The sequence below is a fragment of the Hyperolius riggenbachi genome, chromosome 6 (assembly GCF_040937935.1).
Source record: "Hyperolius riggenbachi isolate aHypRig1 chromosome 6, aHypRig1.pri, whole genome shotgun sequence".
In the NCBI taxonomy this organism is placed as follows: domain Eukaryota; kingdom Metazoa; phylum Chordata; class Amphibia; order Anura; family Hyperoliidae; genus Hyperolius; species Hyperolius riggenbachi.
In genome coordinates this window covers 302315321-302374634 of record NC_090651.1, presented here as the reverse complement: position 1 = coordinate 302374634, position 59314 = coordinate 302315321, and the positions used below count along the sequence as shown (strand labels likewise).

The window sequence follows — 59314 nt, the reverse complement described above, 5'->3', positions numbered from 1 at the left end:
TGGAAGGGGGGGGGGGAGCGGGCACAGAGCGGCTGTGAGGAGGGGGGGAGCCCCCCCCCACTCTCCCCCCAGTTAGGTAGTCAGGTCTCACTGTCTCATTGCCCCCATGCTGGAAGGGGGGGGGGGGGGGGGAGCAGCAAGCACAGAGTGTCAGGGAGGTGGAAGCCCCCCCACCTTCAAAATTGCAGCTAGCAGCGGGAATCACTTACGGGGATCAGATAGCTCTGCGCATCGCTGCTGGTCTGGTCTCCTGCACTGCACAGTCCAATCATGCTCTCACAGGAAGTACTGCAAGAGCGTGATTGGACAGTGTCAGTGCAGAAGACCAGACCAGAGGCACACAGAGCTATCTGATCCCGGTAAGTGATTCCCGCTCGCTGCCGGATGCAATTTTGGAGGGGGGACCCCTAGTTGAGGGAGGGGGAGGCCCCCTCCCCAGCGCTCTGTGCCCACTTTCCCCCTCCTTTTCAGCACTGCGGCCCCCAGAGGCGGGGCAGCCAGGGCACCCGGATGGAAACATCAGCACTTTGGCAGCTCAGTACGAGCCTGGTAATGACTGTAAAGTATACTCTACAATAAATATATGCCCATTATTACAAGCTCAAGTGGACATTTTTTTTCCTATTATAACTGCTATGGGAATACATAAAATGGCCACTGGAATATAAGAGCAGATGAGGAGGCAGAGCTTCAGACATGATGCTTTAAAGTAGACCTCTCATCAGCATTAGACACTGTTGATCACTTCCTGCTACTCCAGTCCCTGCAATCTGTGGGTATCCAAGACCGTGCCCTAGCATGGTTTTTCTCCTACCTCTCAAATCGCTCATTCAAGACCTCCTTCAATGGTTCCTCCTCAACCTCTTTCCCACTTTCAGTTGGGGTCCCCCAAGGCTCTGCTCTTGGTTCCCTGCTGTTCTCCATTTACACCGCCTCCATCGGAAAACTCATCTCCTCTCTGGGTTTCAACTATCACCTATATGCAGATGACACCCAGATTTATCTCCATACCACTGACCTCTCCACCACCACCATGGAGAAGGTATCCTCTGGTCTCTCAGCTATTTCATCGTGGATGTCTGCCAGGTTCCTAAAATTAAACCTGGATAAGACTGAACTCCTAATCTTCCCGCCCCGTGCTGCTTCACCCCCCACTGACCTCTATGTCAATGACACAATCATTCATCCAACCACACAAGCCCGCTGCCTGGGAGTCACCCTGGACTCGGCCCTCTCCTTTACCTCCCACATCCAAACCGTAGCTAGAGCCTGCTATTTCCACTTACGCAACATCTCCAAGATCCGGCCTTTCCTGACCCCAGACACTACCAAACTCCTTGTCCATGCCCTCATCTCCCGCCTGGACTACTGCAACTCCCTCTTGTCAGGCCTTCCTCAAAACCGCATCGCCCCCCTAAAATCCATCATGAACGCAGCAGCCAGACTCATCTACTCCTCCCACCGCTCTGTCTCCACAACTCCCCTACGCAAATCCCTTCATTGGCTTCCAATTCACTTCAGAATCAGCTTCAAGATCCTATGTTTGGCATACAAATCCATACACAAGTCCTGCCCAACCTACATCTCTGACCTGGTCAGCAGATATACACCTGGCCGCCCACTTCGCTCCTCCAACGACCTCCTCTTAACCACCCCACGCATCTCGCACTCCCATGCCAGACTGCAGGACTTCACTAGAGCTGCCCCTATCCTGTGGAACTCTCTCCAACTGCCCATCAGGCGCGCTCCCACCTTCAAAAAAGCACTCAAAACTAACTTCTTCAAGGAGGCCTACATCAACTCAACACTACCCTAATCCTTTCTGCCAATAACTTCTTGATGCACCCCCTCCTTTTGTGTCACCAGCCCCTCCCTCTAGATTGTAAGCCTTTGGCAGGGCCCTCTCCCCTTGTGTATCATACTTGACTGTGTGCACTTTACCCAGAATTTGGAACTGGTAATTTTTACCACTACCATTCCAGTTTATGATCTGTCATTGTACTATTATCTGCATTGTGTTGTGTATCTTATTGCCATTACCTGTATTGTTGTTTCTATGGTCTGTTACCTGTATTTTTCTGTCAACCCTGTTATCATTGTCTGTAATCCTATTTATTGTACAGCGCTGCGTAATATGTGGGCGCTATATAAATCTAATTATTATATAACCCTGACCGAATATTCAATAAAAACATGTTTTCCTACTTTTTATATGCCATACGGTTATCATATTTGCATTTGTGCGTAAGTAGTATTATCCATTTAGAAATTACAAGTTCCCAAAAGTACAGTTTTTTGCTTTGAGAGCTGACTTTGCATTTTATTCAAAACTGGTTTTATTCATTATGTATTGAAGGCAGAAATGCTTTGAGTGTGTCCAGGAGCTTCTGCACAGTAAGAGAATGTGTCACATTCCTCACTTGATACAATTAAGTAAACACAAGATAACATTACAGCATCCGAAGTGTAGATAATGTTATCTTGTGTTTACTTAATTGAATCAAGCGAGGAATGTGACATTTCTCTGCACTGAACTGTCAAGTCCTGTGTGCAACCCTTTGAATGTTGTTCTAGTAAAAAAAAAATGCTGGTAGTATATAATAAGTTGTAAATTATCTATTAGAGCAAAGAAGAGTTGCTGGGTTTCATTCCACTTTAACAAGGCATTATATCAGCTGCCGTCATTGTGTCAACAGCAGGCACTGGCTTAAGCAGCTGCCACTGTGCCACCAACAGTAACAACCACTGATTATTAGCCTTCACTATGCCAACAATAGAATAGCTGTTTTAGGTGACATGCACATATACATACACAAGCTGGAATAGTTTGCCATTCAGCCTTCCAGAGAGAAGCTAAAAAGGCACAGCTACATTCAAAGGGGGAGGAGCCCTAAAACAAAGTGACAGATGTTACATACTCCAGTGAGATGTTTGTTCTAGTGTCCTACCAAGTTTTTTTTTTTTTTTTAACTCTGTAGGAGTTCTGACTTAATCCAGCCGCTGGCCACGGCAGGTTGCTTGGACATCTTCTCCAGTAACTCATTCTGCACCACCACTTCTATGTAGACTTGATTATACGTGTTGTAGTGTGAGAAGCACTTATTAAACTTATAACGCTATAGAAGTGCATTTTTTTTGTTTATATTTTTCAGTATGCCTTCACCTTTCAATTGCAGCCTACATCTATAGACGTAAACTATAGATTGTTAGACATTTAAATTTAGTTCTATACAACAGATATCAAAGCGCTCCAGCAATAATGATTTACTACTGTCCCATAGGAGAGTACTGTCCAACCTGGTTTAGGCAATAGCAATTTCTCGTACAAACATCTAAAAAAATTTTAGAGCACATCCATTAGAGGTTAATAAAATACACAAGTCCATTCAAATTCTCATCAATCTATCTCCCGTTGCCACAATATCGTTCTGTTCAGAAGATACACATCAGATCCACCACTAAAAAAACACCCTGCTGGAATCAAACTCACCAGATGTCTCTGATCACTGCTAGACTGGTCAGTGAAAGCTTAAAAGCTAGAAAACCTCAGGACTTCAGGATCCTGGTGCGTCAAGTCGCTTTCAGGTGGTAGACAGGTGCCTTATTGTACCATCTCTTGTTTAGCATAACCTCAAAAAATAAGCCTGTCATAGCGTAATTCCATTAAAATCTTTATTTAAAAATTCACTCACATGGTTATCCATTGCATGTCTGCAGAGTTCGTTTTACAGGCTCTACCCCGCTGCCAATGCTGGGCTGTATATCTTAACCGAGCCGCACTCCCGCTCCTTCCACTCCAAAGCCACCGCGTGTCCAGATATGTTGTATTATCCATATGCTGCCGTCACTTCCTGATACGGCTTTGCAGTGGAAGGAGCGGGAGTCCGGCTCCGTTAAGATCTACAGACCAACATTGGCAATGGGGGAGAGCCGTAAAACAAACTCAGTGCAATCAATAACCATGTGAGTGAATTTAAAAATAAAGATTTTAATGGTTTTAATGGAGTTACGCTGAGAAGCTTATTTTTTGAGGTGTATGTTAAACAAGAGATGGTACAATAAGGCATCTGTCTACCACCTGAAAGCGACTTGACACACCGGCACCAGGATCCTGAAGTCCCGAGGTTTCCTGGCTATAAGCATTCTCTGACCAGTCTAGCAGTGGTCAGAGACAGCTGGTGAGTTTGATTCCAGCAGGGTGTTTTTGGTAGTGGATCTGGTGTGTATCTTCTAAACAGAACAATATCGTGGCAACAGGAGATAGATTAATGAGAATTTGAATTGACTTATTTGATTAACCTCTAATGGATGTGCGCCGATATGTTTTAGATATTTAGTTCGCTTATTTTTATGTTCTTTATGCTGCTTGTGCACCGGCAGACCATTGCTGGCTGGGTATATCCTTTTAGCACCAAGATTGTGAGTGTTTATATGTATCCGCTACATTCATATCATGTGATGATCACCACCACTTTGGTCACAGCCCCATCCATTAATTCTGCTGGAAAATAAGTCACTTGCAACTCATGAGATTTATTAAGGGAGAAAGGAAAATTAAAACATCTGTAAAGAAAGGAGCACTTGACCAACAACTGCTCATTATAGCACAATACAACACTGTTACATTTTCAAAATGGGGGAAAAATACTACTCTCTGTTAAGGTGAACGAAGTAGGGAGGGGAGGAAGAAAAGGATAAAGGAAAGGAACAAAAAAGGAAAAAAATAAAATAGAGAACAAAACAAACAAAAAAATTGCGGGAAGGGATGGCCAGGACAACAGATTTACCAAATATTTACCTGCTGAAAATGAGACTGGGATTACTAAGCCTTCTAACAGGAGGGCGGTGTGCGAAATCAAAAACTAAAAAACAAAAACAGCATTGCGGGTAGGGCAAATTAACACACGACTGTAAAAGGAATCTTTTCACAGGCTGTGAGGTTCCAGCAGCGTCAGGAGAATCCAGAGACTGACGGGAGACTTTTCTTGGTTGTTCAGCTTACAGTAATATACTTCCTTTGCAGACTTTTGTCGGATGTTAACAGTTCTTTATGTATGAATTTTAGAGAGTCTATTCTTCCGCAAAGGCAGAGCAGCTTGTGGTGCGTTTTTCGCTTCTCCCAGTCTGAGTTGACTATGTTTTCTGTGTTGCAGACCTTCTCCCCAGAGCCACAGCAGTTGTAATTGTGCAGCATGTGGACAGAGGCTTTGTGCAAGTGAGGTAAAGAGAGAAAAAGACTGAGACAGAGTTAGTGTCTATTTACAACATCAAAGATATAAACACATTCTAAGTACAAAACGTAAAAAAAGAAAAAAGGCCCTTTTGTTTAATTAAAAAGGAACCCTTATTCACAAATTAACATATAGCTTTCTGAAAAGCTAAATATTTGATCTCTTATGTACAACGCTAACTTGATATTAATTGTGCAAAGCTTTTGTCCCATTTCAATCTCCGTTGGGTCGAGACAAGCCGTTTTCCTACCAAGGTGAAGCCATTTTGGGCCCCTTGCTGGCTGCCAAGGCCAAGAATATAGACAATAATAAACTGCCTTGCTATATCAATAACTGATGTGAAGTCTTTCATCCAACACCCTTGATGTTTAGAATGCGTGATATATTCCAAAATGTGGCATCTAACACTGTTGTCTTCTTTAAGATCTGACTTACATGCTTGAAGCCAGTCATTCAATGGTAATGTCATGTTGTAAGCGCCAAGTATAAATATATATACAGAGAAGAGAAATAGCACTTTGAGCAACATGAAACATTACCAATGCCTGATATGGCTCTGCTAATTTAGAGAAGCCCGCTTCCTCCTCTTGGCATACCCAGTCGTAGTCATGAACCCTCTGAACCAGAGGGGGTGTGGTCTTACATCAGAAGCACATCCAAACCAAGCAGAGCATTTCACATACACACACAGTGTGAGCGGTAACCATGTGCTGAAACACACATTCAAGTGGATTTGCATAAAATAAAAAGTGTCGGGCTTAGAAGTTGGACAAGACCGTTAAGCTTTGCTTGCAATCAATCTTGCTGTCGTCGTTTCCTGCATACACAAGGGACAGAGAAGCCAGGAAACTCTGGCACTCCTCCTCACTCTCGAAGGCCAACTCTGACTGAATGTAGGAAACTGGCAACACCGGCCGAAAACTAAAGAGTTGGAAAAAGTAGCAAGGGAAAAGGGAGCAAAAAGAAAAACACGTTAGAACAATTATTGCATTAACTGCATCATCCACCTGCAACTAAAAGGTTAGGACTTATTTACATACAGGAACGCATACCCACCTTTATAAATCCATTATGTACAGTGCAACATGCTTTATTTTACAGCAGGGCTTACCATGTTACTCATACCATTCACCTGTACAGTAACTTTACAGCGGTGTTCACGTTATACTTTATAAACTGCTTATTGTGTGAACTACCATGCTACAAATGTACAAGTTATCATACATTTTTAGATGTGGCTTCAGATCTGTAAAACGACCAAATTCTGATACTCATGATTTACTTTGATACAGTCATACACCACTCAATATTTCATCAAACTTCAAAAAGACGTGATGGAACATTGGTCTCGCCACTGCCACTATGAGAACATGGCTGAGCACACACTCCTGTCTACAGAAAAAGAAGGGAAGCAGAGGCAGTTTGGGAAACCTACTTCGGAAGACAACCTCAAGGAACTGACGCATGGTGTCTCTCCACCCCCCCACCCCCCCGAGGCATTCCTGAAAAACTCCCCCCCCCCATGCATTAGGAACACCCCTTTCCTGCCTCTGCCTCTCCACCCCCCCCCCCCCCCCCAAAAAAAATGAAACTTTGGGATCACAGGACAAAGTAGCAGTGGTAATTGATGCTTCCTGGTCCGGCTAGTTCCCCGGACCAGGTATTATGTTGGTTTTTACAAAAAAACGTTACCAGCTCAGGTTCTCTTTAAGGTTTGCTTACATAAGAGTCATTTTTTAAAACTCAAAATGAACTTTAATGGATTGACTATGACAAGTACTCCCATAACCCAAGGTATCATGTGCTGAAAACCTAGGGTGTAAGGTAATGGTTAATTAATACATCCATTCTCCCCCTACTGGCAGACACTGCTGCCATCACTTACATTTAAAGAGTCTGAAGCGAGAATAAATCTCGCTTCAGACCTCATAGATAGCAGGGGCATGTGTGCCCCTGCTAAAACGCCGCTATCCCGTGGCTTAACGGGGGTCCCTTCACCCCCAAATCCCCTCGGTGCAGCGGGGGAGCGCTTCCTGGTTGGGGCAGGGCTAACCGCCGCAGCCCTGCCCCACGCGCGTCTGCCAGCACGCATCTCCGCCTCTCCCCCGCCCCTCTCAGTCTTCCTTCACTGAGAGGGGCGGGGGAGAGGCGGCGATGCGCCGCTGATAGACGCGACTGGAGGCAGGGCTGCAGCAGTTAGCCCTGCCTCCAGGAAGAGTAAATTCACGACTAAATTTACGACAGATTGCGGGGGTGGGTTTGGGGGTGAAGGGACCCCCGTTTAGCAGCACGATAGCGGCGGTTTAGCAGGGGCACACGTGCCACTGCTATCAGCTCTGAAGCGAGATTTATTCTCGCTTCAGAGTCTAAGTCTTATGGTACCCTTCAGACAGCAACCACTAGAAGTCACGTCTTTCATCCAAGTCAGACAATCACTTTTTTTTTTAAAGCTGCCTGCATATGCATACAGGATATATGCTGGACTGGGGTTGCTCCATTATAAAGGGCTTAAGGCAGCCACCCATTTCCACAGCATGCTGCAAAGGTCTCCCATCTGTAGTGCTACAAATAGTGCCCTGGGTTTGGAGTACTCAGAACAGCTACAAGAGAATGTGCCCTACATGCCATTCTATAGCACATCCCCTCTACTCATTCACTACATTTGTACACAGACAATTATAGAATACAGAACATGTGTCAAGGGAAAGGGACAGCAATTTTTTAAAATTTAGAGACTTAGTTCTGCAGAATTGTCCTGCCTACTTACAGATGAATGTCACAGCAGTCAAGTTAAATACAAACAGGCACAGCAAATACCATTACACCACATAGGAAGCAGACTGTTTTATTCATAAACCGATCTGAGTGGATGGTTGTAAATCTAACTGTTGGCTAACCTTAAAATATACCAGAGATGAAGAATAGTGAAAGTTTTATACATACCTGAGGCTTCCTCCAGCCCCATCTGCACGGATCGCTCTTATGCCGCCGTCCTCGGCCTTCTTCAGCTCTGGTACAGGGTCCCATAACTTCATCCAGTCGAGTCCAGTCTGAGCATGCGCAGTGTGCTCTCCCAGTCTCTCTCCTGGCTGAAGTTACGGGACCCGGTACCGGAGCTGGAGTAGGCTGAGGGCGGTGGTTTGGGAGCGATCCGTGCAGATGGGGCTGGAGGAAGCCCCAGGTACTATTCTTCATCTCTGGTTTCCTTTAAGAAATCAGCCTTACCATCTCAGCAGCGCTCCTCAGTGCCACCCGGTCAGAAAACTTGAATCTTTATTATTAAGTTGTCATGGTTTTAAAGGATAAACGAGTTGACATGTGACATGATGAGAGACGTGTATATACACAAGTGCCAAGCACACAAACAACTATACTGTGTTCCTCCCCCCCCTTCTCTGCTTGAAATTGTTAATCAGGTATAAAAGAGACAGTTTGTCTGGGCCAGGACTGGGTCAGACTATAACATAACCATCACGGATAAGCAATTACAGCCATAAAACACTTTTCTGTCAGTAAATGGCTTCTGAGAGCAGAAAAGTGATAAAAAGGGTCAATGTTTCATAGATTTGAGCTCTGGTGTCATTGAGCAGAGACAATGAAACAGTAAAAACTTAAAAACTAGATTTAAATATAAAAATTAAAAAAAAACTGTGACATCAGTCATTTTTTAGGAGAAGTAAGATAGATACAATTATTTTTCTCATCAGTTTATTTTCACCTCGAATGTCCTTTAAGGAGATATTAAGTATTATGATTGGAACCTAGGATTTTGGTCTAAGACTCCAGTTATTTCATTGAGGAGATCTGCGATAATACAAAAACATGTTGGTATAAAAGTTGCTAAAGCCCCATCTACACGATACGATTACGATTCTATTTACGATCCGATTAAATCTGACATGTCTGATCAGGATTCGATTCGCCATTGTTTTGCAATGGCAAATCGAATCCCGATCAGACATGTCGGATTTAATGGGATCGTAAATAAAATCGTAATCAAATCGCACAAAGAATCGTATCGTGTAGATGGGGCTTAAGAGACCATGTGACTGACCCTAGGAGAAGTTAATTGGTAAAACTAATCTCCACAGTTGGTTCACCTACTTCATATAGGCACTAAAAAGCAGTGGGACTCCCCCAAAAAATCTGAGACTTATCGGTCGCCCACCCCACGTGACTGATTCCTGACCTCCGCATTGGTGCAGAGGCCAGTCTATAACGCAGTGGAGAAGACCTGACTGGATTCCCACAACAGGCAGTCCAGCTGAATTCAGGGACCCGCTGGGGTTCAGAAGAGACCTGTGCATAGCAGCAGTGGAGGCTGCTGAGGAAAGGCATATTATGCAGTCCTACCACAAGTTTGATTTACAGCAGGTAACAGTAGAGTCATACACCAAATATAGAATAATATTCTAAACAGCATTTTTAAAGCTGAAGATAAACGAGCTTCAGTGACATATGAATGATGAGCTAGAGCTAAGGTTGCACCTCACCGAACGGAAAAATTAACAAGTGCGATTCCTGACAGTTAATTTAGCCCGAGGGTGTGTCAAACTCAAAGTGGACTGAACTTGAACACTGGGACCAAGTCACATGCCAACCTCCCTTATCAAGTTCCCTGGTGTCTAATGCATCATCCCTCCCATATACAATTTGTATGTCTAGTGGGTTCCCCGTCCATACAGTTCCCTGGTGTCAAGTTGCCTTACCCCCTTCCATATACTGGTGTCTAGTGGTCCTCTCTTGCTCCTCTACAGTTCCCTAGTGCTTTCCCCCTCCCCCATGTGACCTCCCTGGTGGTCTACAGTCTGCCAAATATAATGCAAAGTGGGGAAACATTTTGGAGCCAAATTAGATGGCTCTGTGGCCAGATTGAGTTGGACACGTATGACCTAGCCCCATTTCACATGCAGTACTAAATAGCCGTAGTAAGGGGGGGACAAAAACATCGATATATATTTTCTAAAAACAAAAAACACAGAAATAAAAGACTGGATAGCCTACAATATACTTACCTCCAGTAGGTCACATTTTGATTTAAAGATCTACCCATTACTTGCAAGGGGAAAACTAAATAACCTAGTTCTCTCCAATAGCCCGTATCAAAGTATATATTCTATGCAAAATATGTAACGAACGTCCTGTGGGGAATAGTAAGCGTTTTGTAGTAGTAAACATTTGCTTTGCAAATTAATAAGCAAATGGACTTAAATATTTGCTTCCTTTTCAACACTAACCACATTCAGCCTAAATTGCACATTTAAATCCTTAAAGAGAACCCGAGGTGGTTTCTAAGAATGATATCGGCACACAGAGGCTAGGTCTGCCTATACAGCCCAGCCTCTGTTGCCATGTAGTGTCCCCCCAGGCGCCCCCTGCGATCTGCTATGCCCCCATAAATCACAGCCGCGCTGTCGACACTTAGCGCGTCGCAGCGGGCTGTTTACCCATGTAGTGTCACTCTCGCCGCTCCCCCCACATCCTACATAGCTCCGGTCCCCACCCACGTCCCTTCCCTCCCTGCTGATTGGAGGGAAGGGACGTGGGTGGGGACCGCAGCTATGGGGGCATAGAGCGCAGGGGGGGGGGGGGGGGGGACCCTACATAGCAACAGAGGCTGGGCTGTATAGGCAGACCCAGCCTCTGTGTGCAGATATTCTTAGAAACCACCTCGGGTTCTCTAAGTCTTCTACTATAAAAAGTTATAACAGCCTGCTGGGTCTTTTCCTTCCAAATCTCTATCTGAGCCCTGTGTCTGCTGTCTTCTGGTGCATAGCTCCGCCCCTTGCAAAAAAAGGGCCATCTTAAGTGGACAAAGCACCATGGCGTTTTCCTGCAAGGGGCAGGGCTGAGCATCAAAAAACGGCAGATAAGGGGCTCAGGGAGTTACGCCCCTAACTTCACTAAAGCCAACAGTAATATGGGGGGAAAATGAGCTGTAAAGAGAAGGCTTGATTAAGCATGGCAATATATTGGCCATCACATACGTTTTAATCATGGCCTTAATAGCTGCCTTCCTCTCCCTTTCTGTAAACTTGTCGATCAGATACCCAGACATGCGTGGTGCTACTCTATACAGCTTGAAGAAGCGGTGATAGTTTGACAGTGCCCATGCGCTCCTGAGAGCCAGAGCGTGAGAAACGCAAGGGTCCACCTTCATCGCTTTGGTCAGATGAGCCATCTCTGTGGTCAGATCTGCAGAGAGAGGGAAAGTAGAGGTGAGGTTGGGAGACTGCACGTGTTGGAGCCTTCTTCTACACCAGGACAGCGTCCTACCTCCAGAGTTTTTGGTGAAAATGTAATACAGGATGCGGTAGGCTGTAAACTCTCCAACGTTGCCACCAATATTTTCGGCATACAATGATTTTAGCTGTGCTTGACATTGGTTAAACTCCTCATGGTCTCCCTAAACGGCAAAAAAAGAAACAAGTGCACATTAAAAGAAGCCTGATGCATGTTTGTAAGAAGACACCACTACTGTACTTGTGTAATGGATGAAGTTTTCCTGACTGCTGCATCTGGGCTCCCTTTCCCAATTAAGCAGAAAGAATGGATAATGGAGTAGATTCTATAATAAACTTATTGAAGTACCATTACATGAAATACTGACATTTTGATATCCTAATGTCATTAATGTAGCAGAATATGCAATAAGTGTGTGTCAATAGTCAAGAATGCCACTTCAGCACCTCGTTTGTCAGCAGGGCTGCTTATGGACACAGATCACCCGCTTCATGATATCTCTATTTGCACACCGCTGCTACCCCATTAACACTTTAGCAGCTTGCAGTGCTCCAGGTCAATTTACTTGAGCACTTTTTATAGTTACATTTCCCTGCTTCAAGACATTTTGTATCAGGATGATACCATTTATTGTCTAACTTAGTGGTGTGTTAATTAGAGTTGGGCCGAACGGTTCGCCTGCGAACGGTTCCATGCGAACTTCCGTGGTTCGCATTCCGCAGGCGAACGTTTGCGGAAGTTCGGTTCGCCCCATAATGCACCATGGAGGGTCAACTTTGACCCTCTACATCACAGTCAGCAGGCCCAGTGTAGCCAATTAGGCTACACTAGCCCCTGGAGCCCCACCCCCCTTATATAAGGCAGGCAGCGGCGACCATTACGGTCACTCGTGTGCCTGCCTGCATTAGTGAGAGTAGGGCGAGCTGCTGCACTGTCTCTCATAGGGAAAGATTAGTTAGGCTTGGCTTGTTCCTGGCTGCATACCTGTTCTGTGAACCCACCACTGCATACCTGTACTGTGTCTGTGAACCCACCACTGCATACCTGTGCAGTGAACCCACCACTGCATACCTGTGCAGTGAACCCACCACTGCATACCTGTGCAGTGAACCCACCACTGCATACCTGTGCAGTGAACCCACCACTGCATACCTGTTCAGTGAACCCACCACTGCATACCTGTTCAGTGAACCCACCACTGCATACCTGTTCAGTGAACCCGCCACTGCATACCTGTTCAGTGAACCCGCCACTGCATACCTGTTCAGTGAACCCGCCACTGCATACCTGTTCAGTGAACCCGCCACTGCATACCTGTTCAGTGAACCCGCCACTGCATACCTGTTCTGTGAACCCGCCACTGCATACCTGTTCTGTGAACCCGCCACTGCATACCTGTTCTGTGAACCCGCCACTGCATACCTGTTCTGTGAACCCGCCACTGCATACCTGTTCTGTTAACCCGCCACTGCATACCTGTTCTGTGAACCCGCCACTGCATACCTGTTCTGTTCAGTGAACCCGCCACTGCATACCTGTTCTGTTCAGTGAACCCGCCACTGCATACCTGTTCTGTTCAGGGAACCCGCCACTGCATACCTGTTCTGTTCAGTGAACCCGCCACTGCATACCTGTTCTGTTCAGTGAGCCCGCCACTGCATACCTGTTCTGTTCAGTGAGCCCGCCACTGCATACCTGTTCTGTTCAGTGAGCCCGCCACTGCATACCTGTTCTGTTCAGTGAGCCCGCCACTGCATACCTGTTCTGTTCAGTGAACCCGCCACTGCATACCTGTTCTGTTCAGTGAACCCGCCACTGCATACCTGTTCTGTTCAGTGAACCCGCCACTGCATACCTGTTCTGTTCAGTGAACCCGCCACTGCATACCTGTTCTGTTCAGTGAACCCGCCACTGCATACCTGTTCTGTTCAGTGAACCCGCCACTGCATACCTGTTCTGTTCAGTGAACCCGCCACTGCATACCTGTTCTGTTCAGTGAACCCGCCACTGCATACCTGTTCTGTTCAGTGAACCCGCCACTGCATACCTGTTCTGTTCAGTGAACCCGCCACTGCATACCTGTTCTGTTCAGTGAACCCGCCACTGCATACCTGTTCTGTTCAGTGAACCCGCCACTGCATACCTGTTCTGTTCAGTGAACCCGCCACTGCATACCTGTTCTGTTCAGTGAACAGTTTGGTGTGTCAGTGTGAAGCAGTACCTTAATTACACTACCTGATTGATGTATACACATGCAAGATGTTTTAAAGCACTTTAGGCCTGTCATTTAGCCTTCAATGTGATTTCTGCCCTTAAAACGCTGCTTTGCGTCAAATCCAGATTTTTCCCGGGGACTTTTGCCATGCCCCCCTCCAGGTGTTAGACCCCTTGAAACATCTTTTCCATCACTTTTGTGGCCAGCATAATTTTTTTTCCCCCAAAGTTCGCCTCCCCATTGAAGTCTATTGCGGTTCGCGAACTTTAACGCGAACCGAACCTTCCGCGAAAGTTCGCGAACCCGGTTTGAACCTAAAATCGGAGGTTCGGCCCAACTCTAGTGTTAATCAGAGATTCATTGACCAAATATGCATAGCCTATTATGTACTCCTAGGACTACATATTATAAATGACTGCATACAATTTGCTACCCCCTTGTGCTGGGAATACACGGTTAGATTCTAAGCCATTTAGATGGCTCAATAGATAATTTCTGACACGTCCGATCTCCCGCCTGATCGTTTTGCCGCTCGATTCTGCATGGAGGACATTGGAAAAAGACAAGGAAAACCAGAGAGGAAGATAAGAGAATCACCCGCGGAAATCGAGCAGCGAAACAATCGAGAGGGAGAATCAAGCGGAAAATCAAGCATAAAGGACACATTCCTGCCCTCCAAAATGTTAGACTGCAGATGTTACAATAAAAGCACAGCTTACCTTTTCCAGTGCTATCCGTGCATGCGTCTCGTACACTTCTACTGTGAACTCTGTGCGAATGCCTTGCACCTGCACAGGAAGAGAGATCAACAATCAAGAGGTTAACTGAACAGCCTGGAGATAATTGGGCAGAAAAACAAAAACACCTATGAGCAATGCAGGAGGAGAGCAATTGCCTTATAAGCTGAAGCCAGGTCTTGCTGTCTGACGACTATTGTAAATGCTCTGGCTGTTTCTTGTAGGAGTGGCATGGATTCAGGCTTACTGGAAAGAGGGGAGTGAGCAGGCAATTGGAGGTTGATTAGGAATCTAACTATGAATTGGTAAAGCATTTATTTTTAACAAAATCTTTAAAAACTGCACTTGGGGGTTTAAACCTAAGTGGCAACTAATGCCTGTTGCAACATGTTTTCTAAAGAATGTAAAGAGTAATCTCATTTATCCACAAAACTCCTTCTGTACGGCACCCACTTAATTTCCAGACCTCCTCAGCAATACATACTGTTAAGTCTTGGCGAATTGACTTCAACTGCTCACAGGCAAACGTGTAATCTTGCTTCTCTTTGAAGTGAGCCTTCACCATTGTTAAAGATTTTCGTAAAACCTGCATGAGAAAAAAAAAAAATAAGTATGACATCATCCAAAACTGTTCTATATTGGAGTCTACAGATTGATGCAACAGTGCAATGGATACAATCTAGGCTTTCTTCGGGTAATATTTTTCTCCCAAAACCATTTTATTGGGAAAAAAAAAAAAAAAAATTAGATAAATGCAGAAAAACAATTTTCATTCTTCACCCTTCCCAATTTTCACAGGACACACCCCATAGGTATAAAAGCACAAAAATGAATTATTTGGCCCTTACCGGTTAAAACGATACCCCATATGCCATATTTTATTTCTAGCTGAGCATGTGGCGGACAGTTATGCCCAGCCTGCGAGTTTGTGGCAATCAGAGGCGTTCCCTAGGGCGACAGTTCAGGGGCCATAGTGCTGTACAGATGGATTTCTAGGCAATGGCAGAGCACTACATCTGTAGAGCATTGGGGCCCAAAACTTTCACCCTAGTGATCGCATCCAATCGCTAAACGAGGCAGTTTACAAACAAGTGCAGGTATTGCAAGGGTTAGGCTAGGCTGGGGTTAAAAATTAACTAGGGATTAGAAAAAAAAAAATTGGGACTGTCCCTTTTTTTTACTTTTCAAACTTTTTTTCTCCTAACTTTAATGAATGATTGCCATTAGGTGGCAACAGTCATTCACAGGATCGTGCATGTGCACCCGTGGAGGCTTTTAATGCAGGATGTAGATTCTACGTCCTGAAACATACAGCAGCACTAATTACCTTAAGTGGTTAAAGTACCCTGAGCAGGGTTTTGAACATTATACTTTTTATATATTTGATTTTTTGTGCTGTGACATACCACAGCATGATCCTCCTCCCCCCGCTGTACTGAGTTTGATGATGGGCAGGGAGGACGTGTCAGTACTTCCTTCTCTCTGCCCGTTCTTAGCTCCGCCCCTGCACTGGTAGCTTATTGTTCATTATCTGAGTGCCGCACACAGCGGAGCTGTGCGCAGGCTTGCGATAATTGAGGTCAGAACTATAGTGTATATTAGTACGCTATCATGCTGACCTCAATTATCACAAGCCTGCGCACAGAGCAGCTCCCTGTGTGTGGTACTCAGCTCGGAACTCTAAGCTGCAAGTGGAGGGGCAGAGCTAAGGACGGGCAGAGAGGAGGAAGTACTGACACTTCCTCCCCGCCCATCAACGTTCTCTCGAATATTTCAGCTGAGCTGAAAGGGGGACACGGTTCGTCAAAGCAACAAAAATTAAACAGTATTTCATTTTGGTTCATGGGTACATTAACACTCGCAGCTTGGCCCTTGACACCAATCAATAGTGCATGTTTGCATACTGTGCAACTCTTCACGCTTGAAGGTCTGGCTGTTTGACCCCTTCCTTTGTTCTGGATGTACTGCACATGATGTTTGCGTCACTTTATTGATCTGTATTGTTTCAATACAATATCTGTTTTTCCTTTATTTCTATAAAACTATTTTTTTAATGAAGTTAAACATGGCTGCCCCTAGTATGATTATGCCTAACTGATCATGTGTAGTGTAAAGTCAGTAATTAAGAGGCTGAACAAAAACACTTACTGGCACTGGTCTCACAGTGGAAGGGTCTGGGGCACAAGTCAACCGCAAGTAGTGTTTAGTAATATCTTGTGAAGTTCCCACTATTTTTAGCTCAATCCAGTCCAGGTTGTCGGAGTCATTTGGATCCAGGTTGATCTGGAGTACAAGGGGCTCAAGTCGGAATTTCTTAGGACTGTGGCTATGCTGGAATCGTGCCGCTCGCCTTTCTTTCTTGAAGTCTTTGTCAGGATCCTCAAAGTCCATCTGCATGTTCTTCTTACGGTTTCGTTTGTTGAAATTTTGTTCATTTCTAAAAAATAAATAGTAGTAAAATGAGATGTAAAACTTCAACAGAACCTCAATTTCACATCCTGGAAGGACTTATAAATACATAAGAATGATTTGACCCTACTACTTGGAGGAAGATGGAACATCACAAGACGACTCAATCTACAGGAAATGTGCCTTTAAAGCTGCACAGTCTGGAGACCTTACTACTGGGTAGCTAGGCAGTAATCCATTAGATGTCACTTAGTGCGGTAATGATAATACACACCTTTTACCCCTCTGATTCCTTCCACGACCAACATGTCCTCCCCGACCACGTCCTTTTTGTACGTTTTTACGACCTGTTCGGCCCTCATTTCCCGATAAGGAACTGCTGTCAGAGTCTGAATGAGATCCACTATGAAAGGTAAAAAAAAAACCAAAACAGTATGTCTGAGCAAATGTCCTATGGCTAAACGAGCACAGTGCAACCTCTGTAACACTAACACTAATACCTTCTCCGGGGTCGTCTGTGAGGAGATCGTGAAGACGATCTTGATCTAGACCTAGAGCCTGTGCTTGATGAAGAGCTGGATTCTTTCATGAATACATTGCGGTTGCCAAACCGCGCAGCAGCAACAAAGCTGTTTCCACGCCCCCTTAGTGCCCCAGTGTTGCCATTCCCTCCACCGCGCTGAGACTGGGTGACTGTAATTGTACTGCCACGAGAAGATTGCAGAGTAGGTGCCTCCCAGTGTTTCTTCTTAGGACTTTCCTTAATACCATCTTTCCTGTAAAAACAGCAAAAGCATTTAAGGTATAAACTAATGGGGTATAAAAGTAATTTCAAGTTCAACCAGAAGAAAAAAAATAAAAATAAAAAAAATGAACGGTTAAAACCTATTGTTTTTTTTTAAAAGAAAAAAATATATCTGTAGCGTGGGGAAGAGCTGGGGAAATCCATGTTGGAAACTCTTCCTGTCCCCAAGGGCCACCGATATACATACAGAAGTCATGGAGATAACAGTGACAGAAAGAGGAAAACCCTGCAAGTTTGGGTTCACAGTTGAATGGGTTTGTACTGTAGACAGTGACAGCGGTTGTGTGGTCACGGTCCACCCCATATTTACAGAACACCCATGGTATCGGATGTGTCAGATAGCATTCCATCACTTGTCTGACTTCCCTCCGTTATTGTGAGCAATCCTCCAGTCACTGCAACAGACATGTTGGCAAGTCTGTATGACCCCTTGCTTAATGTAGGATCTACAACATGGCCCATTCCGTGAAACTGACTGGTACAGCTCCACGTGTTTCAAGAGGGTCTGAGCTCTTGCACAAGACACAGGGAAAACTGAGTGAAATGCACCATGTGTTTTTAGAGGGAAGAATCTGTCTAATTCCCCCTCATCTGTAAGTAATAAGTGTAATTTGATCTCTCAGCTGCATTCGTACAGAAATCTGACAGACACAGCTAAAATGTAAACAGGATGTTAATTTCTCCGCTTCCATGAAACCAGAAAGTAGACACTGAAGATTGATTGCAGGAGTGTTGTAAGCTGTATCAAAGACTTTCTATAAAGGTTATTATGCTGTTGCTTATCTTTTAGAGCAGAGAGGAAGTTCTGAGTTCAGGTCCGATTTAACCTATCGGGTAATAAATGAAAAGTCTGCAAGAGAAGGATATTTCAATCACCGCCAAATGGGCCGGAGTGTACTGCGCCTGCGCAGTACGCTCCGGTCCACGTGGTGGTGATTGACATCGCCGCTCGCGCAGGGCAGGCCGACCACCAGGTCGGCCTGACGTCATCACCGCGGACCGGGATGCAGAGGCGGCGAATGGCTGCGGGGAGAGCTGCGGCGAGGGACATGCTAAGAGCTTGGGGCTGGAGGAAGCCCCGAGAAAGTAGCCCTTATTTTACTAGTAAATGCCTGATAACTCCTTTAAGTTTATTTTCACTTTAGATTCCCTTTAAAAGGCGCGTACACATGCCAGACTATTCCAAACTACGGGTCGTCAGACCTGCCTGCGGGGCGGTTGTTCTGACGACAGTTGCACGTGAGTGCAAACTGTCGTCAGACTGGTAAGACTGGTTTTGACTGACTGGCAGAGTGGATCAGTCAAAATCCATCTCATCAGTCTGACGACAGCTTGTTCTCACGTGCAACTTGTCAGAAGACCGCCCCGCAGGCAGGTCTGACGACCAGTAGTTTGGACAAGTCCAGTGCGTGTATGCGCCTTAAGAAGCTAAAATTTCAAACAGTGAACAACTGTAGCTAGTTTACTGTCAGAACGGACATGCATGGATAATGAACTGAAATGATGCAAATAAACTACATTCTTGATATGGGTCCCATTTAAAAAAGTACACCCAACACTCTAAAATGTTTTTGAAAGACAACAGGGAGGACCAGACTAACAAGTATAGGTGAATGACAAAAACCAACCCTGGTAGAGGCTCTCTACTCCAATCTATAGTAAATGCTGAGCCATCGTGTAATCTGGCTTGGAGAACTTCTTTCAGCAGCTTTTCAGTGCGATCCTTGTCTTCCTCTGTTTCACATGCAGTAAAGCACCGTTGGACGTATTCCTTCATAGATGGCGGCCAATCCTCTGGCTTTGCAGTAGCATTATCGCTGTAAGTGAGAAAGCAGGTAAATTACTAATTTACACAGGAAGCATCCCAGACTACCAATAATAAATATATTGTGTCAGTCTACCTGTGGTCTTGGCCCTTCTCAGATTGCTGCTGCTGCTGCTGTTGTAACATGTGGTGATGCATCCGTGCAGACTGTTGCATACTATTGCTGTTGTGTTCGTTATTGGTAAAATTCTGATTTGTCATCACTAGAGGTCGTTTCTGAATATTAAATTTAAGCCCACCAGCTCCAGGCGCTTCTGCAAAATAAAACAAACATTTTTTGTAGTAACCCAATAAAACTGAGACAGGAGTATCACTTGTGAAATTAATTTGAAGATGGGCTTTAACATACTCAATGATCCTCCAGTCCCCCGCCGCAACTCAGTTTAGCGTTCGACGACTGAGCCTGTTGCCGACCACTGTGCATCAGATTTTCTAGTCCTGCGTCAGTGCAGGACGCTTCCGGTGATGGAAATGAGGGCTTGTGCGGCCAGGGAAGTGCAGTGGCTGGCAACAGGCTGAGTCGCCGGTAGAAGTCCCAGGTAAGTAAGACTGCCTTTTTTATATGGACTTAAGTATTCCTTTAACCCCCCCCCCCCGACCACCTAACTCCAATTGGCGTTGGGAGGGTGGCAACTACAGGACCGCCTAATGCCGTTTGGCGGCAGGTCCTGTAGCTGGAGATTAGCGGGGATCGCTGGCACATCTTCACTTGAGTGACGGAGCTCCTCTCCGTAATCAGCCTGCCAGCCGCGATAGTTGCCGGCAGGCTATTAGGAGAAACGGCTGTTTTTTCTACTTTGTACAGCGCTACGATCTAGCGCAGTGCTGTACTGGGGACAGCCCTGCCGCTTGGCTGTCCCCTGGAACAGCGTACAAAGCGATCCCTGTCATAGACTGATGCCTATGAGAGGTGATTGCAATGGTTGCAACTCGGGGGGACGAGGAATAAGCTAAAAAGAAAACCATTTTTATTTAAAGAATAAATAAATACATACATAAAAACTGCAGCAGCAATCAGATCCCACCAACAGAAAGCTCTGAGGGAAGATTCATTTGGCTGCTAGGTTGTATGGCCGTGCAGCAAACTGTTAAAGCTGCAGTGTGCTCAATTGTAAAAAAATAGCCTGGTCACTAGGGGGGGTAAGCCTGTGGTCCTCAAGTGGTTAACAGAAACCAGTGTGGGGAGAGCTGGAGCATGCCAAGTGCTGAAATGCAGCAGTAGTTGAAAGCAACCAATCAGAATCCTGGATATCTACTACAATTTTGTACCAGTTTTCCTTGCACTTGTTTTGATTAATCTGCCCCAATGGTTACTGTGCTGACAGGAAGACTGATCTATGCATTTGCCATCTCTGCAGATGTTTTAAGAAAACATGTTATTCAAATAAGAGAACAGAAAATGTTCAGCTAAATGTGTAGTGGGAAAAAGAGGTCAGATACATTCCTATGGAGAGGGAAGGCTCCCTTGTGCCCTCAGTGTTCTCATTCCAGCGAGCTCCCCTTTTTAAATTGCCACCTTTGGGATCCCTTGGAAGGCTTTGTGAGGACTCGTGTCCTTAAAGAGAAACTCCAGCCTAAACAAACATACTGTCATTAAGTTACATTAATTATGTTAATTAAAATAGATAGGTAATATAATCTCTTACCCACACTGTTTTAAAACAGGCAAAAGTTTGATTTGAAATGAGGTGACAGGGAGCGTGAGACAGTTCCAACTGTCCTGTGTCCTGAGCACCTCTCCCAGTTGCTAGGCAATGTGAACAACAACATAGGAAATCCCATCATGCTCTGCAGAGCATCAGGGAAAAAAAGCCTGGGCTTTTTTTCTTTGATGGGTGGAGCTTAGCTAAAAATGATGCTTTGGTAAGAAAAACAAAGTTCTGATGCTGTGAAACTGTTAAACACCAAGCCTTTTCAGTGCTGCTGAGTAGATTTTTAGTCCGGAGGTTCACTTTAAGTGCTGCCAGAGACTGGCAGCTCTGTACTGCACACGTGTGTTCTCGCGCATGCGCAGTACGGAGCCGCCCACATTCAGGAGCACTCAGGGCTCACAGAAGGCATATTCATCAAGTTGGTAAATACCTGCAACGGGGATGATTCTAGGATCTATTCTAGGATTTCCACAAGTGAGATTTCAAGAGATTACAAAAACCAGGACTTTGATCCATGGATATGAATTGGAGGACAAGAACTCACGTTTCATGCGGTTCCACAGCTGCTGTCCTTTCTTTGGCTTTGGACTCTCATTGTAGTTGTGTTGCTGTGCATAACTGTTGGAGTTCGCTGAGGAATGTTGCTGTGAGTTTTGGCTGCCTGCTGAACCTCCTTGTGAGTTGTTCTGTGACATGCTATGATTGACATGCTGCTGATGTGAAGCTGACTGGTTACTTGAGGAGTTGACTTGCGACTGGACATTAGAATAAGGCATGCCGTCTTCAAGGCCTGGAACCCCGGGCTAAAATTCAATAAGTGGAAAACAATTATACATCGGCCTCGCTTGCAACAAAATACACAGGTACTCCTTGCCTTCATAGATTCAACCACTGGCCAGAATGACTGTCTCCATTCCCTGATCAATCTACTTGAGGTTGGTTAGATTATCTCCAACAGAAAGATTACACATAGTGGATATAAGAAAGTATGTCACCGATCATACAAAAAGCGTCTGACGACAGCATTTATGTAATTTTCCCTTTGGATTGTAAGCTCACAAGGGCAGGGCTCTCTCCCCTTGTGTCTTGGAAATCATTATACATTTTACTCATGTTACTTTTATCACTGTCATTACCAATTCTATATTTTGTATCTTTTTTGTATTTTGTCACTAATTATGTATCTTGTATATTGGTGTACACCATTGTCTATTATGTACAGCGCCACAGAATATGTTGGCGCTTTATAAATCAATAATAATAATATTACCAAGTGGACATTCACACTAAAATGTTGGAGCTTGCTAACATTTTCACTGGCAGATATTTCCTGTTGACTGGTATGGAGGTGAAATCACTAGCGCCACCTGCAGGTTTTTTAGCAAATCCAGCCACTAATTAACTTTTAGTAGCACATAGCCCTTACTTAGAACTAGGAGGTTTACTTTGTCCGCGCATTCTGCTAAATGTGTAGAGCACCACAAGCATTTTACTCAGTACGTCCAGTAAATGTGCTATAAATGCCAGAAATCACTTGCAAGTCTAGCCCAAAAAGTTAGCTTGGACTTTACACCTTTGTCCATTTCAAATATTAAAGGATTTGCACAGGGTCTATCTTATCTGAAAATTCTGAACAGGACACTGCACTCTGCATTTATTTAGAGAATGGAGCCCGTTTTATTTCCCCTAATCTGGGACTAATCACAACTGTAATTTGAACTTTCAACTGGCTGCCTCGACACAGCAGTTAATTTGTAAACACAGGATGTTAACCTTATGTTTGCTATCATGAAAGCAGGAAGTAGACACTGCAGATTTCAGGATTTGTATCAGCTATAACAAAGTTTTGAATCAGGATGATACCATCATTTATTGGCCAACTTAGAGATGAGTAAACAGTGAGCTTTCGGCTTATAAAAATCCTTCCTGGGACTGGTTCCTGACAAAAACTGAAAAACAGCTTATATACACTGACATACAGAGGAGAAACATTCTTTAGCAGACAAAAGCAATTAGATGCCTTAAGGGCTCATTTCCACTATCGCGAATTCGCATGCGTTTTTCGCATGCAAATTCGCATAGCAATACAAGTGAATGGGACTGTTTCCACTTGTCAGGATTCCTTTGCGTTTTTCTGTGCAGAAAAAATTCGCATGGCAGAGCCATCAGAATTCGCATACCGCATACCGCTATGCGAATCGCATACAATGCATTTAATAGGAAATTTGCATGAGGTTTGGGTATGCGAATTTTCATGCGAATTTTCATGCGAATTCGCACAGAAACAATGGAAAAGCACACCAGCACTGCCATGGTTAAATTCGCATACATCGTCATCCATGCGAATTCGCGTGCGAATACGCATGAAAATTCGCATGGACCCGCATGCGAATTTCGCATCCGCATGCGAATTTTTACCGCGGCGATTCGCACCGCACAAGTGGAAATGCAGCCTTACTGTTACTCGGGAGGCTTTCCCAGCCATCCTAGCTAAATTGATAAGATCAACAGTTCCCTCAACTATAACAAAGATATAGGTTTTTCTTTAAAAGGTTTATGCTTTTAGAGCAGAGAGGAAGTTCCGAGTTCGGGTCCGCTTTAAGCCTCTTGCTTTAAAGTCATTGGGAGTCTGTAATAAAAAACAAAACCAGATACTTGCCTAAGGAGAGGGAAGGCTCTGGGCCCTTGTGAGCCTTCCCTCTCCTCTCCCAGCACCACCGGTGCAGCAGCTCCTCCATTTAAATCCCCCACTGCGGGGGACTTCAGAAATCTTCAGGAGCCGAGTCCTCCCGAAGACAGGAGGCTCCATACTGCGCACACGTCAGCAATTGCTCGTGCAGTATTGTGCGGCTCATCTTCGGGAGCACTAGGGCTCCAAAAACTTCCAAAGCCCCCCTCCCCCCCCATCGGCGATAGCAACATTTGCCCGAATTGGTCGAATGCTGCTACGGGGGACCCTGCGCTGTGCAGGCACCGGGAGAGGGAAGGTTCATTAGGATCAAGAGCCTTCCCGCTCCTTAAGTATATATTTTTTTTTTTTTAAACAGACGATTCCCAATGACTAAGACTGTCAGATAAAATAAAAACTACACCACACAAAGCAGAACACACACAAAACCATGAATGCTTAGTACACAGTGTAATTTTGCTTCAGTTCGTTGAATCAATTATTTCCGACAAATCCAATCTGAATCCTGGTCGTATTTCTGTTCAATTTTGTATAGAACTGATCAGAAAACACGATCAGGAATCCGATCGGCCCTGTCTGAAATAATCGATTCAACTGTCGACCTGATGGAAACTTGCATCCTGTGCACTAAGCATAACTCATTGCTGCATTCCAACCTCTAATATAAGAACACTTTATACGGGAGTACTCTGTACTTAGAGTTATTAGGCGAGATTGAACAAAATAAGCACTACTTACCCGGGGCTTCCTCCAGCCCCAAGCTTGTCCCTCGCCGCAGCTATGCATGCAGCCGGTTGCCGTATCTCCCTCCCGGTCCCCGGCGATGACGTCAGGCCGACCTCCAGAACTCGTGGCGGTGATTGACAGCGACGCTCGCACAGGCGCAGTACAGGCCGACCTGGAGGTTGGCCTGACGTCATCGCCGGGGACCAGAGAGCTGCGGCGAAAGGCTGCGTGCAGAGCTGCGGCAAGGGACATGCTGGGAGCTTGGGGCTGGAGGAAGCCCCGGGTAAGTAGTGCTTATTTTGTTCAATTTCGTCTGATAACTCCTTTAAGGACTTTAGTACAATTTTTTTAGCTGGAAAAATGACATAATCTTACCTGATTAAGGCTTCCCTGATGCTGCCCAGCTGATTGGGCCTGTTGAGCTACTGATGCTTGATAAGCGTTAGACATCCCATATTGACCAGGAGCACCATACCCGCCATATACACTTTGCTAAAAGAGAAGGACATGGATTGAATTAAAGAGACTGACATTTGTATATCTAACCATGAGATTAAAACTATTCTTTATATCAATTCTATCAAATCTAGCGTTAAATATATTTATATCAAATCTAGCGTTAAAATATTTTGCAAAAAATAAAAAAAAGGTTTCTTTAAAGTGTAATATAACCCAGAATTTCTTCTTTGCTCTCAAAGATTATTTACAGCATATAATATACTAACACTTTTTTTTTTTTTTTTTTTTTTTTTTAGTAAAACAGCATTCAAAGGGTTACATCACAGGGCTGACTTTCTTCTGCAGGGAGAACCTGCATCCAAACTGCTGTTAAGCTTATCTTGTGTACACATTTTTTACTTGATACATTTATGTAAACATTCTCTGGCTGTGCTGGACTTCAGCTGATGAGTCCTGGGGTGAAACACAGGTCAGAAATCACTGGCGGCTGCATTCACAACAGAATTACAACAGTTATGAATAAAATGCACCAGCAGCTTTAAAAATAAATTAACTGAACTTTGGGAAGTTATAATGTCTAAATGAATAATACTTGTGCACAAAAAGAAAATATGATAATTGTATGGGTTATAAAAAGTAGGAAAACACATTTTTGTTGAAAATGTTGTCAAGAGTTTTAAACGGCTTTAAGGCCTATCAAATGTTGCAATTTCTAAACTGCCTGCTTGGTACAAAATTCACCACCAGTTCATCCACTTGTGAGTTCTGTATTTTGCCTAAAGAAAATCTGTAATGAAAAAAAAAAACAAAAACAAAAAAAACTCCCCTGGGGGTTACTCACCTCGGGTAGGGGAAGCCTCCGGATCCTAGAGGCTTCCCCCTTCCTCCTCGGTCCCATGGCGGTGGAGAAAATCCTTCTGGAGCGGCGGTGATGTCAATATTTACCTCCGTGGCTCCAGCGCAGGCGCAATATCCGCTCTTCCCACGGAGATAGGCAAAAATAGTCCATCTCCGTCGGGCCGCTCTACTGCGCATGCGCAAGTCGCCTGCGCAGTAGAGCGGACCCGACGGAGATTGGCTATTTTCGCCTATCTCCGTCAGAAGAGCCGCAACAGCGCCCCCACTGGAGCCCAAAAAGGTAAATATTGCACAGGCTATCGGATTTGTCACCTGTGCGCTCCGGGGGCTGCAGCGAGACCATCGTGGGACACAGGAGGACGGGGGAAGCCTCGATAGGGTCCAGAGGCTTCTCCCTACTGAGGCGAGTACCCCCCAGGGGAACATTTTTTTCAGTACATGTTTTGTTTAAGTACCATATATTAACCACCCATCGTACTAAGCAGATTATAATTACTAATGCCGTCCATGCTTCACAAACATAAATCAGAACTTTAGTTAAAACTATATCTGTATTATGCTTTCCCCTGTATGCTTGTAGCCGGGAGGAGTATCACTACTACTAGACCAACCCTCGCTTCATCATTTAAAAAGGAAAATATGTGCACTGAAAATCAAAAAAAGTCTGAAGCCCCTTGCTTTTATTTTCAGCATCTTTCATGTCATTATTTGGTTTATTATTTTGGAAAGCTTTACACTAACTTAAAGGGACAATTAAGTCAAACAAAAAAAAATGAGTTTTACTCACCTGGGGCTTCCAATAGCCCCCTGCAGCTGTCCGGTGCCCTCGCCGTCTCCCTCCGATCCTCCTGGCCCCACCGGCAGCTACTTCCTGTTTCGGTGACAGGAGCTGACAGGATGGGGACGCGAGTGATTCTTCGCATTCCTGGCCACAATAGCGCCATCTATGCTGCTATAGCATATATCATATACCATATAGCAGCATAGAGGGTGCTAATGTGTCTGGGAACGTGAAGAATCACTCGCGTCCCCAGCCTGTCAACGAAACAGGAAGTGGCTGCCGGCGGGGCCAGGAGGATTGGAGGGAGACGGCGAGGGCACCGGACAGCTGCAGGGGGCTATTGGAAGCCCCAGGTGAGTAAAACTCATTTTTTTGTTTGACTTAAGTGTCCCTTTAATTTGTGTTTAAAAGACAAGTAAAATATGCAGTTTCTGCTGCATATTTAAGAAAAACAAAAAGAATTGCTTACTCAACATAACATACGAGAGACAACATAAGAATACGTACCATTGGATAATAGTAGTTGTAAGCAGCATACTGGTAGTTATACTGCGAGTACCACTGATAATACTGTTGCTGTAATGCTGCATCCCCTTGTGCAGCGGAATACTGCCAAAAGTAAAAAAAAAAAAAAAATTAAAAATAGATAAATTAACACATGTACACTGTGTCAAAACCCACATAAAAAAAAACGCATTTAAAACTGGGAAAATACACAGACTATGCAGAATCCTGCTTTGGTGGTGCCACATACATGAACAGTTTCAGAATAGACGGTTATCCTGAACGTGGAAGTAGAGGGTTACTGTGATAATTAAAAAGAGCCAGAGGTGGGCTCAAAAAATGACAAAGTAGGCTACCTGATCCAGGGAGCCGCAAAACCAGCCACTCCCGTTGGCCACTCTGGCCCACTTTCGTTACCTATAGGTCACAATGCTGAAATTAGAGATTAATTCTCTCATCCAGTGTGTAGGGAGGCGAGGGAGCAGCAGGGGGCGAAGCCAGGGAGAGAGAGCTGCCCAATGGCAGCTCTGGAAACCCTGCAGGAACGCTCCTGGAAGGAGCTTTGTACAGGGAATCCCTCTGTGTTTACCTCCGTTATTGGCAACAAATGTTGGCGGGGAGGGAAGGGACGCAGGCGGGGAGCTGTGCTATACAGGAGGCGGATGAGCGGTGGTGAGTGGCAGCCTGAATGTAAACAACCACCGACTGTCGCGCTAGCCTGGCGGTTTTTATAAGGGGGAGGGGGGGGGGGGCACACTAGAAGGACACAGAGGCTGGTGATAGTATGCAGAATGTGCCTCTATGTCCTAATATTGGATTGCAGAAACCCACCTCGGGTTCTCTTTAAGCCAAGTAAATATTTTAGACAGGATTGCTGTACAGATGCTGCTCAACTCCCAGCCAGGCAGCAATGGAGAATTTTGTTTAAGATTGGCTTATTGACATTCAAATTCTTGCACAGTGTGGGTCCTGGATACCTGAAGGACTTGTTGCAACTGCATCACACACACCTCACAATCTTAGATCAAAAAGGATCCAATAACTTGATCATCCCCAGAGTCCACCTCAAAACCTTAGGAGGCATATCCTGTCATGCTGCCGCTACACTTTGGAACTCCCTGCCACACCCAATCAGGACATCTTCATCCCTGGAAGCATTTAAGTCCAAACTGAGAAGCCACCAGTTTAGCATGGCATTTATGAACACCTGACTATTTCCTGTTATACAGTCCAGCCGGCATCCTCCGCTGCTCGCCAGGACCCTCCTACTGATGGGGCAGTGCTCCTATGCTGGCACAAGCACAGCTGCACAGTAGCACGGAGCCACTCTGGCAGTTTGCGACAATCCCTAATCAGTCATCTCTGAAGAGTCCGCTCTCCGACGGCGGATGCTGGGGAAAGCCTCGTTAGGATCTAGAGGATTGCCTCCACTTATATGATTTTGTACCCAGGCTTCGGCTCGGGAACACTTTGGTCCTACACTAGAAGAAGCATGGGAGGAGGGTTGCACAGGTTGACAGAACAGCCACTGCTGTTAGAAAATTATTAATAAAGCAACATACCCACTTTTCAAGTCAAGTGTAAAACGCTAAGGGCCTGTTTCCACTACATGCAGATTGGATGCAGAAAAACTGACTACAATGAATGCCTATGGGAAAATCTGCATCAGAAAAATCGCATTTAGTGGAAACAGGCCCATAGACATTCAATGGAGTCAGTTTTTCTGCATTTATTCTGCATCCAATCTGTGTAGTGGAAACAGGCCCTTAGTGAAGAACGTTTTATCAGAGCCAGTATTGTGAATACCGTAACTGCATGCAGAATTTCAATAGGTAATCAATGCAGCACATCTTCAGTAGAGATGGTCAATGAGACACTGATAATTCCTTTTTGCATGCAAATGAAAAGGGAATTGTATTCATCCTGGAGCTGGCCCCATCAAATGTACCCCTTGCTAATCTGGATTAGCCTAATTCCAAGATGCATATAACTTGTTTGCATCTCAGGCCATCTCTTGTCTCCAGTATAACTAACTTGTTATACGTTCCCTTTTAAATGGTTCACAATTGTCTATTGACATGTCAGATGGTTACCTGAGCATTGGCTTGGCCCTCATTCGAACCTTTATTAGCTGCAGCAGCATTACTGGCTTTGCTGATGCTAGCTAAAGCTTGTCGCGCCTTCTCCCACTCTGGATTCTCGTGCATTGGCGATTCCAGAGGGCTGTCTCTGCTGGGACCATACTGTTGTGCCCTGTTTTGAAAATTAAATAGTATTAAAATGGGTGACAGCAAACACATGACTATAACCCCACCTTAGATCGCTCTCAGCTGAGGTGGCTGTTTGAGGCCACAGAGAACCTAGCTTGTGGACGTTAGCCCCCGACCCTCCCCGATTTGTTGGTGAGAGATCTGGCCCCGACCCTCCCCGATTTGTTGGTGAGAGATCTGGCCCCGACCCTCCCCGATTTGTTGGTGAGAGATCTGGCCCCGACCCTCCCCGATTTGTTGGTGAGAGATCTGGCCCCGACCCCTCCCCGATTTGTTGGTGAGAGATCTGGCCCCGACCCTCCCCGATTTGTTGGTGAGAGATCTGGCCCCGACCCTCCCCGATTTGTTGGTGAGAGATCTGGCCCCGACCCTCCCCGATTTGTTGGTGAGAGATCTGGCCCCGACCCTCCCCGATTTGTTGGTGAGAGATCTGGCCCCGACCCTCCCCGATTTGTTGGTGAGAGATCTGGCCCCGACCCTCCCCGATTTGTTGGTGAGAGATCTGGCCCCGACCCTCCCCGATTTGTTGGTGAGATCTGGCCTGCCAGATAGCCTTGGCCAAGTGCAGCACAACACTGTTGGTCTCCCTCTTTATGCCCCTACAACGTTTACCAGTGTAAACTATTGGTCTGTAGTAAAAACCTATTGAAAGAACTAAACTACCAGAGGTGTCCGTGACAAACAGACTGCAACAGACATGATAATCCATAGATCCATGAATAGCTGCATAACATAAAAGGAGGGACTTCAAACATCTATAGGGTGAGACTTCTGTATGCACGAGCTAGCCCTACTGATAACAGGATAGTCCAACATGGGCAGAACACTTCCCAAATGAAAATTAATAGGGAAGTAGAAACCTATGCACGACCTTGCCCAAATCAATTTGAATCACATTACAACTTAATCCAATCATGAATCAAACCACTGCCATTGCTGGTTTTGTACCATATCAGACAACTACCGTTCGGATATGACCCAGGTGAGAGTTGCAGAATACATTCCGGCAATGTCTGTTGGAACGCCCCTGCATCCAGTTTGGTACTTCAGGAGTATCCTAGTAAATAAACTACAATGAGAGAACTAAATTAAATACATACCAGTCAGTATCCATCTGGTCACTGAGATTAGTAGCCATTTCTAGAGTTATAGGAGCAATGCTTGAAGGTGTCCTGGAAAGATATAAAAGTGAAAATAATCTGAAAACATGCCACCTTATATTAAATTTAAAGGTAACGTCAGTTTTTTTTTTAAACCACATCTACTTGCCTGGGGCTTCCTCCGCAGCTTATGTGTCCCAGGCCACCTGGCTGGGAGCGGGGCTGAGGACACAAGCTGCCAAGGGCTAGAGGAAGCCCTTGTCGGGAAAAAAAAAAAAAAAAAAAAAAAAAAAAAAAAATAGAGGGAACAAAAATCCTGATGTTTCATTTAACCACTTTACCCCCGCCCGTACGGATTTCTCCGTCCCTTTTTCCATCCTTTAACCCCCAGGGACGGAGAAATCCGTACTTTGCGCACTGCCGCCGCTGCCCGCTCGTAAACACGCCGCCCGCCGCTAGTAAACACGCCGCCGCCCGCTCGCCCAGAGATCAACGAACGGGAAAATCCATTCCCGTTCGTTGATCTAAGCCCCGCAATGATCCGCTGCCGCTCGGCTGAGCAGTGCAATCATTGTGAGCAATAACAAACTCCCAGCCTCTTTCTACTTCCTGCAAGCGTATGAAACAAAAGGTTACTGTTGCCATCTTGTGGCCAAATAGTAAAACTACACCCTAAGCATTTTTTACACACAAATAAACTAGTTTTACACAAAAAATTAACTCCTTACCTCCCACACTCCCCAATTTTTTTTTTTTGTAAAAAAGAAAAAAAAAAAATTACAATTTAAAAAAAATACATAAATAGTTACCTTAGGGACTGAACTTTTTAAATATTTATGTCAAGAGGGTATAACACTGTTACTTTATAAACTATGGGCTTGTAATTAGGGATGGACGCAAAACTGAAAAAAATGCACCTTTATTTCCAATTAAAATATTGGCGGCAAACATTGTGATAGGGACATAATTTAAACGGTTTTATAACCGGGATAAATAGGCATATACATTTAATGGTTTTAATTACAGTAGCATGCATTATTTAAAAACTAAAGGCCGAAAACTGAAAAATAATAAATTTTTTCCCACATTTTTTCCTATTTTCCCATTAAAACACATTTAGAATAAAATTATTCTTGGCATAATGTCCCACCTAAAGAAAGCTTAATTGGTGGCGAAAAAAACAAGATATAGTTCATTTCATTGCGATAAGTAATAATAAAATTAGACGAATGAATGGAAGGAGCGCTGAAAGGTGAAAATTGCTCTGGTGGTAAGGGGGTAAAACCCCTCAGTTGGGAAGTGGTTAAAGGAAAGGTTCAAGCAAAATAAAAAAATTAGTTTCACTTACCTGGGGCTTCTACCAGCCCCATGCAGCCATCCTGTGCCCTCGTAGTCACTCACTAAATATTTACGCATTGAACCGGTAATGCATAAAAATGTATGTGTTAATGTTCCTGCACTAGCGGGAATGCGTAAAAATGTACGCAATGCGGCCCGCAAGCTGCCAGCGGGGGACTGGAGCAGCAGTGAGTGACTACGAGGGCACAGGATGGCTGCATGAGGCTGGTAGAAGCCCCAGGTAAGTGAAACATTTTTTTATTTTGCTTGGACATTCCCTTTAAGGAAACGGCTAAGTGCATCATCAAGATAAAAAGTCTCACATAGAATCCATACATACATGTGGATGTTCTCACTGGGGCAAACTAAGGGGGAAGGGGATTTATGCTTCAATTGGGTCTTTATGTAGTGCAGGACATACAGTTTCCCCACATCCCCTGAATGACTGAAAATGACAAAGTGTACTTACTCAATGGCTTCTATACTGTACATAGATCTAAAGACAAATCCACTGGCAAGACAGTATCCTTTCTCTACCATGTGCTAGTGGGTTCTACAGAAAGCATTTATGCCAAAGTCAGGTAGCAGCTTCATTCAGAGGCCAAACTAATGCTGCTTTAGAAGGGGTAGAACTTATGCTGGGAATACACGTTTCGTTTTTGCCTTCGTTTTAGCCTTCGATTCGTTCGGTAAACGAATCGAGTGCTGAAAACGTATGTGAAAATAGTCATAATCTCATTATAGTTTCGATTAATAGACCCCAAAAACGAACGACTAGTGATCGAACATGTTTGATATTATCTCTTTAGCCATCTAATCGAGTCATTCGTAGGCTTGATGGCTGTTCAGATCGATTATATATTCGTTTATGCCGTCGATTCGTTAGTCCGTCCCTGTACTATTTTGCATAAATGTGGGCGTTTGTAGGCCGGCAATCCGATCCTGTGAAAGCCCAGCTCGAGGACGAAGGCGGAGAGGCGGCAAAATGGCGTCTGAGGAGGGGGACATGGAGCATCCGTTGCCATCCGTGCAGCACACACCAGATATGGTCTCTGTTGCACCCGCTGGAGACCCTGCCAGCGCACCTGGCCTCTGTGTATATGCTATTCGCTCCTCCTAAAAGCCGCCCCTATCGCTATCGAAAACGAAGGTATAAACGAAAGGAAAAAAGGGATTTTTGTTTCGTTTCTTTGCAGCCTTCGATCATTGGAAAAACGAAACCATCAGAATCGGAAAAAAAAAACGAAACCGTGGGTGGTGATTTTAACCGTACGATCGATTATTTCGGGATCGAAAAGGACAAAAGGCACAATCGAAACGAAGGTTTAAACGAAGGCAAAAACGAATCGTGTATTCCCAGCATTACTGGTCTCACTAGACACAGCCTTACTGATATCCCCTGCTGGCTATTTACTAAAATAAAAGCCTGTGAAGCTCAAACGATCAGACAGGGGAGCTGGAGGGGTTTGGTCATCTAGACCTATCCCATGTGTGACTGATTTTCCTTTGCATTGTAGCAGGGATAAAAAGAAGCGCACATGCCTACATTCAGAGATGTGAACCAGAATAGGACCAGCTAAGGTTCCCGTCATCCTTTTAATAGCAGGCTGCCATCAATCAGAGTGCTGAAAATTAAGCAGCCTGTATTTCCCCATATTTTGGGGGCCTCAGACCCACTAAAGCAACAGAAACTTTATTAATAGAAATGATGTGGGGGTCACCTAACAGTCCTAGTTCAAGAACGATACCACAGCGGACAAATAATCATTTTTTCAGACTAGGGCCCGTTCACACTGCACGCATTTCCATATGCGTTTTGGAAACGCGTGCGGGGGGGCCGACACGCAGGACATCAGACATTGCATAGAGTGCAATGTCTGATGTTCACACAGCATGCGTTCCGGACCTGTGCGGTCCGGGAATGCATGCTGCACGCAGATTTTACAAAAACGCGCGGCTGTCCCATTCACTTTTCAGTGATGGGATCAGCCACGCAACGCATACGAACGCGGATGGCGTGCGTTCGTACACGTTGCGGTCCGCATGCGTTGCGGTCCGCACTTTGTAGTCTGAACGGACAAAGAATTCATCTGCAGGTTGAGGTACTACACAAACTGACTATGTAAACAAGAAACTAACTATGAGCTGTAATTTAATATGTTGAAGTATTTAGTGTACAAGAGCTACAGTATTTATTGGTTCTGTACGTCTCCCCTAGGTAACTTAAGAGCCCTGCGACTGACAAAATCAGTAACTAAATATTAACAAGGAAAAAAGGTCACTTGGAAAGGAACAGCATAACGTCAAATTTCACAACAGCTGAAACATGTCTGAATGCAATCAATACTATCCCTCTCAAGCACCAATGAAAACAAGCAATGTTCAATTTTTATTTTTTGAGTTGATATAATGGACAATTACCAGTACTCAAAATATGAATGCTGCTGCTACCCTTGTACCTCTGCATGCAGAAGCTTTGTAAATGTCAGTGTATGCATATCTTTAGTCACATATTCAAAGCACATTCTACCATTTTGTCCCAGCTAGTGACTGCTGAGGGAGAGAAGATACCACAGAAGGCATTCAATTGGCAAGAAAGTAATAGATTTTTTTGAATGGAGCCCAAACTGCAAATGATCGTCAACAAATAATGCACCATCACCTTTCAAACATCATAAGAAGTCATAAGAGATTTATCACTTGACCTGCCACCCTACTAGCTTTGTGAAACTAGACATATGGTTTGATTACAGCGGTTGAAAGCAATATGTCACATGAGGGACTGCTGAACTCCCAATTGGAGGTAGTCTAGTTGAGGTGACCCACAGCCGCTTCCTGATAGCAGCCAGAAATTTGTGCGCAATAGTGCACCTAAAAGAGAACCCAAGGCAGCATTTTCAAATTTTAATAGGACACAAGAGGCATATCCTGTCCGCAATGACATGCCTCTGTGTCCTTGTGCTGCTGCAGCCCCCAGCCAATCCCCCCCACAAGCAAAATACCACCAGGCTAGCAGCAATCTGCTTATCGATAGTCTGCTATTTACCTGCAGCTCCCTCGCCGTACTTCCTGGGTCACAGCTTAGCTTCCGGTTGGAGGAAGCTAGCGGAGGCGGGGAGCATTTGAAAATGCCGCCTCTGGTTCTCTGTAAAGTGAATGGGAACCCGTTTTTTGTTTTTTTTTAAAGTCAGATACTCACCTAAGGAGAGGGAGGCTCTGGGTCCCATAGAGCATCCCCTCTCCTCTCCCCGCTGTTTTCTTGGCTCCCCCGTAGCGGTATTCGACCGTTTCGGTCAAATACCGATGTCTCCCGGGCGAAGGGAGGCTTCGGAAATGCTTCGGGAGCCCGAGTGCTCCCGAAGACGGGCCGATCGACACTGCGCACGCCCTCTATGGCGCACTCGCACAGTACGGAGCCGCCTGTCTTCGGGAGGACTCAGCTCCCAAAGACTTCCGAAGTCCCTTCGGCGGGGGATGAGAACGGGGGAGCCAGCGCAGCACGGAGGGCACCGGGAGAGGAGAGGGAAGGCTCATTAGGACCGAGCCTTCCCTCTCCTTAGGTGAGTATCTGACTTGTTTAGTTAGAGCGGGATTCCCATTAGCTTTAAAGTGTAACTGTCGGTCATAAAATAAAAAATCAATTCTTTATTTTTATCTGGTAAACAAGTAATAAGGATGCTAACCAGTCAATCCAAATGTCAAAATCTCTATTACTTTTCTTGTTTATAAATGAGTATTCCCCAGTTTACTCTTATTTGGTACGTTGCCGCACAAAGGAAGTTGCAGGGCATGCTGGGTTGTCCTTTTTTGCTTCTGTACATTAGTTAAGTCTGTGAGGGGAAATAAAGAAGCAAAAAAAGACGACCCAGCATTCCCTGCAACTTCCTCTGTGCGGCAATGTACCAAATAAGAGTCAGGTAAACTGGGTAATGATCATTTATAAACGAGAAAAGTAAGAGAGATTTTAACTTTTTGGATTACCTGGTTAGCATCCGTATTACTTGTTTACCAGATAAAAATAAAGAATTGATTTTATGCCCTTCAGTTACTTTAAAGGGATACCTAAGCCAGCGATTTAAAAAAAAAACAAAAAAACAGTTTTATTCCCCTGGGACTTCTTATGAGCCCCCTGCAGCCGTCCTCGCATTCAGGCTCCCTGCACACTGCAAATCCGTTTTCCGATTCCGTTTCCGATTTTCCCTAAATACATTCAACAGAAAAACGGATCAAAAAACGCAGCATGCAGTAAAGATTAAAAATCTGAATCGGATTCGGATGTAAAAACAGATTAAAAAGTGGAATCGGAAATGTATGCAGTGTGCAAGAGGCCTCACTCACGGATCCTCCGGTCCCGCGTCGCCAGCTAGTTTCGTTTCGCCGGCAGGCCTGGCCACGCATAGCCTTCTTTGCATTCCTGTCCGCAGTAGCATCCTGTGCAGAACGCTGTTGCGGATGGGAACACGAAGGAGACTCGTGTCCAAAACTAGCTGGCAGCGGGGACAGGAGGATCCGTGAGTGACTGCGAGGGCACAGGACGGCTGCAGGGGGCTGGTAAAAAGTCCCAGGTGAGTAAAACATCTTTTATCCCTGGCTTAAGTTCCTCTTTAAACACTTGGGCTTCTGGGACAGCGATCGCTTCTGCTACCGCCTCCGCAACTTCACTAAGGGCTTGTTCACACTAAGGGCGTCTTTTTTTATTTAAAGTGCGGCCGATTTTCAAAATCGCCCTAAACGTGTTTGTGCAATGATTCCCTAGAGTGTTCACATATTAGCGGTTCGATTCTGATCCGCTCACCAAAGTGCTGCCTGTACCATTGTTGGGGTGATTTGCCTCAACGGAAAGAAATAGGGAAATCGCAAAACACTTGAAAAGTTCTTTGTATAGCGATTTCCCCATGCTTTTAAGAATAAATATGTTGTATTTATTCCTTTCCGGGTCAAAAGTTCACATCCTGACAGGAAGTGAAACAAATCGCTCTACAAAAGATTTAGAAAAGCACTTTACAAAAAAAAAAAAAAATTCGCACTGTGCAGGCAAGTGCCGCAACACGTGAAAAATTGCACACAAAATCGCAAAATGCTGGCGTCAGCCATTGCGATTTTAGATATGAACAAGACCTTAAAGCTGTATTAAACGCTAATAAAAATGTGTTTTCCTACTTTTTATACCCCATACAGTTATTTTTGCTTTTGTGCATAAGCATTATTCATTTATAAATTACAAGTTCTCAAAGTACAGTTTTATTTGCTCTGAAAGCTGCCATTGCATTTTGTGACAATATGTCTGCTCCCATGAAAGCAGGAAGTAGAAACATTGGTGGTTTATTTTAAGACTTTTATCAGCTGTAACAAAGAAATGTTTTTCTTTAAAGTGTACCCGAGCCTAAGCTCGGGTACAAAATCAGATACCTAAAGAGAGGGAAGCCTCAGGATCCTATTGAGGCTTCCCTCGGTCGTCTGCTAACCCCTATCTCTGAGCAATGCAAAGCACTGTCGTTAATCCTATTGGGGCCACGCGGCCTCTGCTTGTCTCCCGCTGGCCTCCAAGGTTTCTCCACTGCATACACGCACCCCACATGGTTTTCTAGTAAGGGCGTGCGTGTCATCATACACACGCCCTTACCGGGAAACCACGTGAAGCGCACGTGTATGCAGTGGAGGAATCTCGGGAGCCAGCGAGGGACGAGTGGAAGCTGCAGACAGATAATGTATACAGTTTACGGGGGCACAGCATCAGGAGATTAATTGCATTCGTCAGGAAAATGCACGCCATTCTCACAACGCACCAATAGCTCCCAACAGTCCCTCTTTCTGAGGGACAGTCCCTCTTTTGGGGCCTCGTCCATCTTTCTATGTAAATATATATATTACTCTACTAGAAAAGGTGTTTGATTGAAACTTTATTCCCATCTTTTAAATTGATATATTACTAATTTTAAAATGTTAATATGAAGGAAAATGAACCAGGATAGAAAGTATCAGTGTGAGTTGAATTATAAAACAACATCATTTTCTTAAAGGGAAGGTTCAGGGACGATAAAAAATAAATAAATCTGCATCCACTTACCTGGGGATTCTTCCAGCCCGTGCCCTTGGCCCTGCAGGCTCCCAGTGGTCTCCGGTGGTGCACCCGACCTGGCCAGGCCGGCGGCCAGGCCTCTTCTGCGCTCCAATCTGCGTCTCACTGGTGCACACTGACATCATCTGACATCCTCCGGGCTGTACTGCGCAGGCTCAGAACTACTGATCCTGCGCAGTACAGCCCGGAGGATGCCTGATGACGTCAGCACGCACCAGTGAGACGCAGATTGGAGCGCAGAAGAAGCCCGACCTGGCCGCCAGCCTGGCCAGGTCGGGCACGCCACCGGAGACCACCGGGAGCCTGCAGAGCGGCGCCGAGGGAACCTCCTGCCTGCCACGGGCTGTAGGAAGCCCCAGGTATGTGGATTTATTTATTTTTTTGATCGTCCCTGAACCTTCCCTTTAAGAAATCTTTATAGTATGTGTGACTAGAGGTGTGACAGGGGCGTGGCTTAAATGTCCCTCTTTCTCATGTCAAAAAGTTGGGAGGTATGCACAACCGATCCAGCAACATCTTGCAGCATGCACACAAATCGAGAATGCGGCCAATTTACATCCCAAAACTGCTCACATTATTGGTCAGACATGCACTTGGCAACACCGATTTTCATCCAATTTGATTACAATATTTGAATTGGATGGTCAATCGGCCACCAAGTCACCTGATGTATGGCCACCTTTACGCTATACAGCACCACAGAATATGTTGGGAGTTTTATAAATTATAATAATAACAATGGGAAGAGCTGATATTACCTGAGGCCTCAGACAAGTCACGCAGGGAATGCAGCCCCTCCTGCGGATCCCGGGCTCTCTCTATGGCTGCCCCCCGCCCTGCAGTACGCCGTATGGAAACCTGCAGTCACTCCCGCACCGCCTTCACCTCCTCACAATCGCCGTCTGCTTCCGACCCAAAGCGCTATAGCCTTCCCTTCGAGATGGCTCCACAGACACAAAATGTCGGCAGCCACACCAACAGCCGTTACGTATATTTTCCCCTTCCCTTCCGTCTTGGTTCAGGCGTCTGGGTACCACTAGCCAATTAGCAATCAGCTTCTTTAAACGCGGCTTCCTATTGGTTCCTCAGCAGCGTAGCCTTCTAATGAGCAGCTGTTCGCACCAATGAAGAGCTGGAAATGAGAGGGGCGTGACCAGGATGTTGCGTTTCATCTGCTAGTCGAAAGCGTCGCCTCAGTGAGAGCAGCCATTTCTTTGGTTTGGTTCCTTCTACAATTGCTGTTTTCACTATTCGGTTACATAGAGAAACATGAAAAATAGCCAGGTAATGCTAATGGGGCGGTGCCAGACAAGAGTAACACGCCTTCCTAAAAGAGCTTTGTGTTGTGTTTGTCTGAAGTCTAGCATAAGCATAAGGAGCTGTAAAAAGTCCAGTCACAGTCCAATCACTGCAAATTCCTGCTAGAACATTCTTACATTCATAAATCATCAACCAACAACAAATGTATCCCTTCATAAATAGATCTATTGAATATTTCGATTCTTCAGAAAGTGTCCATACACATATTGTTCATGTATTGTCTTTGTAGCTCCTAGAGAGACCTCTCCACTTCCTGTCTGCAGAGGAAATGATGAAAATGATTGCAAATGAAACAGGAAAGCAAGGAAAAACATTTTTCCTATCTAACAATTTTCTCAAAAGCTAAATACTTTCTGATTCCCCCCCCCCTTGTTCCCACTGGTCTCCTTAAAGGAAACATAAACTGAGAGGGCAATGCATGTTTCCTTTTAAACAATACCAGTTGCCTGACAGCCCTGCTGACCTCTTTGGCTGCAGTAGTGGCTGAATCAACAGACCTCAAACAAGCTCTCAGCTAATCCAGATGCTTGTGTGCTTTTGCGCTGTCAGTCAGAGTTACAGGAAACAGGCTCCTCTATAGTGCAGATGGTAGATACACGGTTCAGCTCCTTAGGTTTGGGTGATGCAGAATACTAGAGAAAAGAGGAGCGCTTCATAGTGTATTACCATAAAAGATGCTTTAATACGCAAGGAATAAAATTGTACTTACAAAATGTACAAGGAATCTACACATGTAAGCGGGCAGGTCATCCGCTATATCCCCTCCTGCGGACAGATCGTACGCTTCTGTGGCCAGCAGTGCGCGCTCCGATGTAACCGTTGCTCGTCTCGCTGGGGGGTGGGCGGAGCCTAGACCTGGCGTGCCTGTAGCGTCATTACGCGTTTTGGCGCTCTGCGCCTTCCTCAGATGACGTCACAGGCTCTGGCGCGTCCTATTTGTACACAGCCGTCGCTAAGGAAAGCTACGGGTACTGTGTAGGGTCATTTTATGTATATAGCAGCGGAATGCATAAATACAAAGTTAAGGGAGAATGGGCGGGGATGCAGCCGATTATAAGCTAGCCTTTTGCGCTCAATCTCTCCGCAGAAGTTTACATTTAACCATAAGCAAATCTTATTGACAGATAGTTATATAAATATGAGATTAATACCTGTTAGAAATTTTTAGACAATAAACATCAATACAAATATAGATACAAATATCCCTTAAAATTACTCATTTTAAATGAAATTTAAGCAATAAAATTGCTAGTAATCATTCTTTGAAGCAACACTGGCTGCAAAGGTAAACTCCTCCGCAGCCTGTAAAATTCCAATTGGATTGACCACAGAAGCTAAACCGTGGTCTTAACAACATGACATCTTTTTTACACACACTTTCAAATCTCTAGCATATAATTGTGAAAGCATTCTTAAAACTATAGGCTGATCTATTTAGAATTTTACTGAATGCTTAATCAACGAACTGTACACTATTTACAGAGGAATTAACATTATGTCTGGTGGGCGCCCCATCTCCACAGCGGTTTCTAGGCGGAGGCAGGAAATCAGTAGTATAGGATTATAGTGTATCTCAAATAAAGACTATAACATTATAGTTAGTATTATGATTCTAACGCATGCTCCTATTCTAAATAGATGAGTACTCACCGCCCCTTTCTATACAAACGGTATAGACGACTATAGCGAACTGGGGATCACTAAAATGAAAAAGTGGAAGAAAAATGTAAAGTTTGAAACTGGCAAAACAATACTAAATCATAAAAAGGTAGATACTTCCAAACCCTCATTATGACCATTTGGAAACAATGCATTCATCCTAAAGATCCAAAATGTTTCTCTTTCACATAATTTTTTATACCTTTCACCAGCTTGTAAGCTTTTTGGAATACATTCCAAACCTAAAATCTGCAGGGAATCTACACTGCCATCATGATGATCATTAAAGCGACGGGGAACACTGTGCTTATCACTCCTATTCTGGATATTACATTTGTGCTCCCCCAATCTCTGCCTGAGTGGACGTGTGGTCCTACCCACATACACTTTGGGACAGCTACAGGACAGAAGATACACCACACGATCACTTCCACAGTTGATGAATTCTTTAAAGAGAATCTGTATTGTTAAAATCGCACAAAAGTAAACATACCAGTGCGTTAGGGGACATCTCCTATTACCCTCTGTCACAATTTCGCCGCTCCTCGCCGCATTAAAAGTGGTTAAAAACAGTTTTTAAAAGTTTGTTTATAAACAAACAAAATGGCCACCAAAACAGGAAGTAGGTTGATGTACAGCATGTCCACACATAGAAAATACATCCATACACAAGCAGGCTGTATACACCCTTCCTTTTGAATCTCAAGAGATCATTTGTGTGTTTCTTTCCCCCTGCAGCTATCTTCCACTGAAGTGTCAGGCTGTTTCTTCCTGCAGAGTGCAGACAGCTCTGCCTGTATGTAATTCCTCAGTATGTGAAAGCCCAGCCAGCTCAGAGGAGGATTTATCCAGCTTGTAAAAGATAAGAGAGCAGAGAGAAGCTGCACTAATCTAAATAACACACAGCAGTGTGCAGAGAGGGGCCTGGAGGGGGGAGATGCATCACAGAACCACAACACTGAAGAACTTGGCAGCCTTCCAGACACAGGCTGACAAGTCTGACAAGAGAGAGATAAGTTGATTTATTACAGAGATGGTGATAGTAGAACGTGCTGCAGTAAGCCAGAACACATTAGAATAGCTTTTGGAACTTGTAGGATGATAAAAAACAGGATGCAATTTTTGTTACGGAGTCTCTTTAATTTCAAATGCTTGCTTGCTACCATCCACCACTTCCTTTGTCCTATGGCTAATAAACGAGCAGCAACCGCATCTTTTTACGTGGCACTTATAGTTCCCTCTAACCTAAGGGAACATGCCCAGAGGCTTGTTTTTAATATCCCTAATATTACTTGGGGCAATACGGTTTTTAACAGATTTAGCCTTTCTGAAGATTACTCCTGGTTCTTTGGGTATGATATTAGTCAGTAGTGGGTCCTGTTGCAGGATGGGCCAGTTTTGCATGATGATTTTTCTCATTCTATTTGAGCCATCAGTATAAGGGGTTATAAAGGACAGCTCAGGCTTAGCGCTTTCCCTGTGTCTTTGGCTTTCGTGAGATCCATGTTTAGATCTATACTCATTAAATACTGATTGTACATATTCCGTATTATACCCTTTTTCGTAAAACTTTTTGGTTAGTAGCTCTCCTTGTATATAATAATCAGAGTTCGTAGTACAGTTACGTCTTAATGTCACGGTCAGTTACCTGTCCAGAGGAGGCGGCCAGTACGCACGAATGCTGGCGGTCGTCCTGGTGGGTCTCGGTGGGGCAACCTGTCGGTGCTCACCAGTGTGCGTTGCATTGCGTGGCGTAAGAGTTGGCGTCAGGAGGCGCTGGCGTGAGCGTTGTGTGGCGTTGCGTACACAGGAGCGGCTGCTGTGTATGTTTATCTGGCGTTTTGCGCGCGTTTTAGCGTGCGCGCGTGCGTGCGTGTGCACGTGCACGCCTGCGCATGCGTGAGCAGCGTGGTGCGTTGTGCGCATGCGCGCACGGTGCGTCATGCTGTGCGCGCCAAAGAAGGCCTATTTAAACCTGGAGAGTGCATTGCTTCCTTGCTGTAGTATTACAGCTAGTGTTGTACTCCCGTGCCGTGACCTAGTGTCTGCCTGTCTATTGTATTCCGGAACCCGACCTCGGCTTGTTTGACTGCCCGCTTTGTTGATGACCTCTGCCTGCCTGACTACCCGCTCTGTTGCCGAACCCTGCCTGTATGAGAACCTGCTCCGTTGCCGACCTCCGCTTGTCCTGACTACCCGCTCTGTTGCCGAACCCTGCCTGTATGAGAACCTGCGCTGCTGCCGACTTCTGCTTATCCTGAAGGTAGTTCTACTACTGCCCACACTGGTTGCTGAGTCCTTGCACTACTCGACTCAGACCAGAGGAGTGCCGTGGTTTCATCTTGCTCATCGGTCCATCAGATCCTGCGAGCACTCCTGCCTCCTGCACACCTCGGTACCCCTGTTCCCACTCCAGGGGTGTCAGGTGTCAAGCTGCAAGAGTTGCTACCCTCAGCACAACGGTCTCCACCACTACAAGGTTCGTGACATAATACTACAGCCAAAAATGGAGACCGCTGAGGTAGCAACCGTACTGACCACCCTCTGCAATCAAATGGCCACACTAACGGACGCCATTAAGGATCTTCAAGCAGGACACCAACGGCTGGAAGGCCGCATAGACGTCATGTCAGCAGCTGCACCTAGTCAGCCGTCTGCCCCTGCCGCAGCACCTCAACTACCACTTCCGGCAACAAGCAACCTTGCCGCTGTACCTGCTCTGGTAGTCCCCGAACCCCGGGTTCCCACGCCAGAACGATTTTCAGGGGATAGATCAAAGTTCCAGGCTTTCAAACATGCCTGTCAGCTATATTTTTCGCTTCAGCCACGCACATTCTCTCAGGAAGAAACAAAGGTGGGTTACGTCATCTCGTTGCTACAAGGAGATCCTCAAACCTGGGCCCACAGGTTGATGGACCAGAAGCATCCCGCTCTGGCATCAACAGAAACCTTTTTTACTCACATGGCTGCGGTGAATGATGACCCGCAGCGACAAGTTACAGCTGAATTGGGACTAAGGAACCTACGTCAGGGTCGGAGACCGGTAGAAGATTACACATCTGAATTCCGCAGATGGTCAGCTGACACTGACTGGAATGAGGGTGCATTGAAGCACCAGTTCCGCCTCGGATTATCTGAAGCTCTTAAGGACGAACTAGCCCGGGTGGGAGTACCAGCTACCCTTGATGGCCTGATTGACTTGGCAATCCAGATTGACCGAAGGCTGCGGGAACGCCAGATGGAAAGAGCGGCAGGCAGCTCTTCCCGTGCATCCTGGGTACCTACCTTTCCTTCTGCCTCAACCACAGTTCCTATTGCAACAGTGGATCAGGAGGAACCAATGCAGTTGGGGGTCATGCGCTCCCCTTTATCAACAGAAGAGAGGAACAGAAGGAGACAGGGAAATCTATGCTTCTATTGTGGAACTGCTGGTCACATGATCAGGACCTGCCCCGTTCGACCCACTGGTAAGGAATTCTCAACTAGAAGTGTACCCTCTATCTACCCCCAAAAGATGATTAATCACCTGACCATTCCTATCTCATTTCAGTTCCCAGGAAGAACCATTAGAACCACCGCCATCATTGACTCCGGAGTCTGCAGTTGTTTCATGGACATTGCATTTGCCACTTACCATCAGTTTCCAGTACAACCTCGCAAGGAGCCACTCCATATCCATTTAGCGGATGGATCAACTGTCTGCTCAGGGCCAGTTACCATGGAAACAATCCCTACCAGTGCCCTGATTCATGAAACCCACCAAGAACTGCTTAAGTTTGATCTCCTAGCTTTGCCAATGTTTCCAGTAATCCTAGGACTGCCCTGGCTACAGGCACACAACCCACTTATCGACTGGACCACAGGAGCTGTATCATTCAACTCAATCTACTGTGGGAGTTGCTGTTCATCCGTCTGTCCGGTTACTTCCGGCCCACTACTATGCACATCTCAAACACTTCAAGAAATCGTCCCATCCCAGTACCATGAATACCTTGATGTCTTCGATAAAAAAGGGGCGGATTGTTTACCACCTCACCGGCCGTATGACTGCCCGATTGATCTAGTCCCGGGAGCCAAGATTCCGTTTGGACGTATGTTTCCCCTCTCTGACCCTGAACAAGAAACCCTCAAACAATACATCGAAGAGAATCTCAAGAAAGGGTTTATCCGTCCATCCATCTCTCCAGCTGGGGCAGGAATTTTTTTTGTGTAAAAGAAAGACAAAACATTAAGACCCTGCATAGACTACCGAGAACTTACTAAAGTAACCATCAAGAATCGCTACCCGCTACCTCTAGTTCCGGAACTTTTTCAGAAACTACGAGAAGCCAGGATTTTTTCGAAACTAGACCTAAGGGGGGCCTATAACTTGGTCAGAATAAGAGCTGGAGATGAATGGAAGACTGCCTTCAGATCTCGGTATGGACACTTTGAATACCTGGTAATGCCATTCGGGCTCTGCAACGCCCCGGCGACATTCCAGTATTTCATCAATGACGTCCTAAAAGACTTTATTGATCAATGTATTATAGTCTATCTAGACGACATATTAGTCTTCTCAGAATCATTGGAGGATCATCGTAATCAGATCTGTCAGGTACTGGCTCGCCTCAGACAATATAATCTATTCGTCAAGGCCGAGAAGTGTGAATTCGAGAGGACGGTCATACAGTTCCTGGGGCTTATTATTTCTGATGAAGGATTTACTATGGATCCACAGAAGATTCAAGCAATCCTGGACTGGCCAGCCCCTACCAATAGGAAGGCAGTTGTAAGGCTTGGTGGTGTATTCTCCACAGTCAGCATGCAACGCATGAGCTGGCGTGGAGAAGGTACACACACTAGCACAAGGAAACAGGCTATCCCTAGTATAGTGGAGGGGAGGACTGACTCCAATAGGAGATTGTGGCGCACAGAGCCGGTGCAGATCTGACAGCCACAAACAATGCTTTCGTTATAACGTCTCAGCGCAAAGTAGCGCTGAGCGCATAAACCAGAACTGAGGAGATCAGGACAGGTAAACAGAATGAACGCTTGCTTAACTAGCCACTACTTAGTGACAGCAAGCGTCCACAATAACACAGACTGGAATGAGGCAGCCAATGCGTTGCGGCGATGGCGTGCCTCACAAAGACAGGACAGGATAGTCAGGAAATAGCAGGATCAAGATAGATGAACGTAACACGGAAAAATATACAATAAGTATGTATTCCTAGCGTATTACAATTACAGCTATCAATGAAACTATTTGTAACGTCTGACTAACATATGTATATATCGGCAATGAACCGATATATGACATAAGCAGGAACGCTGACTAGGACTGGAGTAATACAGGGAACAGGACTCAGAAGGATTCGCTATCTCTTCGCAGAGATGAACGCAATCCACAAACGGTAACAGAACAGGATTCAGAAGGATTCGTTATCTCTTCGCAGAGATGAACGCAATCCACAAACAGTAACAGAACAGGATTCAGAAGGATTCGTTATCTCTTCGCAGAGATGAACGCAATCCACAAACAGAACCAGGAACAGGGTAACCACCTCAGCACGGGTGGTCACGGTACGCGCAACCTACCAAAACGTGCTGGAAAGCTGACTAACTGCACACAGGATATAAACAGTTCGTGTACGTATGCATCAGCGACACTGATGTATCAACGTAACACGAATACAAGGAAAATAATAAACGTGCTGGTATGCATATATGTTGGCAATGAACCAATATATGATGCAAAGACCAGCAAAGTATCTTTAGAACAAGAAACACGATCGGGGGCTGAAGCGACAGCAAGACTAGCTTAAACTGAAGCTATGAAAACCCAAGGAAACCCTGCAGGAAGCAGATCTTTATACTGAGGTCATCCAATGGGAGCAGACATGCAGATTCCCACACAGGTGAATGATAATCAGTCACAAGCTGACAGCAGGGAAAGACAGACAAAGCTATGCAGCTTGCATGGAAAGACATCAGAACTGCCTGAGCTGCAGCACTACTACTTCCAGCAACACCTGCTGCAGCAGCGATCATTACAGCAGTTCAGAGGTTTATAGGATTTGCCAATTTTTACCGCAGATTTATTAAAAACTTTTCCGCAATAGTGTTGCCCATCACTCAACTTACACGTCAGAACAGTCATTTCTTATGGAACAAGGAGGCCCAGGCAGCATTTGATAAATTAAAACAACACTTCACATCTGCTCCCATTCTTAAACATCCGGATCCGGCACTGGCTTTTGTATTAGAGGTGGATGCATCTGATTCTGCGGTAGGGGCGGTGTTATCACAAAGACAAGGAATCAAGGCTTTACTTTACCCAGTGGCGTTCTATTCAAGGAAACTTTCGGAGGCAGAGAAAAACTATGATGTAGGGGATAGGGAATTGTTGGCTATCAAGGTTGCATTAGAAGAGTGGAGGTACCTCCTGGAAGGTGCAGCTCAACCTATACTCATCTTCACGGACCACCGTAACCTTGAATATCTGAAGACCGCAAAAAGGTTGAACCCAAGGCAGGCCAGGTGGGCTCTTTTCTTTTCGAGATTTGCATTCCATATCACCTATAGACCCGGATCAAAAAACATAAAACCAGATGCTCTATCTCGGATGTTTCCAGAGGATGAGAACCCAAGCGCACCCGACACAATTTTGTCCGATCAGAACTTTCTAATTATCCAGCCAGCCCTGATCAGTCAACTCCGTCAGGCATCAATCGATCCACCAGAATCCATCAGGAACTCTCTGGAGGAAAAAGGGGGTTTGTGGTGGTGTGACAACAAGATGTTTGTACCAGAAGACTTACGCCCCGCAGTACTCGAATCCTGTCACGACCACAAGTTAGCAGGTCACTTTGGTGTAACAAAAACTCTGGATCTGGTACAACGCTCATTCTGGTGGCCCAAGCTCAGAAGAGACTGTAAGTTATATGTGACTTCTTGCCCCATTTGCTGCCGATTTAAGGGGTCGAAGTTCAAGCCTTGGGGATTACTTAACCCATTGCCAGTACCACCCAGGCCCTGGTATTCCATCTCCATGGACTTTAGTGTAGAATTACCGGGATCGGAAGGGCACAACACCATCTTCGTTGTAGTAGACCGACTGTCTAAGATGGCACACTTCCTACCCATGGAAGGAACCCCCTCAGCACAAGCAACAGCCAAGACCTTTATAAAAGAGATTGTACGCCTTCATGGGGTTCCAGCCGACATCGTCTCAGACAGAGGGACGCAATTTACATCCCGATTCTGGAAGGCTTTGTGCGAATCCCTGGACATTCAATTACAATTTTCATCTGCCTATCATCCACAGTCAAACGGTCAGACAGAACGCACCAATCAGACATTAGAACAATATTTGAGATGTTTTTTATCATCAGCACAAGATAACTGGGTTCAGCTCCTGCCATTAGCCGAATTCGCCTATAATAACTCTGTTCACTCAAGCACACAACAATCTCCGTTCTTTGCTAATTATGGGTTCCATCCATCATTCCTGCCAAATACTCTTCCAGAAACATCAGTACCTGCTTCCGATGATCTGATTAAAACATTACATGACAATAATCTGATTCTGCAACGAACCATGTCCCAAGCACAGGGAAACTACAAGAGGAAAGAGGATCGTCACAGAAGAGACAATCCGGATTTCAAAGTGGGGGACTCAGTCTGGCTGTCTACCATGAATCTCAAATTAGCCTGCCCTTCCAGAAAATTGGGTCCTAAGTTTGTTGGACCATTCCTCATCAAAAGAAGGATTGGACAAGTGGCTTATGAATTGGATCTCCCTGATAACTTGAAAGTTCACCCGGTATTCCATTCCGCGCTGCTAAAACCTACTACACCGGATCCCTTTTCTGATAGAAGAACAAAGCCACCACCACCGATTCTGGTAGAAGGGGAGGAAGAGTTCGAGGTGGAGGCAATTTTGGACTCCAGGAAGAGATACCACCAGGTCCAGTATCTTGTAAAATGGAGGGGATATGGCATAGAGAAAAACACCTGGGAACCAGCAGATAATGTCCATGCCACCCGTCTGGTCAACCAGTTCCACAGGGAATTCCCAGAGAAGCCAGCCCCAGAGGGCATCCGGAGGCTGCCCCTTAGGGGGGGGCATTGTCACGGTCAGTTACCTGTCCAGAGGAGGCGGCCAGTACGCACGAATACTGGCGGTCGTCCTGGTGGGTCTCGGCGGGGCAACCTGTCGGTGCTCACCAGTGTGCGTTGCATCGCGCGGCGTAAGCGTTGGCGTCAGGAGGCGCTGGCGTGAGCGTTGTGTGGCGTTGCGTGCACAGGGGCGGCTGCCGTGTATGTTTATCTGGCGTTTTGCACGCGTTTTAGCGTGCGCGCGTGCGTGCGTGTGCACGTGCACGTCTGCGCATGCGTGCGCAGCGTTGTGCGCATGCGCGCGCGGTGCGTCATGCTGTGCGCGCCAAAGAAGGCCTATTTAAACCTGGAGAGTGCATTGCTTCCTTGCTGTAGTATTGCAGCTAGTGTTGTACTCCCGTGCCGTGACCTAGTGTCTGCCTGTCTATTGTATTCCGGAACCCGACCTCGGCTTGTTTGACTGCCCGCTTTGTTGATGACCTCTGCCTGCCTGACTACCCGCTCTGTTGCCGAACCCTGCCTGTATGAAAACCTGCGCTGCTGCCGACTTCTGCTTATCCTGAAGGTAGTTCTACTACTGCCCACACTGGTTGCTGAGTCCTTGCACTACTCGACTCAGACCAGAGGAGTGCCGTGGTTTCATCTTGCTCATCGGTCCATCAGATCCTGCGAGCAATCCTGCCTCCTGCACACCTCGGTACCCCTGTTCCCACTCCAGGGGTGTCAGGTGTCAAGCTGCAAGAGTTGCTACCCTCAGCACAACGGTCTCCACCACTACAAGGTTCGTGAGACTTAACCTGCAAAACTGGCTTCTGGGGATGTTACTAATCCATTTGCGGTTATGGCAACTGTTAGCATGCAAATAGGAGTTTCCAGCTGTAGGTTTAAAGTGGGTTTTTGTGCAAATGGGTCCCCCTTTTTCTGCAAACAATTCCAGATCTAAGAACACTAGGCTCTCTGTGGAAATGACATGGGTAAAATTTAAACCAAAATCGTTGGTATTGCAATGAGTTACAAATTCCTCAAATAACTCTTTACTCCCGTCCCAAATAATCAATACGTCATCTATATACCTTGTGTATAGTACCAAATTCTTTGCAAAGGGGTTGGCTGACCATATATATTGGCTCTCCCAGTATGCCATATAGAGATTGGCAAAACTGGGGGCAAATCCAGCCCCCATCGATGTCCCGCAGGTTTGTAAATACACCTGGTCCATAAAGCTGAAGTAGTTGTGAGAAAGAGCAAATTGTAAAAGATCAAGAACGAACTGGGCTTGTGGAAAGGATAGGGAGCCATCTTGGATGAAAAAGTATTGGATGGCTTCCAAACCTTTTTCATGAGGTATACACGTATACAATGAAGACACGTCTAGTGAGGCCCATAAGTAACCTTCCTCCCACCTATAATGCTGTAAAATATCCAGGACGTGAAGTGAGTCCCGTGTATATGCTTCAGTCTTTAGTACCAGAGGCTGGAGAAAAAAATCCACGTATAAAGACACATTAGCCACCATCCCCTCCATTCCAGCCACAATAGGTCTTCCTGGAGGACAGATGGGATCCTTATGGATTTTCGGGATGTGGTAGAAATAAGGAATGGAGGGGTGGGTGGGAACAAGAAACCTTCTTTCCGATTCATTCACAACCCCCATAGCAAATGCTGAATCCACCAAATGACTCAGATCAATCAGATAACCACATGTGGGATCACGAAGCAGAGGCTGATAAGTAGTTCTATCAGAGAGTAATCTCAAACCTTCTTCTTTGTAACTAACATGATCCATCAACACAATGCCCCCTCCCTTATCAGCTTGTCTAATTACTACATTTTTATTTTCCATAAGCTGTTTCAATGATTCTTTTTCATGAGAATTCAAGTTGTGATGTTTCTTAGTATTACTTTGTTTACATAGCTGTTTGAATTGTTCCAACACTCTCTGGTAGAATGTGTTAATATATTGACCCTTAGAGTAAGTGGGGTAAAATACTAATTGGGGCCTGAAATTTGTATGCTGTATGTTACAGTCGGGAACCCACTGTAACCAATCATCTATTAGTCCAGATGACTCCTCAACTTCAATGTCTATTGGTACAAATGGCTCCTCAGGTTCAGTGTCAGGACAAATATCTGTGCAATTGATGTTAGAATGATCATTACGGGTTGGTTGCATAGTACCGAGGGGCATGTGGATGTCCTTTTTGTTTTCTCTCAGAGCATAAAATCTTTTTAGTGTGAGAGATCTCGTGAACCTATGCAGATCTTTATACAACTGAAATTCATTTGGTCTCACTGTCGGGGGAAAATTTAGTCCCTTTTTTAAAAGTGAGGTCTCACTGGTACTTAAAGGATACTTAGATAAGTTATACATTTTAATGGTAGAATGATTGGCATTTATTAATCTGTGTTTTTCTTTTCTTTTTTGGACCTCTCTCCCTCCTCTGTTCCCCCTTCTACATCTAATCCTCTCTTCCTTTGGACTTGGGGAGTGGGGAGGGACGTAGCCCCTAAAAAATGGTCCTGTCCAGGGTCCCTCTGTCCCCCCTCTGGGCAAATGTTTGTGATCGAGAAGTCGACCTCAATCTGGTCATCTAATTCTTGGTCATTTTGTGTGAGTAACTGAGCCCATTCTGACATCGCATTAACTCTAATGTCATTGGGTGTGTCTCCTATAGATACTCTGGTGTTTGTGTGGTGTGAAACTCTTTTGGAGATGGCACCTTCTATATGGCCCCTATTAGTGTCTCTAAATCGATGTTGAAACTTCTCTCGATCTGCTCCATATCTGTAAGATTTGTTCGGCCTCGGCCTGGGATTCACAAGCCCTGGTTGGTGAATGGAGTTGACTTTAGGGCCACTCCTATGATTTGATTGTGGACTGATGTATTGGGTCCAACCTCGAGTTTTGACCTGGGGGCTAGCTGTAATCCTTTGATGAAAATTAGTGTCATGTGATTTCATAATGTGCTGCCCTTTGAAATATCGTTTTTTATCAGAGTGAGCTACATGCTCATACTTGTAATCACGTTTCCGTGAATTTTTTGGAAATGAAGTTCTAGTACGTGGGTAAAAAGAGGATGCATGGGTAATTGGATCACTAGACTTGGTTTTTTGTGGGGCAAACGAGATTGGTTTATTAGAACGGCTAACGTTCAACTCACCCCTATCTGATATGGGAAGTGTGTGTTTGGAATTGTTATTTCCATGATTCATCGCTTGTGTGGATCTCAACTTATTCCCTCCATCCCAATTGAATACCTGACCCAGTGAATAGTCAGACTTGTCTCTCTCAAATTTTTTGAGTTTCCTTGAGACGAGATCTGATTCAATTTTGCTGATAGAAGTATCTATTTTCTCTGACCGTTCAGAATATTCTTGTAGTGTGTTATATTTTATCAAATCTTGTTCAATCTCTGGAATGACTTTACGCACTCTAGTGAGATTACGTTCACGTTGTACAACAACAATCTTCATCCACTTTTCAGTGCATTCGATTGATGTTTCTTTCCAGATAAGATCAAAATCGGGGTCTAAAAATTCACAATCTTTCTTGTTTCTCATGCCCCTAGGTGCAATCTGTGCTGTTATATATTCCGAGAGAAAAGAGAAGTCAATCCACTGGGTGCTCTCATATTTTTTGGCATCCTCTAACTCTTGGAACAAGGATACCATGTTAGATAGTTTGGATGCATAATCAGTTTTTTCAACCAGTGATGATGTATGGGTGGATACATTACTGGGTGTTGTATATACTTTTTTCATGATTAAGGACATGTTCTTATGAATGTCATTTTTGAGTTTTTCCCATTTGGATATATCTAAGTTTTTACCCGCCATTTTAGGACAGGTGAAGAGTCCGCACTGTCACTCCAATGTCGCTGCAAAATTTCTGACCCAAAGTTCAGATGTGGAGATTCTTACAGATGCTTGTGTGCTTTTGCGCTGTCAGTCAGAGTTACAGGAAACAGGCTCCTCTATAGTGCAGATGGTAGATACACGGCTCAGCTCCTTAGGTTTGGGTGATGCAGAATACTAGAGAAAAGAGGAGCGCTCCATAGTGTATTACCATAAAATTCTCCCTTAACTTTGTATTTATGCATTCCGCTGCTATATACATAAAATGACCCTACACAGTACCCGTAGCTTTCCTTAGCGACGGCTGTGTACAAATAGGACGCGCCAGAGCCTGTGACGTCATCTGAGGAAGGCGCAGAGCGCCAAAACGCGTAATGACGCTACAGGCACGCCAGGTCTAGGCTCCGCCCACCCCCCAGCGAGACGAGCAACGGTTACATCGGAGCGCGCACTGCTGGCCACAGAAGCGTACGATCTGTCCGCAGGAAGGGATATAGCGGATGACCTGCCCGCTTACATGCGTAGATTCCTTGTACATTTTGTAAGTACAATTTTATTCCTTGCGTATTAAAGCATCTTTTATGGTAATACACTATGGAGCGCTCCTCTTTTCTCTAGTTATCAGCTAATCCAGTCTGACTTCAGTCAGAGCACCTGATCTGCATGCCTGTTCAGGGGCTGTGACTAAAAGTATTAGAGACACAGGATCAGCAGGAGAGTCAGGAAACTGGTATTATTTTAAAAGGAAAAATCCATATTCTTCTGTTTAGGTTCCCTTTAAGGGCCCATTCACACTAGAGCCTTTTGTCGCGATTTCGGCAAAACGCTCAAATGCTAGCGCTTTTTAAAAGCGCTAGTGTAATAAAACTCTATGGGCCCGTTCTTACTTGGGTGATTTGCGCTAATCACCACAAATCGCCCAAAACTGCGAAACGCAAACGTGTCGCCTGTACCATTTTCAGGCAATTTCCTGGTGATCACGTTTCAGTGCTATAGAAGCGCTAAACGCGATCGCGGAAAAATCTCCACAGTGTTCAGTGATTTTTCCGTGTGAAATTGCGGAAAAATCACTCCTGCAAAACTGTCGGCAAAAATCGCCGGTGTTTTGCAAACGCAAGTGTGAATGGGTCCTAAAGGATACATCTAGGCTCCAAAAAAAAAATCCACTTACCTGGGGCTTCCTCCATCCCCTGGCAGTCGTCCTGATGACGTCGGTCGGACCACGTGACCTGCGGGGTGGAGCACAGAAGAAGCCGACCTGACCTGGCTAGGTCGGCTGCCCCAGCGGAGGAGACCGGGAGCCACCGGAGCTGCAGCAAGGGCACAGTACGGCTCCCAGGAGCTGGAGGAAGCCCCAGGTAAGTTGAGTTTGGATTTTTTGGGAGACTGGACCTTCCCTTTAACATACCCAGCAAAATGGTGATTCAAGCACAGGGGTGATCAAACTGTACCAGCGCATCGTGACATGTCATCCCGCTGGATTCAATGCCCCCACTAGGTGAACTGGCATGGCGGCGTCTAATGCACACTGGCCTCATGCATCGGCAGCAGCCACTGACACCAGAAATATTAATGGCACTAGCTGGTCAGAAAACATTAAAGGGCAACTCTACCGAATATATTTTATGGGGGAAATGGTGCCTAATATGTATATATATATTTGTTTTTCTTTTGTGGGGGGGTGGGGGGATGCTGCCAATATGCGTATTTTGTGGGGAATGCTGCCACATTGTGTATATTTTGCAGGGAAATGCTACCGCATTTTGTATATTTATTGTTTTATGTGTGATAATGCTGCCACATTGTGTATATATTGTGAGGAAACACTGCAGCGGTACGTGTATTTTGTTGGAAACGCTGCCTCATTGTGTGTACTTTGGGGGATACGCTGCTGCATCCTATATAATAATAGGCAACTGTCCCTGCGTAGCTAAGTCCGTGCTTTTTGCTACTGCGCAAGTCCACAGCACGGACCCAGCCTCACACAGACAGGAGGACGGGCGTGTGAGAGGGCGGCCGAGTATGGACGGGTGCGTGTGTGGTGGGATCGCACGGCGGGTGCGCACTAACAGGCTGCGGTGGCGGGGGGGGGGGGGGGGAATCATAGACCTAGAGCCTGTTTTTAAAGGGCAGGTTCAGGGAGGGGAGTGAAAAAATAAAAATCAATTTCCACTTACCTGGGGCTTCCTCCAGCCCGTGGCAGGCAGGAGGTGCCCTCGGCGCCGCTCCGCAGGCTCCCGGTGGCCTCCGGTGGCCGACCCGACCTGGCCAGGCCGGCTGCCAGGTCGGGCTCTTCTGCGCTCCAAGGCCCGGCACTTCTGCGTTCCACGCAGCCGCGCTGACGTCATCGGACGTTCGCCGGGCTCTACTGCGCAGGCTCAGTAGTTCTGCGCCTGCGCAGTAGAGCCCGTCGGACGTCCGATGACGTCAGCACGGCTGCGTGGGACGCAGAAGTGCCGGGCCTTGGAGCGCAGAAGAGCCCGACCTGGCAGCCGGCCTGGCCAGGTCGGCCACCGGAGACCACCGGGAGCCTGCGGAGCGGCGCCGAGGGCACCTCCTGCCTGCCACGGGCTGGAGGAAGCCCCAGGTAAGTGGAAATTGATTTTTATTTTTTCACTCCGCTCCCTGAACCTTCCCTTTAAATGGGCTAAGGTCTGCTAGTAGTGTATATTTTGTAGGGAAACACTGTCACATTGTGTGTATTTTGTGGGAAATGCTGCAGCGTATCCCCCAAAATACACACAATGCGGCAGCACGCCACATTGTGTGTATTTTGGGGATACGCTGCAGCATTGTGAATATATTATGGGGAAATGCTGCTGCATTGTGTATATTTTGTAGGGAAACCCTGTCACATTTTGTGTATTTTGTAAGGAAACGCTGCCGCAGTATGTATATTTTGGGTGAAACACTGCCATATTATGGTTATTTTGTGAGGAAACGCTGTCGCATTATTTGTATTTTGTAGGGTAAATGCTGCCAATTATGTGTACTTTGGTAGAATGCTACCTACCACATTATGTCTATTTTGTAGGCAAACACTGCCGCATTATTTGTATTTTGGTGGAAACTGCTGCCTAGTTATGTGTATTTCTGTGTCAACTAAACCTGGGGAGGGGCTGCTAATACTAGGTGTACCTGCCTACCTATAGTGGGGGAAGCTAATCGGCTACCTGAACTGGGGGTCAAACTAAGATTAGTCACACATTTGGCTTCAGGGATGGGAGGCATGGCTACCTACACTGGTCCATCCCCTCAGTCAAATTCAAGATTGCTTTGTTGCCCTTGAGTCAAAAAGATTGGCCACCCCTGTTCTAGCATATATGGGGGTTTTGCTATTTAACCACGGATATCAGTGCCCATTATTATTTAGTATTTATATAATGCTCAACATATGTCACAGCACTTTACAGGGTACATAGTTTTGTCACTAACTGACCCTCAGAGGAGCTCACAATCTAATCCCTACCATAGTCATATGTCCATCATAGTCTAGGGCCCATTCACTTCAATACTATTTGCAGAATTTTTACAGTTGAGTCAACTGTTTTTTGGGAAGACACATTCCGAATTCAAACAGCTATATTTTGGTCAAACATAGCAATGACTTAAATCTGAGCAACACTAGTTTAGGCACTATGCAAAATGCTTCTTGATATAAATTATAAGCACAACATCACCACCTAGTGTACAAAATAGCTTACAGCACTTAAAGATCAAACCACTGTTTTTGTGAAGATGGATTTCAACTTGGTTGCATTGACATATGCAGTGTGAACATACAGTCTGTGCAGCACAATATGTTTTTGATAACTAAAAGTCAAAGGTCCTGCATGAAAGGCATGACTTTTGGGGATCTCATTGGGGATGAGAGTGCTGTCCACTCCCTGTCTGTTATGAAAAAAATGCCTATGTCATGTGTAAAACAACCAATTCCCAGTATGACAACCATCGTACTTGGCGAATAAACTCGATTCTGATTCTGGAAAAATATGCTGGATTGTGCTATATGGCAGCAGGGCACAAAACTACAACAGATATATGTGAAGATGTCCACGTGAAATCATGGATCTGATGCGCACCCTTACTGCAGTATACGGTAATGCAGCAAAGTCATTCACACTAGGTCCACTGCCAGACCGCTCCCCAGGACGGACCAATGGAGATGCAGGATCCGTTCACTCCCAGTTTTTCATAGCGGTAAAAAGCATAAAAATGTTTGTTTTCCACTGTAATGTGAACCGTATTCTTGTTGACCTAGTTGTAGGAGGTAAAAAAGCCCACATAAACATTTAAATTCACACTAAAACACACTGTTCAGTGTGACTGACAAAATTATACAGGTAGGTGTGCGATAAGAAAATCTGGACAGTAAAATACCACATTCAGTATTTTAAACTTTTGTGTGCTAATTCATAAAAATGTTCACAGGTGTGGTAAAATTTCTGTAATTTACCGGCTTCAATAGACAAAAACTTGTTCGGTAACAGCAGAGCAGTGTGGATTACAATAGTAAGATGCATCCCCTCATCCCTTTAGACGTACATGTTTTGTTATACTGTCTCTGCTCCCTCTGAATCTGTCTATTAGTCTTTCTTAACATTTTATTTAATTGCCACAGCTTAGAGCAAAGGTGTCGAACTCCAGGCCTGGAGGGCCAGATCCATGCCAGTGTTTAGGATGGACTCAGAAAGAGAGGAATGTGTTCTACCTGATGGACCACACCTTTCCTGATTCAGACCCATCAATTAATTTAAGCTGTGTCAAAAATGTGTGAGGGCCTCGGCCCTCAAAGGACCGGTTTGACATCCCTGGCTTAGAAGAATTTCCAGGAGACATAACACATGCCATGCTTAGGAGATTTCCCCATTAGCTCCTCCATATCTTCAAACAGAAACCAAAGGGGTTAAACAGCCGAACAGCCGCAGTGGAAGCCTCTTTAGTTCCGATCTCTCTGCTCCCTGCCTGGAGGGTAGAAAAGCTGGAACCTCCCGAGAAGCTTGTGCAACCTATCAGCATTTGATCAGTGGGACTTGCAGGAGACAGGGGCTGTTTTTATTGGCTCTGCCCCTGTCAGCCATAGCTCTCTCTGCTTCTGCGAGTCACGGCTGGCTTCCCACAGTCTCACACACTCTATGCACTGATTACACCACACCAGAGGTGCCAGTAACATTTCTGGACTTTACCGCATGTTGTAGTCTTTATGAATTGACATTTACTGACATTTGTTAACAATAACAATAATATTTTTATAGCGTTTTTCTCCCTGGGGACTCAAAGCACTGTGACCCTGCATTATGCAGTCTCAAAGGCTCAGGAAAAGAGGTGAGTTTTTAGCCTTTTTTTAAAGCCGTCCAGAGAAGGAGCCTATCGTACTGATTGTGGAAGTGAGTTCCATAGAGTAGGGGCTAAATAGGAAAAGGCCCGAGCACCAAATGTTAAAGGTAACCTAAACTGAGAAGGATATGGATTTTTCCTTTTAAAATAATACCAGTTGCCTGACTTTCCTGCTGATCCTGTGTCTCTAATACTTTTAGCCACAGCCCCTCAACAAGCATACAGATCAGGTGCTCTGACTGAAGTCAGACTGGATTAGCTGCATGCTTATTGCAGGTGTGTGATTCAGCCACTACTGCAAACAAAGAGATCAGCAGGACTGCCAAGCTACTGGTATTGTTAAAAAGTAAACATCCATATCCCTCTCAGTTAAGATTCCAGTGTATCCTGGGAATAACCAGATTCATCTTGTTGGCAGAGCGAAGGGTGCGTGGAGGGGCATAAAGTTCCAATAGATCCGCTATGTATTTGGGTCCCATGTGGTTTAGAGCCTTGTTGAGGTATTTACCACACAAGTCAGTAATTTACCTCACTGCTCGGTAATTTTAGCTTTTCATGTGGTGAGAGCCTTTATGAATCGACATTTTCCTAAGTGCTCGGTGAAGTCAGCTGTTACCGTATGCAGTAATGCTTTATGAATCGAGGCCATTGCAGGCAAGAGAAAAGAGTATTTGAAAATGAATAAGAATAACTGATATGACTTGGTAGATACCTTTATAAAAGACCTGATAGAGTTCTTCTTGAAAGGAAACCTAAAGTAGAATAAAAATTGCCCATTTACATACCTGGGGCTTCCTCCAGCCCCTTGAAGTCTTCCTGGTTCCTAGCCATCATCCCGCTGTTCCTCCGCTGTCCCCTTCCAACCCTAGATGCTTGGCCCTGTGCCACGCGTCCTCTATCAGGCTCCTGCGGCTGGGAGCACTCTGCACTGTGCTGCGTGTACGCAGTGGCTGGCCCGGATTACAGAGGGCGACAGCCAAGGAAAGCCTTAGCTCGGGACTGTGAGGGAGCAGGAGGACATCAAGAGGCTGGAAGAAGCCCCAGGTAAGTAAATAGACATTTTTTTTTTTTTACTTTAGGTTTACGTTAATTAATTTTGATTAAAATGCATAGGTGGGC

The 59314-nt window shown here is 45.4% G+C and overlaps 1 protein-coding gene across 1 annotated transcript; it reads right to left on the bottom strand.

Moving 5' to 3' along the window:
- Positions 1-4513: 4513 nt before the first annotated feature.
- On the bottom strand, positions 4514-38944 carry LENG8 (leukocyte receptor cluster member 8). The gene is made up of 16 exons (XM_068241214.1): positions 38680-38944; positions 30505-30576; positions 29228-29387; positions 27138-27239; positions 24908-25024; positions 21662-21920; positions 19542-19719; positions 19269-19457; positions 17336-17611; positions 17110-17238; positions 16575-16863; positions 14911-15012; positions 14409-14477; positions 11508-11637; positions 11219-11426; positions 4514-6152 (listed from the first exon to the last, which is right to left on the bottom strand). Exons 2-16 carry the CDS (start codon positions 30540-30542, stop codon positions 5990-5992), a joined length of 2409 nt encoding a protein of 802 aa, XP_068097315.1. The 5' UTR covers positions 30543-30576; positions 38680-38944; the 3' UTR covers positions 4514-5989.
- Between the last annotated feature and the right edge of the window lie 20370 nt (positions 38945-59314).

What these genes read in the sequence shown, in the direction of transcription:
- LENG8 (XM_068241214.1), bottom strand. Translation starts at nt 30,542, where the DNA reads ATGGCTACTAATCTCAGTGACCAGATGGATACTGACTG. An exon ending in GACCAGATGGATACTGACTG is followed by an intron (nt 29,388 to 30,504) that starts GTATGTATTTAA and finishes TTTTCAAAACAG; the next exon opens with GGCACAACAGTATGGTCCCA. An exon ending in AGGAATCAGAGGGGTAAAAG is followed by an intron (nt 16,864 to 17,109) that starts GTGTGTATTATC and finishes TTTATTTTTTAG; the next exon opens with AAATGAACAAAATTTCAACA.